Source organism: Phaethon aethereus, assembly GCF_964289735.1.
Source record: "Phaethon aethereus genome assembly, chromosome: 3".
NCBI lineage: Eukaryota > Metazoa > Chordata > Aves > Phaethontiformes > Phaethontidae > Phaethon > Phaethon aethereus.
The window spans coordinates 83195983-83268071 of record NC_138576.1 but is presented as its reverse complement, the minus strand read 5'-3'; the positions used below and the strand labels follow the sequence as shown (position 1 = coordinate 83268071).

The 72089-nt window shown below is 43.4% G+C and overlaps 2 protein-coding genes across 3 annotated transcripts; one reads left to right on the top strand and one right to left on the bottom strand.

Annotated features, from left to right (window-relative positions):
- Nucleotides 1-36057: 36057 nt before the first annotated feature.
- RAB4A (RAB4A, member RAS oncogene family) lies at nucleotides 36058-51700 on the top strand (the record flags this gene model as incomplete). Of its 2 annotated transcripts, none has more annotated exons than XM_081998471.1 (7): nucleotides 36058-36088; nucleotides 44223-44303; nucleotides 45546-45660; nucleotides 47131-47193; nucleotides 48428-48582; nucleotides 49532-49627; nucleotides 51585-51700. In XM_081998471.1, the coding sequence occupies 7 exons, from the start codon at nucleotides 36058-36060 to the stop codon at nucleotides 51698-51700; spliced, it is 657 nt and encodes a 218-aa protein (XP_081854597.1). The 2 variants fall into 2 exon arrangements, with proteins under 2 accessions (XP_081854597.1, XP_081854596.1); XM_081998470.1 differs by lacking the exon at nucleotides 36058-36088 and adding an exon at nucleotides 42278-42329.
- A 9568-nt stretch (nucleotides 51701-61268) lies between these two features.
- On the bottom strand, nucleotides 61269-71591 carry CCSAP (centriole, cilia and spindle associated protein; the record flags this gene model as incomplete). The annotated part of the gene is made up of 3 exons (XM_081997283.1): nucleotides 61269-61442; nucleotides 63272-63555; nucleotides 71303-71591. 3 exons carry the CDS (start codon nucleotides 71589-71591, stop codon nucleotides 61269-61271), a joined length of 747 nt encoding a protein of 248 aa, XP_081853409.1.
- Nucleotides 71592-72089: the final 498 nt, after the last annotated feature.

The window sequence follows — 72089 nt, the reverse complement described above, 5'->3', positions numbered from 1 at the left end:
TTTCTTAAATTAAAGGTTGATGTATCTGCATGTCTTAAAGGATTTGATTCTAATTTCAGGTTTGTTTTTTTTTAAGAGGTAAATGGAGATAATTCCCCAAATAACCTCAACATGTGAAGGTCTGGAGCTGCCCCATAAGCACAGTGTGGACCTGGGAGCCAGCAGGGAGGAGCACTAGGCTGATTGCAATGGGTCAGCTAGATCACCCCCCAGGCAGGGGGTCAGAGCCCTGTGGGTGGGGACCATCAGTCTGACAGGGCTTAGCCTCACCAGGCTGCCAAAATGCACAGGAGCACTCGTATTGAATGTCCCCCACACTCTTTCTCCATTCTTAAAGAAGGACGTCTAATTTTCAAAACAAAATCTTCTCAATAAAAGGTGGGCGTCAAGAATGTGGGGAGGGAAAAATATAGCCCCAGCCCCTATATGGGATAAGAATATGACTCCAGAGGGCATGAGGACATAGAGGCAGCACAACTTAGCCTACAGGATTCGAAACAAAGAAAGGGCATGCCAGGCTCCAATGTTTAAAAAAGCCCCGTGACTGAATTACATGAAAAAAGGTTCAATCACAGCAGAAAATAGAGTTAGGTTAATGGAGAAGCCGTCACTTTTAAAGATGTAGAAACTTGCAAGATCAGCTGTGTCATCAGAAGTCAAATTGATGAAATTTACCTTGCTTACTAGCAAAAATGAATATTAAGCACCATTCCAAAAAGAAGCTTTAGAGAAACGCATAATCCTCTTTCTATGGAGTTTTATTTCAGAAAGGGGCAATTCTGCACTTGATTTATCTTCTTCTGTGAATAAATTTGTTAAGCCTGAGAAGATGGAGTCCATTATATGGTCCCATAGTCAGATAGCACGATATGCAGCTGTAAGATGTGTTATTACGCAGCAGAGATATAGCACAATTGCAATGAGTCTTCTCAGAAGGGTTGCAAATCCAATAAGAATGGTAAATTTTAATCTTTTGTTAACTTTGCTTTGGTTATTGATTTTTCTGGCATTTTAAAATGAAGGGAAGAGGACCAGAAACAACGTGTGATAGCACATTAATTCAAAGCTGCATTCAACCCCAACATCCTACTGATGCTGGTGAGTTTGGAGTATACCTCAAACGTGGGAAATTTCCTGAACCCACAGAATCAGGTTTTGGGGTGAACAGAGCGTAGAGCTGACAGAGAAGCAAGATAATACACACGCTTACTCACTGGAATTTATGAGCTGGGATAACAGCTACGATATTTTGGCTGTTTTGCAGGGTACAGGGGCTCCTGGATCTGTTTAAATAGAAATCCGTGACCTGTACCTGACCTACCCTCACATTACCCCAGCCTGCACAGGGAGCGAGTGACCTTCTCTGCTGCTGCAGTGCAAATTGTTAAAGATTATTGCTTTCTCTTGGGAAGGTCTTCAGGCATCCTTTGCTGTTGCCACTGAAATACACTGTGGCTTTACCATTGATCACCAGGGGGCAAAAGGAGAATTTCATCCTTCTGGAAAGAAACGCTCTCCAGCAATTTTCTGGTTTTGTTATACGTGCATGTCCTTTGATCTTATTTACTGAAATAATTCAGTTTGTCTCTGCAAAATGCTTTTATTCAATAAAAGTTTGTTCCCTTTCAGCCCCCTTTCTGTTTGCTGGCCTTGATTTTAATTGCTCTGCTGGCTGGCAACAAGGTCTGAACTGTGAAAACAGTCAAACACACACTTTTCTTCCAGGTATTAAGGCATAACACTGCCCGAGCTTGACAAGGACACCCTGTGCCAAGCTGGAGGGCTGGATCAGGCGTCTGTTGGATTTAGCAAGGCTACTTCACCAAAAGCATCACAGGCAAAGCAGGTATCTCCTACTGTATGAACTGAGCGTAGAGAGCAAAGGCTGTTCTGCAGCAGATTATGAAAATGGTTTGATGTACCAGCTTGCACCCTGCGGGGCAGAGAAGCCCTGGGCCACACCAGAGTGACAGCCAGCCCCATGTCCTGGCCGTGACCTGGCCGAGCGCCGGTGCCTCAGGAAGGCACCAATAACGCAAGCAGTCTACGCAGGTGGTGTCTCCAGGCTACAGCCACAGTGACCGCAGGACCTACTGAGCTGGCGGTTGCATCCGGGTCATCATGTTCAGTAAGTACGGTCTGACATTAACCATGTTGCCCCGTTCCAGTCAGTCAGGGCGCTGCGCGTGGCCCTCGCGTAGTTAATCCTCTTGCGCTGCTCTAGGAAAGGGAACATGTGCTTGACACCAACGGTGCAACCCTCGGGTACAATTAAACACCAGGAACTACTCAAACATTTGTAAGGTTTCCTTTTTATGCACATCTGTTTGTTGACCTTTGGGAGAGAGACTCTTTCATGGCCAGTTTTCGGTGATAAGAAGCTGCTGTCACAAAAAGCCGCTGTCGCAGCTGGCGCGATATCGAAGATGGAGCTGGAAGATTGAATTGCTGCTGGAAGGGGTTTGTCCTACTCCGCATGGAGCAATGCGTGGAAGTTTGCTCTGCTGTCACCCTTGTTTTATCTGTTCAGTGAATAAAGAACTTCAATCTTCGCAGCTGCAAGCTCAGCAGCTTTCTCCACCACATCGTTCACTGGAAGATAAAAACAACCGTGGAGAGTCACAGATCTCTGGTGCAAGCTGTTATTTGATTTATTTGGCACAGGGTTCTAAAACATGGTAGGTGCTTTTTTGCAGGTAGGAAAAGACACAATTCCCTGGCTTTGAAAGACTGATGGCAAAGATGTAGCGTACATAAAGAACACCAATACAAAAACAGAGAGACAGAAAGAAAGCTTGCAACATTAGATTAAGTGGCTGCTTAAGGTTGTTATACAAGTCTTGGTTGTTTGAATGCAGAGATGCATACGTACACATATGTATTCCTTATCCATGCACCTCTGTACTAAAGATGTGATATGTACAAACAGCAAAACAGAGGCTTGAAGATGTATACCATGGGAATTCAGAAAAATCCAGCATTTTTTGGCCAAGGTGCCAGATCTAACCATGGCTCTAAATTACTACAGCGCTCAGAATAGTATAAAGGTCTGCAATATAACCACTGCAGAAAGCAGTCAGGGTGCAAGGGACAGAACAGGCACCACTTTAAAGTGCAAAAATGTCTTCCGTTGCCTCTTGAATAGTGTCTGCTCGTGAAAGAGGAGAGCCCTGCCCAGCGAGCAGGCTAGCGCGCGGTGGAAGGTGCGCAGAGTCCCAAACGTGAGCTACCTCTGATGACAGTCCCTTTCTGCAGCGGTGGGTTTACCATGGCTGGCTCATCTGCATGTCCTCAAGCAGCTCCTCCACCAGGCCTGTTAATAACTCAGTGCCTCATTGCCGCCTTTTTAACCCCTGCTACAGCCCCTTGAGAGCGAAGGGTTCCCTCCTGCCTCTTCCTCTTGAAGGGGTTGCTGTGGCAGATATGGACTTTTCCTATTACCAGAGCACATTGGCATGAGTTTCTTCTGGTCTTTGCTTTGTGTTGTTGCCTTTTTAAGAAACCGTCTGAGACTTGTTTGCTCTTTGATACAAAAAACGCGGGAAATAATATTATAGAGAGAGATGTAAAAATTAAACAGGTGCCCTGTTTCTCATTGAAGTGGACTGGTGGGGTATAAGAGATGTTTGAGGGTATTTCTAGAAGGCCATGACACCAGCTGCAATCAGTGAGAAGGCAATCTGAGTTTCAGGCTATTATTTGAGACTTTGGACCACGTAATTGTTTCCTTTCTTCCCGAGATTAAAGATACAAAAAGCAATACTGTCTCTTTAGACAGCAGTAATGGACATTCAAAGCCTTTTCTGCCACTTGGGCAGAAAAGCCAGGTGACCAGATCCTGCAAGTGGGTGAGAAGAGATGCTGGGCTGCCCCGTCAAAATGCCACAGTCATGGCACAGCCACATCCTCTGCCTGTGCCGTGGTGTGCAGCAGGCAGGGCACTGCTGGCCGTTCGCAGCAGGCGGACTACATGGCTGCACCCGAGTGATCGATGGCAGATCCTAAGGTAAGACTGCAGCCACATAAATTTGTCTGTCCCTTCTTTGTGGTTTTCGCCAGTGAAAGCCTTAGAAGGGGCTCTGGGGGTTGTGGCTTTTGCCTAAAAGCAAACGCACATTCGTCGCTCTGACTTAATATTGGAGCCGCGTTTGCCCTTGCTCCGCTGCGCCGCTCCTTCCCCGCATGCTGAAGTCACGCACCGCGCCGCGACTGCCGGCGCCTGACGCCAGCGAGCACCTCGCACTTGCCTCGGCCAGGAGCAGCTCCGGCTCGAGCTCCAGGGCAGGAGGGGAGAGCGGCAGGGAGGCTGAGGGGTACTGCTCCCGCACCGCCCGGCACTCCTCTCTGTCTTCAGCCAAGCACGCCGCTTCCTCCTCTTTTGAAGCAAACCCCTGATTGCCAGTAAAGTCAGAGGGAGCTGTGCCTTTGGCCTCGGCCAGGGAACAGTAGTTGGCCCAGGGCCCGCCTGGACCCTCCGCTTTCTGGTTGCACGCCATGAGCTGCAAAGCTGCCACCCTAAATTTTAACCAAAGGTCAATTGGCCCTCCAGTAGCTTAGTTGCGCATTGAGATGTGGCATCTTCTTGCTGATACAGGTTGACACCCAGCCTGGCCACCACTGGATGCCTAAATCTCCTCCTTGCCACCTCCCCTCTCCATCCGTTTGTGTTCCTCCTGCAAGCAGCAGAGCCCACGCTGCCCACCAGACCCTCAGCCCGGGGCCAGCCGGGGCTCAGCACTCACGCTAGCACACCCACCTGTTTTCCAGACCATTTTAAGGATTTAACCTTTCCTCTCTGCTCTCGTTCCGAGATTTTCCTCCAGGCCTTTGTCACCTGGAGCCTGCAGGATTACCGCTGCGCCCTTGGCCCCAGCAGCTGTAGCCTTGCCTCCTGCAAGTTCCCACGGAGGAGTCCTCATCCTGGCTTGCCAATGGGGCTGCCTCGCTCCCCTTTGGACGCCAGAGCACCCTATTGCCAAAGGCCAGTGATGACTTGGCTGGGTCTTGGTGCTCTGGTAATGCTGATCTCCACCTTTGTTGTGCCAAACAGCCAAGTTTTCCTACCAGCTAAGTAGCTTCCCTGACATTCACCATTTTGTTTCCTCTCTCACCTCTCTTTTAGGGAAGGAGAAATGAAGACAGAGAAGGAACACCCATGACAAGGTGGCCTTGCCCTGCTGCAGAGCTGCCTGCACTGGAGGTCCTGCCCGCTGAATACGGGAAGCAAGCTGTCTTTCACTGCTCACACTGCAAAGCTCAGCAGTGCCCCACTCCTTCATCTTCACGCAGACAAGCATCTGTATGACCTCTCTCTACAGCATGTCCCGGTGCAGTTTTGCAGGGACTGTACTCTCTCCCCCACCCCACATTCATCCCACCCGATATATGATGCACGCTCTAGACCTCGCGTGACAGGGGCAGCCATATAGCAGCGCAGCCCCCTTTCCCTAACTACGCCGTGGCTGCTGCACCCACCCCTGGTCCTGGCACGGTGTTCACAGAGACTATCAATCACCCCTGCCTCATCTCGGCACCATTTCTAGCGTGAGAAAGTCACTAACTCTGCAAGCAAATCACTGCAATACATTACCAGCATGGGCTGGGTTTCCCTCTGTGGGCAAATGCAGACTCAGGTGCCCAAGGCAGCACTGTTCTCCTGGAGTCCCCATTCCCCTCTTGCATTTTACCTTGCTTCCTCATGTTCTCCTGATCTACCACCCACTTCTGCACTTTGCCCTTACCTCAGCTCCTCCAGCCACCTCCATCTATCCTGCTCCTGTAATGCCTCTATAATGACATTACTGAAGGATTTGTTTTCTTTAGCACGTAAACAGTCCATAGTCCAGCTGGGTCAAATTTAAGCCTGAAAGTGAGGACTTGATGAAAACCTAGAGAAAAAGAGCTAGAGGAAGAACAGTTCTCCTGAGTTGTGATCAGCAATCCACCATCAGTCCTCAGATATTTCTGTGAGCTTCAATAGAGGTTAAATGCTCATTGCAGATGCACCTTTCTGTAACAGAGTAGAAGACAGCATGGTTTACAAGACATTAAATGCATCTCACTCTGTATTATCTATTATCATTAGAGACACTTTTAAGAGTTCCTAGAGACTTTTTACCAGTTGTGTAGGGACAGTAATAGTTTAAGGACAGGGAAAAGTAAAAGCTAATGAAGTAAATATAGACTGTAATTTTTAGACGTTTCTTACAGTACAGTATTTTTAATTAAAAAAAAACATTGCCCTGGATAAAATAACCTTCCATTTGGCATAAAATACAAATCTGGCCAACAATCAGATCTGCACACATTTGCTTTCTCTTGCACAATATCTTATGCTACCTTCTTCCCTTCTAGAAAAGGCACAATGAAATACAAGCTAATATATATATTTTGTTTTTGTTGTGAAACACTTCTTCTCATGAAAGAAAGAAAGCCTTGAGAGTAGTTCAGACTGCATTTTATAGTTCCTGTAGCTATAACTAAAACATGTGTTTTCAACATAAATCAGAGTGATATAACTATTTACACATTTTGTACAGTGCCTTATTGTTCCTCCTACAGAAAAGTTCTATAGGATCCAATAGAAAATAACTCTTTTACACCCAGCTTCAAAGGCTACATTCTCATTTATAGCAAGAAAAGAAAAACATGAGAGCAGATGATGGCAAAGGAAGCTGGGGGCTGCAGACCTGGGGCATTTGGGAGTTCTCCCTCTGTGCAACACACACATTTGGGTAAGGTTATGAAGGCATCACGGGCGGCCAAAAGAAGTGCATGTTCCAATCAGACCAGATTTACCCAGCTGGGTCGCTGGGAGCAAGGGTGCAAATACCGAGGTCGTGTTGCATAGACTTTGACACGCGGCTGGTGGAGCCTGGCTGGTCTTCTATTCCTGTGATGGGAGAAGGGGTTGGCATCTCAGATCTTGCAGAGAAGGAGAAGCAGGTGTCCTTACATGGTCTCCCAGGTCAGCTTTGCTGGACTGTCCCACCCTGGGACCCTGTGCCCTCCAGCTGGGTGATAAGGGAGTTTTGAGAAGGCTGGCTGTGATGGAGCAGACATCCTCTGGCTGCTCCTCCTGCTGTGGGGGCAAAGTCTAACTGCAGCTGGACACAGTTGTGATGAGAAAGAGGAGCATGGTGGCTGCACAGCCTGGCCTTCGTTGGGATGGAGGAACTGGCCGGCTGACTCCTCTAACAGAGCCTTGGAGTGCGAGTGTCCCATGAAGCTGAAGCACAGCACTGCCTGGACAGGTATGACCACAGCGTGAAGCGGGGAGAGCTGTCAGTGGCAAGAATGGCAAGAGGAGCTGGGGCTGTTTGACTTGGCTCTGGGATACTGGTAAACTGAAGGAAAAAATGCTTCTACCTGGTGAGGGGTCTGGAGCACAAGCCTTATGAGGAGCAGCTGCGGGAACTGGGGTTGTTCAGTCTGGAGGAGGCTGAGGGGAGACCTTATCACTCTCTACAACTACCTGAAAGGGGGTTGTGGCGACGTGGGTGTTGGTCTCTTCTCCCAGGTAACTAGTGATAGGATGAGAGGAAATGGCCTCAAGTTGCGCCAGGGGAGGTTTAGGTTGGATATTGGGAAAAATTTCTTCACCGAGAGAGTGATCAAGCATTGGAACAGGCTGCCCAGCATGGTGGTGGAGTCCCCATCTCTGAAAGTATTCAAAAAACGTGTGGATGTGGTGCTTTGGGACATGGTTTAGGGGGCATGGTGGCGTTGGGTTAACGGTTGGACTTGATGATCTTGAAGGTCCTTTCCAACCTTAGTGATTGTGTGATTCTGTGAAATGTCAGTAAACGTAAAAATGTAACTCTAATAGTAGTAACTGGTATTGCTGCTCCCTCTTTCATCAGAAATCCCAAACACTTGGTGGGATGATAGGAAGAAGATCGCTGAACCCACCAGGGGCAGGTGGACACCACTGAAACAACAGTGTGGGAAGTCTGGACACAGCAGCACCTAGGACATGAGTGCAGAGCCCGTGTGAAAACCCCAGAAACACCTAGAGGCCGTGCCTCTGAGCAGGCCCAGACGGACCAGGCTCACCTTCATTTTTGACAACCAGCAGCAGGAGAATTGGAGCCGTGCAAAAAAGCAGTAGGCAGTTTTAGCTCTAGTTCAAAAAGGCAGCTGTTCCCAGTGTGTCAGGTTTTGTTTGGAGGAAAAGGATCAGAAATATCAGAAATATCAGAAATATTATTATTGCTTTCTGTGGGGCAGTGAGAACATAACCTTCTCAAAGCCTGCCGTGACATGGAGCAGCATTTTGCTGTCGCTGGTTGATGAAATAGCACATCAGCATAACAACGATCAGCTGTCCTACGGGTTTTGACTTCTTGCCTTCTAGACCTTATTGATCCTCTTCCTAAAATCATGCTCTCAGTCTTGGCCACTGCCCATGGTGAAAGCTACACCGTGGAAATGCCAAAAGCAGCTCCGGGAAAGCCCTGTTCCGAAACGATGCCCGTGCACCACTTTACCAGCGAGTGCCACCGAGCTGCCAGGACACCTCAAGGTGCTGAGAACCTGCTGCTCCTGCTGGAGCTGACTCACAGGAGCTCTGGGAGGGTGACAGCCTGCTGTGGCACAGCCGCTCCCTGCCCTCTGGCCTGCAGCTCGCGCCACGTTCGGCCAGTGCTCAGGCATCAAAGCCCCCTGAGCAGCCCCGCTTCGCTAGGCCCCGGAGGGCAGCCTGCCCGCGCTGCGGGTGCTCAGCGCTTCCGCAGAACGAGTGCACAGCCCGGGAAGCACAGACACAGGCGTGCGCTTTTTTCCTCAGAAAGGGCCTGCGGATGGATCAGGTCCAACAGACGCGACGCTTCGTTGGGTTTTTGTTTGAAAAGAGCTTGGGGACCAGAACTGTGAGGTAGGACTAGCACGCACTTACTAGAGACGTCCGTACTTCTGGCTTTGTGTCAGTGCTAAGATTCAGAGCGAATATCCTGGCAGTAAGCATAGAGACAGCTTGCACCTCCGAGAGGCATTCTTAGAGAGCGAGGAGTTTACGTGCTGTTTGCACTTGAAAGGATTTTCTCTGCAGCCACAAATACAAGCCTGCGTGCTTATAAAGGGTTGAGAAGTTGCTGTGTGATTCTGCAACGATCAAGGACGCTGGGCCAGCGTGCTCTGAAGTTTGCCAGCCAAAGGCAGACGGGGCTTTTTCTCCCTTTGTTCCTGCTCCCCATGTATCTTGCACTCCGTAATTTATTTATTAAGCATATTACATTTCATTCAGCTTAGTTTAAACCCAGGGAGTGCTGAAAAAGGGGAAGGTACCATACGAGTAACTGCTGGCCGCTGGCCTCTGTTGCATCTGCAGCTTGCTGTTAGGACAAATGCATATAAGCAGAAAAGCTGTGGGAGCCAAGAGGCAAATAATAAAGTTCTATTACAGAAAAAGCATCACCACTGTGTTCTGGATGGACCACTGAAACCAATGCTAACAGCTTCCTTGGAAAGAGTTTCCAAGGTAAATGTTCCTGATAAGTGCCTAGCAGATAGGTGTTCTGGCTCACAGGAGGAGGCTGTACTCCCAGCTACTTACTGATATCACTCGGATGAGACAAGCAGAGTTTCCTTATTTACTGAGCTAGAGAAAGAGACCAGTTCCAATGTTTTCAGTGCTCATAATTTAATTCTGAATTCTATAATTTTTTTTTTCCCTTAAAGCCCTTTCACTTGGAGTCCTGTGAGTGTATCAGAGCCAGGGCTTTCATTTTTTGCAAGGAGGAAGTTTGTAGTTCTCATGTTTTATTGGGGAAATCTTTAAAATATGGCCTAAAAGCTCACCCCTCCCTGCCCCAAAAAACAAAACACCAAACAAAAAAAACACACAACAAAACAAGTAAAATCCAACATTACTGCTTTTTGTGATCTTTTGATTTCTAAATACTGTCTTCTGGCAAGGCTGAAGCTATATTCACACCCGTTTTTGTCTGCATGAAGCAACTGGCAGAGCTCTAGTCTGTACATCCCAGTCACTCTGGTTCAGAACAGCAAAACTATTTGACTTTTTTTTAAAAGATGTCTCCAAGCCTTTGCTTCAGCCCATCATCCCATTGAACATCTAGGCACAATTTGAGGTTTTGTCTCCTGCACCTCCCCTCCAGCCTGCTGAGATTTCCTTGGTGCTGCCCCATGACAGCCTGGTTCTCCCCCTCGCTGCTCTCTCCCAGCTGGCCGCGCTGGCAGCCGTGTCCGGGGGTGCTGCTTCTCAAGAGAGGGAGGGCTGAAAGAGGAGTGCCAAGCCTGGCAGAGCCACAGGCAAGGACAAAATGCCAAGGGGCCCAAATTCCTCCCAGGCATCCAACACTAGCGTTCTGATTGCCATCTTTTTAAAAATCCTGCACGATTGAACTCTTGGTAACCAAGGCATCTGACAGAGGGACATGAAAGATGTCACCACTATGTGCCTTTTAGCTGCTTAAAAGTTCCCTAAACCATGACATAAACATCCCTCTAAGTGCAGCAGAAAAGTTTTCTTTGGTCACACTGCAGGACCAAAGGCACTCCAGGCTTCACATTTTTATTATCTTACTTTCATACAGCATTAATTTTATGTAAAAGAGAGGAGCTGGAAAGAAGCACAACAGTGCTGCTATAGAAAATGAGATGTTTTGTATGCTGGGAGCAGGCTTAGTACAACAAAACTGGCTCTGGTTTACAGCAACCATGGCTCCTGGTGCACTGAAAGTTTGGGTATGCTAAAAAACGGGGATGCTGACACACTGGTCTGCACCATCCCAGCACAAAACATACTCTCCACTTAGGTCTTTCATGTCCAGCGGATTATGTTACCCCCAGGGACAAAGAGAATGGGCCCAGCCCTGTCTCCTAGCAGTCTGGGCAGGGCTCAGTGACAGCTCCCCTGGCTAATCATCATGGACCTCTAATATTCTTTCCTCTGTGGCACGATGCGTCGTACCCCACTGCTTGGAAGAAGATTGTTTCTGATGGATTGAGGCAGTTAGACATCGTACCTAACGGCAGAGGACTGTGCTCTCTCCCTTCCCAGCACCAGCAGAACTTTGCCTTGTGAGCTAGAAATACGTCCACCGTCAAGGACTAAGGAAGCAAGTCAGGAATACCTGCAAAATTCAGGACCCTACACATAATGCAGCCACAGAGGGCTCAGCCTCCTCCCCAAAGTGAGGTATGGCAAAAGACACATCACCTTGCCGCTGGTGGATGGCCAGCAATGGCAAAAACCAGTGGAGTCCAGCTCTGGCCATTGGGGTCTACATTTTGGGAGCAGGAGTTGTAGTAATATCATTTACCCTTTAGCTGCTACCTGTTGAACTGCTGGTCGATGCCAATGACTGTCATCCAGAAAAAAATTACACCAGTGAATTGCTCAGTTAGTGTTAACGAGCCTTAAATAATCTAAATTTTCAGGATAATTAGGCTGCCCCCATCTTTGGGCTTGTACCACAGCATCCTACCACTACAGCATTGAAATATAGTCTTGTCTTGCATCATCCCCAGCTTATTCTGCAAAGACATCAATAGTGCAGCAGCAGCAGAAACATAGTGACTCCCATTTAGAAAGCACCATTTCCCTAAACTGTGGTCACCAGGGCTGTATCGAAATTAGTAAACAAATGGATCAAGGACTGTTCTCTGGCACTGAGGACAAGTGGCCCAATGCAGCACACATCTGCCTGGCTAAACTCTCCTTTCTGGGAAAATGGGATGGCTGCCTCCAAACTGCCTGTTGGGAATGACCTGGGACACCCATATCCTAAGTCATGCCTTGGGTAGATCCATAACTCTAAGCAAACTATTCACATGAGCACTTCAATTATGGCTCCTTTCTTCCAACAGACCTCTTGAATCCAAATCTTCTTTCATAATGGTGTAAACCAATAGTATAAAGCATGAACACAGGAAACAAGGCATAAAGCCCTGTTTTCCTGTGGCACAATCAAGTTTCTCTAGACATCTAGGGAAAAGAAGATTTTTTTTCATTTTGTTTTCTTCTCCATTTTTCAGTTTTGCAATTAGTAAAAACTTTAGTATTATCCAAATGCAACTCACAGAATGTTTTCAGGTGAACAATGACTGATTGCATATGTACCCACCCTAACCTCTTTGCTTTCCTTTACATGCCAGCATAAATCAGTGAAATGACTGTATAAAATCAGTGTGAGATCAGAATCAAGTCTATGTGCAGTGACCATTATTAAAAGAGAAAAAACCTGCTTCTTTCCCATTATATCACATATCATCGTTTGCCAAACTACACGCCATGTTGCCTTCAGGCACATGATTAATGCCAATGCAGTTCCAATAAAGCTTGCAAAGCGCACAGCCCCGGTCTCCCTCGAGAGTTAGCAACAACAACGAGCAAAGCCTAAACGATGCTGTTCTTCATCTTTCAGTCACCAGGGACTTCCAGCCTTTTCCTCATTTCTGAGTATTAAACTTTATTTCTTTTTCAGAGTAATGACATTTCTCAGCAGTGAGTATTTTTATCAGCTGGCTACACCCACCAGACACTGAGTGTTCATTTCAGTTGTCTTGTTGAAAGGGTTTTGCTTTGGAGTGCCACTTCCATTTCCCTTTTTCCAATTTGCTTGTTCTTTTACCTGCATATTGTTTTCCAGTTTGCTGCAGTCTGAGTTTTCTCTGATGTGAATTCCAACCCCCAGCTCCTTTGCTGGGGCAAAGGGCTTTCTTTCAAAGTTGTCTAAGGTATTTTGTGAGTCTCTTATGTGCAGCACTAGGTGCAAGTCCCTTTGTGACTGGGGTAGTGACGAGTCAGGGCTAGAACCAGCTAGAACATCAGTTCACAATACAGGGAGGAATAACAGTGAGCGTGACTTTATATTAACACCTGGTGCAATACAAATGCTTTTACCCAGGCAGAACTCCCAGGGGCCTAATTCTCATTTACATGAAAACCTCTTTATACCAGTCTGGCAGTAGAAAGAGACCTTACAGTGGCTACGGGTACTTAAGGGCCATTTCCAGTGCCAGAACATTAGAAATCCTTCATTGAAGGATCAGCTCCCAACTCCCATGCATCTGGCCTGGCTCTGAAGTTACGATTTTGACCCACTGTGGCTTTTATTCCCAGACACTTTACAGTACCAGTCAAGGCACCTCACAAACTAGGCACTTCACTGCCTGTTCAGAGACAGCCATTTGCAGTGATTGTGTGTGGGCGCAACAGCAACGTCACTAAAACTGTAGGCCGAGAAGTAAAAAATATCTTTTCCCTTTGATCCGATTTTTGATATGCAAAAAACCGTAGCTGCTCGGCCTGACATCTAGCAGCACCCCAGGGTTTCGGGAACCGCAGTTTCCCCAGGGGCCACACGCTGCCCTTCCCAGCAGTGGGGGGAAGGCAGGCATGGAGGTGCGGGGTGCGTGCTGCCAGCACGCCCTGGGACCCGACCCAAACCTCCAGCCTCAGGCTGCTCAGACTGATAGAGCTGATGGGCAGAAAATGTATGTTTACTTTATTCACGTGTGACTGCTTCTGCTTTCTGATAGGTAGGTAGGTAGGTAGGTAGGTAGATAGATGGATAGATAGATAGATAGATAGATAGATAGATAAACAGTGTGCGTGTGTGCATTAACAGCATGCTTTCTTTGAGTGAACAAAATACGCTGTGATTAACAATCAACTAAATCAAGTGTGGCTATTCTTTCTTTTACCCATTCTTGAGCATGCTTATTAGAAAACCCTTGCTGATCAGGCCAGAAGTGATTTTTATAAAGGCTTCTAATAAAAATTCCTAGCTGCAGTTTCCTGGAGAGCCCTGCATATGCACTGGAGAACAATAGGGAATCAGGCACTTAAATCTTTGGTGGTACAGCTCTGAGGGAATAAATACAAATTCAGTATGTTTTGTACTGTCAGCAAGATCTGACATGATGCGACACTAAGAGTGTAGTCAAATCTAATGGATTAGGGCATTAGTTGAGCATGTGCAAGTGATGAGACAAACAGGTAGCATCATTTCACAGGATATATGAATTTTAAAGAAGTGTAAGTGAGTGAAGAGAACTGCTGTTTTTTACAGCACCATCCACTGTCCATCCCCGGAGGCAGAAAACAAGACGCGATGAGCCAAGAGTCTGATCTGGGGTGGCAGATCCCTCTTTGCCATGGGAAAAACAGATACTTCACTACAAAATGACATCATCTTTAATAGCGTGGGATCTGTCACCAGCAGTTGTAAACAGAGACTGATTTACAAGCCAAGCAGCCTTCTCAGACAGCAAGACTTGATTCAAATTTGTGATCCTGGACTTTTGTAGAAGAGATTCTTAAAGTACCCTGACTTCATGTAACTCCTTCTTCTAAAGTTACCCAGCAAAGAATTTCTCCAGGCTCAGCAAATCTTCTGACCCTCTCACCTGGCAATTTCTACTTTAACAAAAGTTACTTGGGAAAATCTCCCTGATGCTGGAGTCTTTAAAATGAAGGATCACATGCAGGTGGGGACCAGTTCTGCCGCACCTAAGGCTCCTGCTCATTTCATGCTATATCGTATGTATTGCTCTAGCATGCCCCTGTCACACATTGTGACCCATTTTGGACCCTGAGCACGGATTTGAGCTCCAGCAGTTGAAGTTCATGCCGTGGACTCCAGCCTCACACCTCCCTGGGGCTGGGGATGCGGCTTGTGCCTTCGCAGACCCCATGACACAGCCGGTCTGCCGCCGCAGGGCTTCATGCGCCAGGCTGCGCTGACGTGATCTGCCGAGCCTGCTCTCTGTATAGTCACGAAGCAGGGGGGGAGAGAGAGAGGTGCTGCCTTGCAACTGCAAGGGCCGTCCTGCAAATCACCCTACAAGCCAGCACGCTCCTTAGGGACGACCGAGAGCCACGTCCCTTTGCACCGGGGTTGTCCGATGTATCCCCCACCGTGACGCCCGACACGGTGCTATCTCACAGAGCGCATAAGGGGATGCTGGAGACAAATGTGTTACAGCATCTCTCTGCGAGTGTGGCTGCGTGCAGATATGAGAAAATTGTCATCAAAAGGCAAGTTGCCCATTATGTCAATGCTTTATAGTACTAGAGCCTTCCAGCTGGGCAACTCTAACAGCGTAAAGTGGCTTCATTTGGCTTAGCTGAAGTACCTCCAAATTTTACACAAGAAAAAACCAGCGCAGGCCTTCTCATATTAAAATAGCTTATATTAATAGACTGGTATAAACTTACACCTTAATTTATACCAAAAAATTTCATGTGCCAGTACTTTACTTCCAAACCAGACAGCAGCATTTCAAACAGAGGCTCAAAACCAGCTCCTGTAGATTTTAGAGTCTCTTCCCATGAAAGGGTTTATTAAATAAACCCTAAGAACAAACAGGAGGCAAATAACCCGTTACAGAAGAGTATTACTGATGATCTTTACCCTGTAGGAGGATGACCGTGGAAAGTTTAAGCAGTGCTAGTGCTGCAGCTGAATTTTGAAATACTGACACCTCACGTCAGCTCAGCAAGGAGGCAAAGCCTCGGCCGGCCTCCCACGGCCCTTGGCAGAGATTCCCCCGGCATTTGCCTGGCAGCATATGGCACAGCAGCCTCGCTCCCAGAGGCATTGTTGTTGTTATTTTTTAATTGAAAATCACTAATAATGCCCATACCGCTTTACAAACACAGAGCCAGCGCACGCTCGCCCTTTGCAGGTTAGGCATCCAGAAAAAAAAAAAAAAAAGAGCTGCAAAGCCAGATGCTGGTATTTGCTATTTCACATTGGTATCAGCACTGCGTGGGATGCATTGGCATCTCTTGAGCAGGTGTGAGGTACCAGAGCAGCATTCCTCCTCCTTTCCGACTCCGCAGAAAGGCTTCAGGGAAAAGCCGGACATGGACGGACGCCGCTGGCGTGCCGAGGCCATGACTCCGAAGGAGAGCTGCCCCCCGCAGCTGGATTTCCCTTGGGGCAGGGCAGTAGTGCCGAAAGCCCTCCCGGGCCCACTCGACCGGGCAGCTGCGGGCAGACAGACAGGGCTGCTCAGCCAGGAAAGCCGTGCTCCTGACGGGCCAGAGGCTCCAGGCTCCGTTTTCACACCCTGCCGTCAGGCTGGCTTTATTGCTTTATTTTCCGCTACTTCCGAGCAAGAACTGAAGTTTCTCTCTTCCGTATCAGGGAGACAACCGCTGAGCAACTTCTGGCGTGATTGTTGGTTTTAATCTAGAGCAGACAGCTAAAATGGCTGCTGTGGTTTTTGCCATCAGTAGGAATGCTTCTGTATATAACGCTTTCGTTACCTGATTCTTCTGCAAAAGGACTTTTTTTAGTACCTGACCCGTGTTTAGCAGTGTTTATATTACAGCACCGGGACTCTTTGGGTCTCTATTGCTGGCTAAAACTCCGGCACAAAGCAGCCAAACTCCTTAGGACGAGCGGAGCTTGGGGATCTGCATCTGGTGGGAGCTGGGTCTGCCCAGACTGCGGCAAGGGGAGCACCAGCCCTACCAGCAAAGTCGGCGCAGAGGTTCCCCTCCCAGGAGGGCCTGGGGACTGCCCGGAGGTGCCCTCATCAGACGTGATCCTGCCCGAAAACAAACCGCTTGTTGCGTTTTGCCGTTAGCTTCCAGCCCGTTCAGCTTTCAGAGGCAGCGCAGGACGCCATTGCTCTAGTGCCGGTTCAAGGTGATCGGAGAGGGAAGGAAAGGTATAAACCAGGGACAAAAAGGAACATTTTCTCCAGCCCCTATTCGGATACGGTAAGGTGCCCAGTTCAGCAAAATGCATAAGCGTGTGTTTAACTTCATGCCCTTAACACCAGGCATAACATCGGTTTATGCTCACTTTAGGAGGCGTAATTCTCTCCTCACCCTGAATGGTCACCTGCTTGATCCCCTCTCCCAGCCTCCCTGAGACAGCCCGGCACCTCCAGAGCCTGCAAACACGTTGCACGAGGAGCCCGCCGAGCCTTGAAGTGCTCCTCTGGCTCCTGTGAGCACCCGGCGGGGACGACTGGGCGCTGGCCGGCTCGCTGCCCGGGCACCGAGGGCTGCAGCTGTGCCCCGGCGCCAGCCGGCTGCCGGTAAGTGGTAAAGGGGATGCAGGAGGGGAATCCAAAATTAAATGGAACAAGTGTCTATAAATGAAACCTGGAGGAGCCATGGGATGGCACTGGGGAACTGCACAGCACACGGCAGAGTGGGCAGATCAGGGATCTAATTAAAAGAAAACCCAGGCTCTGGCCCAGACCTAGCAGCCCCAGCTAGGCAACAAGCCCAGCTCAGAGTATATATAAACAGGCCTGAAAGTTTTGTCAACAGTCTGGAGGTGTGGATTAAGGGCAAAGCAGCATCTCAGTGCTGAATAGAGAGGTGTTTAATATCTGCCTTAAATCACGGAGGTGCTAACACGCTTCCCGGAACGGGTGCCAGGGACAGCCTCGGCTCCTGGGAGGCTGCGTTTTCCAGCCGCCGCTCACCCTTCAGAGGGTCCTCACGGATGAAACCCCCTTATTCTCAGTTTGATGGAGACTCCTGCATGAAAAGTAGGTAGGGTTGAAGGCAGGACCCCATCGGAGCCCTGTCTTATGCCAGTTTAAAATGTCAGGGAACCATCTCCTCCAGTAGCACACATTTCAGAGCTAGAGATGAGAATTTCTGCCATGGAAAACCAAAGAATAATGTGCCCACCTGACCATGGGGTAAGTCTTTTCCAAACTCTGATCTGTTAGTAGCTGCCTTAGGTCATGTAGCACAGCGATTTATATTTCCCTACCAAATGTAACAGTTTTCATTATCTACCTAGATGGTTAATCCTTCTTGACATTCAGCCTCTATTATGGGACAGATCCTGACATGTTGTAGCTGCTTTGGGCCATTCTGTTCATCTCCAGTACACAGAAATCTGGATTATCCTGCTAGATGTGGAATTTCCAGGTGGAATAGATGCAACTGCCCTTCCCAACCCTCCATGCTGGGGTTGCTTGTGCCCTCTGTACAGCTTTCAGGGATTTATGCAAGCAATAGGCTTGTCTGATGTAGTCATTCTCTTCTGTCTTTTTAACAGTAGGTTGTCAGAGAAAGCAGAAACAAAATGAAGACCTAACTTCCAGAATGGTGGTTTGCAGATATCCATGCTTGAAATCATACGGCTGCGTACGTGGGTATAGTTAATACCTTTGCCTGAACAAACAGGTTTCCCTGCTGCAATGAGACAAGCCTACCATACAGGTATCTAGAAGTTCCTTTTGCACAGTGAAAACAGCTGGTAGTAGGTGGATTAAATAAGCCAGAAGCTGAGCTGGGAGGAGAGGAAGGAGACAAGGATAGGAAGGAAGCAGATCTAGCAATTAGGTCCAGAGAGCTGTTACTGTGGAAGCTGAAGTGGAAGGAGAGGGAGAGAAACATTGTTTGTTTGCGTTGTTAGGAAAAGGAGAAAATAGAAGCCAGGGCAAAGAGGGAAGAACAATAAATTTAGATGAGTTCAAGTACTCTTCGAATCTGCATACCAGTTTTGAGATTGAAAAAGCTCACATCACACCAGGACTTCTCTATCAACTCATCAGAGTGCCATCCTATTTTCTGAAGACAGGAGAAAAGTGACGATCGCCCCTTCAAGGCAAGAGGAGTCCTACCACCCCGGAGGCTCCCCAACACAAGCATATACACATGCACGTGTACACACAAGCAAACAACGAGCACACACATGCACACAGTGTGACAGGAAAATGTTCAAAATTGCATTTAGCATCTCAGGAAACCTATGGATTACAGACTGGACTGTGAAAATAAATCTGTGCAGCCTGCACTGGTATTGAAAATCTATGCCCACCAGCTGCCTGGTAGCCATCAGCACTCCTTGCTGCTGAATAGCAAGCAGGAGCACTCCGTATATGCTTGGCCAATTGCAATTCTGCTCACCTTAAGTTTGGGAGAAACAGCACACCACCATCAGAATGACAAGCTGACAGCAGCAATACTGCAACAATACGCTGTGGGAGAAGGAAAAGGAGAGAAAGAAAGGGCATTTCCAAAAGAGATCAAGATGTGATGCTGACATTATCACACCCCAGGGAGAGGGCTGAAACCATCCAACTTAATTCATTTTAAAACCTTAGGTTCATTCAGATTTCCATTCCCAAAGGTAAGCAGCCAATTTCCTTTCTCCATGAATAATTCAGCTTTGCTGTGTATTTACTATTTCGTAAGTCACCTCCACCTTAGCGTGTAACAGTTCATTTTGGACAATATCTCCCCAACATTCTGGAAGATATCCTTCTCTTTCCTATTACAAAACATTTGCAAATTTCTTCAGTTTCTAGATCAAAGCTACTGGAGTGAGTCCAGGAAAAGTGGGGTTTTTTAGCCTGCGGTTGTATATCAATCAGCAGGTCACTAAAGGTTTCTGGATCAAATGTTAACACTGCATGGGAAGACATCCATAAGTTACTGAACATTTCAGCACAGGAAGGAGGAAGAAAAGAGTGACTCAAATCAGACCCAGGATTTCTTGTTTTCAGTAAGACAGAACCAAATCTCATCACAACTTTGCCAAAACCCACGATTAAAGGCACATGGAAACACATGTCATAGCTTAATGGAGCTGTCCCTGAAGTCCACGAAGACATCCTTGTAAGGTTTTTGTGGTCCTTGGCTCAGGCACAAAATGCACACAAAGTGCTGATCGGAAAAAGGACTGTGCAGAACTCAGGAGAGAAATGAAACCCTATCAGGGCAGCCTGATAGGTGAGTTTTAGAGATCAAGTTAAACTGGGTGTGAACTTATCCAAAATGTAGATTGGAGGGAAAATTTTTATTCCTAGAGAAAAAGGCTCTGAAAATTTTGGAGACAGGTCTAAATTACTTCAAAATTTGTGAGACATTTGGGTTTGGGATTCTGCCTCATATTCATCCTTGGTATAAATAAGGGGAGTACTGATAGAAGGGGTCCTTTCAGTAATCTAGTCACTGATGCTGGGCATAAGCTAAAGCAAACTGAAAATCTGAACCAGATCCCAAACTTTGTGTTCAAGCCTGAAATTAAATTTCTCCCCTGCTAAGTTCTAGCATCTAGTTCTTCCGAGTGTGAAATAAACCACGTTAACTGAGCCAAGAAAATTGAAAGGAGACACACTTCTCATGCCAGGCTGGTGCTGATGGGATGAGAAGCTGGTTGCATAAGACAAGCTTGTTTTATACTCCCTGCAACTAATAAAATAAAGGCTTAGCTATACTAGCATTTTAGATGATAATGGAGGTATAATTTGCAAAGCTGTAGTCAAAGTCTCTCTTCTTATACCAGGACTAAGGCAGCCTTACAGAAACCGAGCTGGAACTTGTTGGAAATCCATCTATGACCCAGACTGAAGTGCTTTCCCCCCACCCAGTTCACAGAAGTTCAGATAAGGATCTGCTATTTCTGTCTTTAAGCCTAGAGCTGACTGCTGTCAGTCTCGTTAAATGTGCAACATGCTCGAGAACTTGTACGGGGCAGAATTTTGCCAGAGGGCAAAATCTGGCCAAGGGTATAAAAGCTCCAAACATCCAGGGTGGAGGAAAGCAGTAATAAAAAGGTAATCTTCCTTCCTTCCCATAAAATAAAGGAACAAATGGTATCTGCAGTGCTGACAAAACTTGCTGTTTGCTGAGGCTGAGATATAGCCGTTGGCTGTTTATCTAATGCAGATAAATAAGCAGATACAGAGTAAAGGTCAACGAAGTATTTGGCCTATCCCTAAATTACACAAGAGTGTGTCATCGTGTGGATCATAGCTCAGCTGTAGCTACCCTGGTTTGTGTTTTAGCTCCTTCCTTTCATCCCAGAAGTGAACATTCCTGCTTTTGACATGTAAAGGGGTAGTGAACAAAGTTCAGGAGGCACTGCAGAGAGGGAGAGCTCCCTAAGGTTGTCATGGGAAAAGGGCTGCTGGCCAAAACAACCGTGTCAGCAGCACGTGTACATACTCAGAAAGTACATTTTATGAATCCATGGTTTTGTAGTCAGAGGATGTCAGAAAGCAAACACAGAAAATCCCTCCACATAGTTTACCCAAATATGTGGCCCAGCACAGTCCGGGAGGAGAGAGGGAGTAGGGAGGGAGGAGTTTTACGTGACTGAAAGAGCTTTTTTTCAGTGTGTGGCCGTACTAAATACGAAAAACATGAGTAAGAGCCATGGGACACTATGAGGAAATCCCTTTGGAGCAGTGAGAGGTCCCTGTTTCCTTGGACATGAATCCAAATGCAGGGTGTGCACTAGTGAACCTGGGTGCGGATGTGGTCCAGTGGCTCCTTACTGGCCGGGTTGAACATGGCTGGACACACACGCCAGTGCATCACTGGCACCTCTCTGAAACAGTCCTCCTGAGCTCCTATCATACATTGTTTTTTTCTTCCTCTCATCACAGCAAAATCTTCTTGGGGAATCACTACATTGAACAGGTTATGGAAAAGAATATTCTTGCTTTTTATTTGACAGCTGCCACGGTGCCCTGAGGCCCCAGCTGCAGCTGGAGCTCCACCATGCAAAGCATCACACCATGTGGAACAAACACCCTTCCTGCCTTTTGGCATCGCTCTCTGCCCCTGAGGAAAAGTCTCTCCCAGGGGATGCTCTGCAGCCCCACATTCACCCTGCTCAAGGTGAGAGCCTTCAGGTGGGCTTGGGACTCCAGCACAAGCTCTGCTTCAGGAGATGTGTCCATAAATCCGTCTTCTGGCTTTGCCTCATCTCTGTTCAGCATCTCTGACTTCCCAGGCCCTCAGCAAAAAAAGAAAAGTAGCTGCTTCGTGCCTCTGTGACTTCACGCAGCGAATTTCCTCCTGCAGCTGGCCCTGTGCCCTGTATTACATCACTAGAAGGTGGGATAACACAAGGCCAGGTCTATCTTCATACGTTGTCGAGACATTTGGGACAGTAATGTTTTCCAAGCCTCCTCCACTCTTCTTCAGGAACTGTAAGCTTTGGAAAACCAGATGCTCAGGCATATAATTCAGGCACAAGGCTGGTGCAGTGAATCAAAAACAATGCAGGAAAGGATCTTGACTCTCATTACCATGAATGAGAGAAAGCTGAAACTTGTGGCTCAAGCCCGTCAAGAATTTATGCTCTGATATAACTGAAACCTCCCAGGAGATCCTGGGTCAAGATAGAAGAAATAGACAATTTACGGCACTCCTAAGTATCCATCTCCTCCCCCAGCATGTAGCTGCCATTTGCGTTGTGGATTTTACTCAGACAAATTACTTCTCCTGCAAGGTACTATGATGATTCCTATTTCTTTGCATGAGAAATACAAATACACACAAAAACAGAAAAGTCAGATGGAAGGGAGTAGGGACGAGAAAAATCTTCTTTAAAAATGATTACGTATCCACAGCAGCAAGTTATCACAGACGAATAACTTCAGCAAGGGTGAAAAATGGCAAAGCAATTGCACGGTGCCAGCTGAACAGACGTAGCTGTTCAAAGAACCAAAATTGGCAAGATGCACCAGAACTGTTAAAAAAAACATCTTCTAAGGACCAACGCTCTTCTCCCCTAAGAGAGAAGATGAGACATCACTTGCTACTTTCTTTTGTAAAAGGTCCTGCTACAGAAACATCCACATTTCAGGGGGGTGCTGGTGGCCTCATGCCAGCGAGATCTGCAAATGTCAGGTGATGTCTGTGTGGCGGATGCACTAAGGTGCTGGGTTCTTCTGGCGGGTAGGATGTTCTGCATGTGCCATGGCTAAGAAAACGCTACTTCCATCAGAAAACACCTTTCCAAGATGGGAAGTTTACCCTTGCTGCCTCTCTGGCCCAAACCCAGGCTTTGAAACAGTTACCTGTCAAAAGCCACAGCTCTTCTTCCTCAGCCATGGTGTACACGGTCCGCCCTCTGCCCCAGTTACCTGCCTGGATTATTTAAATCACTTAGAGTGACCAGCAACCCAAAGTTGGCCTCGTCGTCCCCCAGCGATACCTCTTGCAGGCACACGTGAGAGCAAGGCGTCACTCAGCCCCCAAAGCAGAAGGCTGTCCCTCCAGGGCTCTGTCAGAAACAGGTCCCTCATACAGCAGAGCAGAAAATAAACCACTAGAAAATCACAGCCTTTTGTTTTACCAATTAACAGTTCCTGATTTAGCTGCTCCAAGACAATTGCCGAGTTATTTGTGGGGTTTTCTTTTCCTCCTCCACTATGGCAGCTGCTACTTCTCTGCTGTTTTCCGACTCTGCTTTCTGGCCACCGGTCGGCACCTGGCCAGCCCCGGAGCCGGGGGACGCTGGAGCAGCAGGTTACATGCGCTTTCCCACAGCCTCGCTTCCGGGGAATTACTCACAGTGACTAAATACAAACACTTTGTGAATTTGACAGATATATATGCTGTATGTGCTTTCACAAAGGCTAGAAATATTGTCTCCCAGGAATTTTACAACTTCCTCCTAATTAGTAAAATTGCATGAAATAAGAGGTAGATTTCATTTCAAACTTTTTCTCTATTTGCGCATAATGAAATTATTTATTAGACACAATCAGAAAATATCTTTACATTTGCTAAGTTTCTATAAACCTTTCAGAAAGCAAGAGCTAGCAGATTTGTGAAGGGCATTCTGTTTTAGGCATTTACATTTAATAAGATATCAATGTAGCAGCATTTTTTTTCTTAATAAAAGTAATGTTATTAGAGGTTTTTCATTTTACTAAGATACTAATGAGGCTTTATTCAAGTGATGATATATTTATGATTTCTGTATTTGACAATCAGCTTTGAAAACAAAGTGTTGATTAGAAGAGATGTGTAATTATGTGCATCCACACACAGAGTCCCGTATGTTTTACACATAGATGAGGCAAGTCTTGCCTTTAAAAGCAGCTTCTGGCCCCAGCCAGGGCATCGTTGGGACCAAGGTTTGGGAGCATTTATAGGAGCATTTGAGGAACTTTCCTCTAGGGGTGATGCTGACGATTCCTGATTCCAACCATAGTGGCCAGATGTCTGAAACTACTGGAAGTGTAGTTTAAATTACCTGTTTTCTGTCAGCCTTATTTTTTGGAAGGATGGATCAAATTAATCATATTATTAAAACAACGGTGAGGAAACCAATGACTGCAAGCACAGGGCATTGGTCCAGGGAGAATTAGATAATTAATTGCAGTTGCTATAAACCGACTTGGGCACACCTGCTAAACTGGGGAAGCCAAACCAATATTTATTTTGACACATTTTTGTGGGAGAACACTTGGAAAGCTAAAGATATTGGAATGTTACTAGTTTATGTAGTTTTAAGTCTGAATTGTCCACAATGCTTGAATTTCACTGAGCTGTTAATACATGAGACGTACGTGTATCCAGTAAGGGCTATTAAAAGCAAGAATGTTGTGGATAATGTTTCCAGTGTCAATTAATTGAAATCGTATCAGTTGGCGAATGCCTCCCCAGAAGCTGCCTTGACCAGCCCCTACCAGCTATGATTTATAGCCACTTGGCCTGGCAGTGTGGAAATTTTAAAGACTGAATTGCTGCTGCAAGCTTATTCTTTAGCAGTGAAATTAGGCTATAATTCTACACAATTTGTTAGGAATGAAATAAAGAAATATTTTTCTTTTAATAATGATGTTGTTTTAGAATGTTGTAAGGATTTGCAAGTTGAAGCCCAAAGGATTTCTGTGGCAATTACTTGAAGCAAGCAGCAGGTAGCCTCTCTAAGTTTATTAATTTAATCATAGAATAGTCTGGGTTGAAATGGATCTTTAAAGGTCAATGGTTACGATGAAGAAAAAAGTCACCAAGGAAAAAAACTTTCACAAATGTGGAATGTACTTTTTCAGAATGAACTGGGGCAGGGGTGGGAGTTCTTATGTTTTGCCAGATACAAAGAACATGTACCAAGGGTCAATCAATTGGGAAATCCTTGAAAAAGCCTGAAACAGGAAAAGATGCTCATTATCAGATGGTGTGGTGAGGGGCAGGTTTTCTTTTAAGCCTATGAAAGGTTTGAGGCAGAACCACCAAGAAATCCAGTGGGTACTCTCTGAAAAAAATTCTCATTTTAGCTCAGGTTTGAGCTATAGGATTTGCTTATTTTTAAAGATTTTTAGATAGCAGAACTTGTTGTATACATTAATGGTTAAGAAGAACCTTTCCTGAATATGCAGATGAAAATTAGGCAAGGTTTTATGTGCAAAATGCATCAGCAACAAAAGACACACTTGTGATGGATTCAGTTTCTAATACATCATCTGGCTGATGAAAGGGGATTAGAATAATTATTCAGCCAAATATTAATGCATAGGGAAATAATAATCTACTTAGTTGATAATAGCTAAGATAACATGCAAAAGTTTTACAACCTAAGAATGAAAGATCACTTTCTAATTTTATTACTTATTTAAATTATTTTAAGATAATTATACTTACACAGTTTTATTACCTGCCACGGTGTTGCAGCACATAATTTAAGAACTATTTGCATTTTGGCAATCCTCACACTTTATCTAAACAAGGTTCTTTCTGTTGGGACAGGAAGACCTTGTCTGTGTTGTTCTGGAGTTTTTACCTGTACATGTGTGATTCATGAGATGCTGATATTTATGCACAATCGGCCATTTCTGTTCATTTTGAAACGAGCATCTATAAGAATCATAGAATCATTAAGGTTGGAAAGGACTTCTAAGATCATCAAGTGCAACTGTCAACCCAACACCACCATGCCCACTAAACCATGTCCTGAAGTGCCACGTCTACACGTTTTTTGAACACTTCCATCGTTGCCCTTCTCTGGACACGCTCCAGCACCTCAGCATCCTTCTTGTAGTGAGGGGCCCAAAACTGAACACAGTATTCGAGGTGTGGCCTCACCAGTGCTGAGTACAGGGGCACAATCACTTCCCTACTCCTGCTGGCCACACTATCTCTGATACAGGCCAGGACGCTGTTGGCCTTCTTGGCCACCTGGGCACACTGCCGGCTCATGTTCAGCCGGCTGTCAACCAGCACCCCCAGGTCCCTTTCCGCCGGGCAGCTCTCCAGCCACTCCTCCCCAAGCCTGTAGCGTTGCATGGGGTTGTTGTGACCCAAGTGCAGGACCCGGCACTTGGCCTTATTAAACCTCATAACTCAATGCCTCCCTTTTAAGCGTATAGCAGGAAGATACAAACACTGCTATCCAGCTTTGCTTTGTCCATGGGTGTGCTGGGTTTAGAGTGACAATTAGAAGGTAGGTAGTAAAGCTAATGGAAAAACAATGATCAGAAAAATCAGTCATGAAGAAAAGATAACATGAAAATACCATGATGATTTATATTTTGTGGAAGACATTTGTAGAGCAACAAGATATTAATTGCCTTGACTAAAAGTTAATTAGAATGGGAGAATGTAAAATAGAGAAACCAGGGCATCATTTGAGTTACCCTACTAGAAGATCCCAAGTGGAAGCCTCGGCCCAAGAGCTTAAATCTTATTACAAGTCTTTTAGTATAATTTTAGTGCTGACAGGCTGTAGGAAAATCTCCTTAAAAATCTCCTTTTACAATCTCAGGAGGAGTGACATTTTTGCTACTACTAACAAAAATATTCTGAGCCCTTGTGCAGAGGAAACGTACCCAAACATGCACAAGGTGCAGAAGCTGAAAGAAGAACAGTGTAAAGCATCCTTGGCTGTGGAGCTTTCTCCCATGAGAAACAAGAGCAGGCTTGCACTATGTACCCTCAGAACAAGATGCAGATTACCTTTTTTTAATGTATGCAGCAGAAACCACCTAGAAGATCATCCAAAACAACCTTGTATGAGTCCCCAAAGGAGGAAGTGAAATCAGTCTTAATCAGCATGAATCTCTGACATACAAGGTGCTTAAACACTGCTGTAAAAGATGCGTTACAAAATACAGAGTTAGGCAGGCTGGATCAATCATAGCTTCCACACAACTAACTCTCGCTACTGCTTCAGGAAGTAAATCCACTGGATTTATACTTTTATGGGATTTCCATTAAGTCCCCTGCTGTTTACATTGGCTTTACATTTAAGGACCTTATGCAGACCTAAATCTGATTTCTGGAACTTAGAGAGGGATTGTGCGTCTCATCTGTAGTAAAATTTAATTCTGAGCCAAAACTTCGAGCACAGTCAGTGATCTGCGGAGTATGGGCATCACCCCATTAGCTAAGTGGTATCAGAAAATTATCCTCTCCAGTTTCCCAGAAGAAGCTGACCTACACTGCTGCTGCTACATTGAATTGCTTTAATTGACTTTGTCCATCTAGACAATGTTGAAACCAACACACAAACAGAGCTTTCATGGGCTAATTGAGAAAAGCCTGCCAATATGTATTTGTACGGCTTTAAAGGATGAGGAGTTGTTCCTGTAGAGAATCAATTGCATCTGGTATTTTCAGCTGTAACTAGGATTTTGCTCAATTCCATTTCTTTTTCACTTTACTTCCCAGCAGAGAAAACCTCTTCTGTTCTTTTGTTTGTACAGAAGAGCACCCGATATTCTCAGGCAACACTTCATCCACTCAGCAAAAGAAGTGCTCAATTTATGCTTTGAGTTCAGCAGGATTTTCTCCTCTTTTTTTTAAACTAATTTCCTTCCTATTGCCATGGACTGGCATTGGCATGACGTCCCATGGAACTGCCTAAGAGCTTTGCTGGAATACGCTCCCCGTCCCTTAAAAGGAGAAGCTGTGTGAGAGCTTCAGAGCTGCCTCCTGCAAGACAACCCATGCACCTGGCAAATGGCCCCGGAGCCCTCGTTGCTCCTCTGCTGAAGCAGAGGTCAACAAGTGTGGTCAAGAGTGAAAAAGCATTGTTTAGATACATATGTGCTAACTGTCTGAGGAGGCCACCATGCCCTTACGAGGTCTCTTGCCAGGTTACAGAAGTCAGGTACCAAACGCCATGCCCGGCACCACACCAGTGCCTATGTTGAGGGCTCAACCAGCGTGGGCTCAGTGCCATCCTGGCAGACGGGCACATGTGGTGTGCAAGCATCCAAGTAGCTGTAGGCAGGGTACCTGTTTTGGGATGCCTTAATGAACATCTGTTCTGAATTTCTGTGCCTGTGCCTGAGGCACCGTCCCCAATCCCAGTCAGTACGCAGCCGCAGAAAAGCTACGAGCCGAATTCTGCACTCTGGGTACCTGCTTCAGGGACATTTACGATGCCAGAGTGGTCCAAAGGGACCTCAATACGTGAGAATCGAGCTTAAACACATGCTTTTTAACTAGAAGGAGGTGCTTCTGGTACCTGCCCTCAGGGCTGAGAAAGGGAATTTGCCCTTCCGGGGCAGTTGTGGTGGGCAGCAAGAGGCATTGTGCAGAGCTGGTGCCTCGGATGTACCCAGGTGTAGGCACTGCTGTAGGTACAATGCACCTGAAGGACTAAAAGGAACAAAAACATTCAGCTGGCTTTGAAAGAGAAACAGGGAGGGTCGAGTCTTCCAACAGACTTAAAAATTCTGTAACGTCTGCTGAAAAACATATCTGCCTCATTTGTCTTCAGCCTTTCCTCTAACTGGTGATAACAGATTTGTGCAGGTTTTGTGTGACAGCAACAGGTCGGAAACTAGATAAGATCATCAAACACATTTTATATAAGCCATCAATAACAATATTCAGTCACTAACACCCTAGTCTGGATGGAAATCCATGCCCATTCATTTCAATCAACATGTCAGTTTAAGGATGTACTTTACAAAAAAAAAAAAAAAGAGGAAGGAAGCTTCTTCATAGACCACAAGTATTTAAAACTTTTTCTTTTCCAAAAAATACTATCAAAGAGAATAGCTAGAAGGCAAAACCAGCTACAAGGTTATCTCCAAGTGAACCAGGCAGAAACACAGTCATGAAAAATGACATGTGTGGCCAGAGACAGAATTGCATTTCGGGACCTGAGATTCACTTGCTACACAGATTCTGTTATATTTAGGCACAGATTATTCCTTCAGACACTCTTGAACATGTCTAGCATTCCTCTCTGCAGCACAAGGGATTTCACACACCTCATCCACGTCGGGCAGCTCTGTCTCAGCAAACTGCAAGGTGAATTCCTTGTCTTTTATACCAAAAATGTTGTGTATAAAAAGCAACTTTAGACCTCAGGTGTTCTGAATTTTATGTGTGTCTAAAAAAAAAAAATAATCCAAAGTCTGATCCCTTAATAGGTGATCAGTTACTAAGATATTTTCTTTTGTGGAATGCTTCACGAGTATACAATAACAAGTTGGAAAATGCTAATCTTGTGGCTTTTAGGACAGAAATACTCTGTGGCTTCAGAAAAATTTAGCACATATCTAGCAATGAAAGGCTTAACACTCACTGCAGACCAGTCTTCTCAAACCATCTTGGCACAGTTCTCATCTCCAGGCTTGTGCAAAGCCACAGCAAGGTTTTAGCCCTAGAGACATCACCTCACCCATGGCTGCCTTCTCTTCTCCCAGGCCTCTTCCAGCTGCTGAGCTCTCCTTACAGCTATGACAGATGTGCAGTGTGTCCTTCTTTGGCCTCTTCACATGAAAACTGGCCTGTCCCAGCTTTCATGGCTGCATAATACCACCGCATTCAGGAGGGAGAGCAGTATCGGGCAAGTGTTATGTGCAGTCGCAGCTTATTTTACCACCACTGCAGCTGAAAACCGCAGCACCTCATGACCAGAGCACCCTTTGCCGCCCGGGGAGCCGTCTCCAGCGAGCACAGCTTAGCACTGCCAGCCGTGTCCCACCGGGTCTCCCTCTGATCGCATCTGTGCGCGCAACAAAGCAAACATATTCCAGGAGCTTCACAGTCTGTTTAGATTATTTAAAGAAAGCGACTTTCAGAGGCAAGATGTCACTACGGACTGCATGTTTAAAGGTACGTAACAGTTCAGGGCGGAGGAGAAGCTTATTAAAACCTGGCTTTACGTGCCAAACCTGAACAGAAGTTTGCCCATTATCATTCCAATAGCATGATGAACTGCCAGTAGCAGGCCTAGAAGCTGCAAAATAATATACCATCAGCCGGCCATGCACACCTCCTGGCTGCTTCCAAAAGCAGCGGCAAGCAGAGCCTGCTGTGAGTATGCTGGCAGCAATGGGTCACGGGGGAGGCAGGAAGGCAGGGGACAGCCGAAGGGCACAGCCCCAGGGGATTCAGTGGTTTTCCCCAGCAGCCCGGTGCCTCATCACTGGCCCTCCTTCCGTCTGCCCAAGCAAGGCCTGGAGAAAGGAAGATGAAGCCAGACCCCCTGGGGCAGGTGTTGACAGTTCCTACTTTCAGGTACCTGCAAGTTAGTTTTTCGAAGCCTACATTGGGCTCCCTCTATTACAGAGCCAACGGAGAGAAGGTGGTGTGGTTTCACCCGGCAGGCAGCTAACCTCCACACAGCCGCTCGCTCACTCCCCCACAGTGGGACTGGGTGGAGAATCGGGGGAAAAAAAAAAGGTAAAACTCATGGGTTGAGATAAAGACAATTTAATAGGACAGAAAAGGAAGGGAAAATAATAATGATAAAAGAATATACAAAACAAGTGATACACAATGCAATTGCTCATGATCTGCTGACCGATGCCCAGCCAGTCCTCGAGCAGTGGACACCGTCCCCTGGCCAACTCCCACAGTTTTTGTTCAGAATGATGTCATATGGTAGGGAACATCCCTTTGGCCAGTTGGGGTCAGCTGTCCTGGCTGTGTCCCCTCCCAGCTTCTTCTGCCCTCTCAGCCTCCTCATTGGCAGGGCAGTGTGAGAAGCTGAAAAGTCCTTGATTTAGTGTAATCATTGCTCAGCGACCACTGAAACATCAGTGCGTTATCAACATTATTCTCATCCTAAATCCAAAACACAGCACTATACCATCTACTAGGAACAAAATTAACTCTAACCCAGCCAAAGCCAGGACAGGAGGTGATCCACTCTGTCCTCAGACAGATGATGATGATCCCTGGGCTGAAGACCTCTCTGGAAGTGCCTCTCATTCTGCACTGATACATACAGTGCCCAGACAACCAGTGTGTGTTTAGGCTACAGCTGAACAAGGGACATGGGAGTACCTGCATGGGCCGGGGTCCAGCTGCACTGCTACTTGCACCCCCCACAGCAAGGCACGGGCATCATGGTACATTTTGGACAGGTCCCTGATTCAGCTGTCTGGGAGACAAGGACCTTGGGAGCATGAAATCATGCATCCACCATTTGGTTATCTGTAACGTGGGATATGACAAGACAAAATCCTCCTTGAGCATGCAGCTCGCACACTGACCCAGACAAAGGCACCACTTGCTGAACCATCCAGGTGAACCATGCAGGTTCACACCCATGTCCAAAGCCAGCCTCGATTGCTTCCTGGTGCTCCATTCAAAGCAACTGAAGCTGCAGAATGGAATCAAGACTGCTATATTGCATCTTCAAGGATATTCACTTGAGAAACAGGACCCAAATGAGCAATTTTTTCATTGTATGTGAGTTCTCCTGAGCAAGGAGAACTGCTTTGGGTTCTAGCGGGGAAATACGCACCTTGCCTCAAGTGTTCCTGAGTAATCTAGTAACAAATCTTCTAGTTCAAGTATGTGATATCAAAAATATCAAACCCCTCAGCCATTCCCTATTGTTAAAAGTGAACAAATGCAGACAATTATATCCCATCATCACTATTTCACGAACAGAGCAGTTAATTAGTGACATCATGAGGCTAACTTCATAAAATACAGGTGTCACACAAAACTGTATGTGTTCTAGACCCTGTAAATGTGTAACATATTTTTATAACATGCCCCAAATTTTTGTTACCTTAATTTTCCCACACCTCTCTTGACATGCTGAAATAAGAATTTAAGATCCTTCACTCTATTTACATGATTCTTGCAAAATTAAATCACTAGTTGTTTTTGAAAGCTATGGCCTATATTTTAATTTTGTTTAATTTTTTTTTTATACTGTGTATTTCTCTTCTAAATATAGGGCTTCTATATATCTGATTGCTAGTAAAAATGCATTAATATGTTTCCCTGGACAAAACACATAAAATGTTATATACGGTTCTGCAAGGCAAAAAGAGGTGGTATCCAATCCCACATTAGGGCAAATTTGTACTTCTGCAATATAACATAAAGCTATCCTAAAATGAGCTTATCCCAGCTTCTGGTGATTCTTCACAAATACCAGGTTGCACAGTGTGGCTGCCTTCTCCTTTACTACTGATGAAGAGAGCATGATAAAAGGGAAAAGAGGATAGCATACAGCATGCCAGATTCTAGCTACCACTAGCTGCCAGTGCAGTAGTGTAGCTTGTGAGCTTCATATTTATTCTTGGAAAAGTTCACCACGGGGCCAGATAAAGGACTTCAATTACAGCACCTATGTACCTTTGCAGTCACCTTCTTTACCAGCTCCCATCGCTCTGGGCTAACAGCTGAGGGACTAGCCCATGATTTTAGAAGCATCCAGCTCATATATTTCCATGCATAACTGCAATCACATTAATTGGCAACCATGTTCATAGGTTGAGGGCAGCTTCTGTGGAAGCTGAAGATGACAGTGTTCAGATGATGTCAGTTGTTTCCAGATGAAGTCAGCTGGCCTATGACGCTGAGTACAAGGAGGCCACAGAAATCTCAGAGGCTTCTCAGAGCATCAATCACCCATCTTCATATTTCATTTGGGTTGTTGGAGCCAAATTCATTGCTGCTTCAAATCCATTGCTGCTTCAAATCCATCTGAAGCCTGCAGCTTCCACATACCCTGGGTTGCTTTCCACGTTCAGTACACAAGAAACAGGCAAGTGGGGCAGAACACATTATTCCCCATTGTACCTGAGCCTCTCAGATTGGACTGCGTGCCACACAGCCAAAACTAACAGAGAAAATACACGTGTGGTGTCAGGCTGCTGCAGTGCCTTCCACAGATGGCCTTGCAGTGCCACCTTCAGACGAAACCAAGACATGCCCTATCACTCTCTCAAGTCCTGTCCCACCTTCATCTGCACCCCAGCCCCAGCCAGAAGCCCTCAGCCCACCCTGGAGGTGAATCCGAAACACGGCCCAGCTTCAGATCCAGACTGAATTTTGTTTCCCTACAATACGGCAAAGGAAAACAGAAGGGTCTGGCCGCTTGCAATGCTAGGTCATTAAAAGCCGTGCCCAAATCTGCTAAGTCCTGAAAGTTGGGTTGATTTATTCTGGAAGAAAGAGCTTTCACAGAATACCCCATCCCAAGTCTGGCTGTGAGGAGATCTTGCGGGTCCTCTTCCATTCCTAAGGTGTCAGGCACTAATATTATGGTACACTGGTTAGTAAAAACTAGTAAAAAATGAGATTAGCATTTTTAGAGAAACTTAACATGACTTTCTAGACAGCACTTTTACAACTACAACCAATTATAGGCACAATAATTGTGGTGAAACTAATTTGAAGAGCAAATGATACCATTTAAATGCCTGATCTGCAGATACAATTTGACATAATATATCTGTTTTTACATGAGCCAGAAGTTTCCAGCAGATGTAAACAACAGAAACCATAAATCAGAAGATGAATTAAGCATTTTTCACCCTCATACTCAAGGTAGACACCAATGAGGTCAATTCTAGCTATCGATTTTTTTATTACTCTGAAAGAATGATTTTATTAACATACAGGATGCTATATTCTCAAATTACTGAGGTATCAGCTATGTATTTTCTAACCTAGTGCTAGTTCTATTTTCTAACCTAGTTCTAATTTCCTCTTCAAAGCAGAAATACTGAAACACTGTATTCTTTTCATCTCTCTCATTCTCCTGTCTTTGCTTTACCATTCTTCCAACCTCCATCTTCCTCTTCAGTATTACTAACAGCTTTTATAGAAACCTTTACAGTTGTAATGTATTTATTGGCATGTGTATGTAAACTAATTGGGAATGGTTGGAGGCAGAGGAGTGTGGCAATGGCACAATGACGTATGTACCAAATATAATGTCCATATAGGCAAGCTCATCTTGCAAGATACACATATTAAAAATCAAGATCTGACAAGACTAACTTGTCTCGCAGCCTAAAGTACTGTTTATACAGTGCAAGATGTCTAAATTTCCATGTTCTCTTATTGATATAACACAACATGTTTTTAGTAATCTAGTAAGATCCGTCTACTTCTGCGCTGACGAAACTTTGGGGATTTTTTTGTTAACATTTTTCATTTTTGGTTGTTTGTTTGTTTTTTTTTTAAAGCAGAAATAACCAACATCTCTCAGGGATTTGGTGACCTTAGACCAAACTTCTTTAAGGCCTAAACTAAGCCTCAAAAGGTACCATTTTGGGGAGCAACTTTCAGCCAGAAAGCTCTCATCTGTGACATACTGGGATCCATGCAGCTCATGTGAAGACCCCTCAGCTTCCTCCAGCGTTCCGGAGAGCAGATACCCCAGAGAAGTGCTCATGTGTGACACCTTAGAACTCAATACCCTCTGTGCATCGAGCCTCTGATAACTTTGGGAACCTGTGTACATAACCTCTAATTACTGTTAATAGTATGAACTCATTAAGTACTTGGTTCTTTGAAAACTGTAGCAAGTTTCTTTGTCAATACGTATCCACAACATCAAGAATAATCAGCAGATTCTCTGAGGGCTTCTTGGTGCTGGCTCAACCTGTGTTGTTTCACTGATGAGAGATAGCAACTTAAAACCTGACCTTTGACCAGCAACAGACTGGGTAAGGAAATGGCTGGGACAGGCAAAAGCAGTTTTTCCTACAGCTTGGGAGATGATGGAGAAGTGGAAAGAATGAGAAGTAGTGAGTAACAAGATTAAAACCCAGAAATAACAGAAGAGGAATTTTTTAAAAGGCCTGGCAGAGAGAAGAACAGGGAGGACACACAGGAAGTATTGTTTGGGGAGGGAAAAGACAGACAGGCTGTTGTGGTGGAGTCTCAGGCCCCTTGCTGTCAGACTAACCAGGATCACAGGGGAGTTAGCAAGACATCAAAGAAAGAATAATATAAATCAAGTGTTATTGCAATCAGGAAGTTTATTCAACAATCTGACTTTCCTTGGGATTTACCTTGTAGGTAAGAAAAATGATGGTGAAGTCAGGAGCTCTGCAAAAAAAAAAAAACCCTCTCTGTTAGCTTATATATACAGAATCACACAGAATCATTAAGGTTGGAAGAGACCTTTAAGATCTTCGAGTGCAACCATCAACCCAACACCACCATGCCCACTACGCCATATCCTGAAATGCCATGACTACATGTTTTTTGAACACTTCCCATGATGGTGACTCCATCATGTCCCACAAAGAGATTTGCAGCAAAAGGCTCAGCCGTTGGCTGAAAAGCTGGCAATTGAAGAGCCAGAATTACGAAGAAACTGGGGTAGACATTTTAGGACTAAAGCTGGGCAGTGGGATACAGTTTTCAGGGAGAACTGTCGCAGAGAGGTTCTGCACCAGGGAAAAAGTATTTGCGCGCTCACCAGCAGGAAAGTCACCTGCAATCTGCTCCGGTGCTTACAATGTGCCAGAGCCGAGGGGCTGAGCGCAGCGCGGTGAGTGCCCAGACACGAGCGCCTCGCTCCCCGCAGCAGCCTCCCCAGCTGCTGCCTGTCCCAGGAAGCGCGGAGGGGAACTCCTTCACCACACTAACACCATTCAACGTCCATCGCAGACATTGGAGCCGCACGGGGGGTGTTTGTCCGAGGGGGAAGTTTCCAGAGCAAGGCCACAGCCAGCATGGCCGCCGCCATCACACAGAGCCCGTCCTCGCCTTGCCCCGGGGAGGGGGAGAAGGGGGGGGAGGAGAAGGGCATGGGATGTGTCACGTAACCGCGCGCGCCCTCGCCCCAACAGCTCCGCGGCTCTACAACCCCGCACGTGCGCCTTGTTTTCCTGACGGCCACTGTGGTGGGGGAGGCGGGGCCGCCGACCGCGAGCCCGCTGCGCCTGCGCGGGGAGGCGGGACTCGTGCCCCCCCCCCCCCCACGGGCCGCCGGCGGCGGGCGAGGAGGCCTGGGCGCGCGTGCGCAGCGGCGGCTGTTGCGGGCGGGGCCGAGCCGGGCCGGCGCGCCCGTGGCAGGTCCGCTTCCCTCCGGCCCGCCCGCTCGGCTCTGCCGGCCAGCACCGTCCCCGGGCAGGGGGCGGGGGGAGAAGGAGTAGGAGTAGGAGGGGGGTCTCGCCGCTCCCGAAATGTCGCAGACTGCCATGTCCGAGACCTACGGTAGGAACCGAGGGCGGAGCGGGGTGAAGGGACCCTCCTCTTCCTCCTCCCTCCGGGGGAGCGGGCCTGGGCTCGGGCTATCGTCCCCTGCGGAGCGGGGTAACGGCCGCTGTCGGGGAAGGTGGCGAGGCGGCGGAGGGCTGAGGCGGCTCCCCGGGCTCGGGCGGGTTTCTCTGCCCCGGGCGGTGTGCTTTGCCTGCTCTTGTGAGCTGTGGGCACCGCAGCGCCCTGTCCCTCCCGTTGTCGGCCAGGCTGCCACGAGAGTGAGCCTTCCCCGTTCTCTTTCGCGGTGTTGTAGGTGTTGACTCGAAATGTGAGTGAGATCTAGGGGAAGGAACTTAGACGCTACATAAGTGAATTAAGTTCAGTGAATTCTGAAAGGAAAGTTGCAGTGCGTGTCCTCTGGGAGAAGCCGCACGCCTCTTTAAATGGAGACTCTGTTCCTTTGCGGGTCAAGTTAGGATTTCAGTCCTGTTGACTTAGATGTGCAACCATCAAAAAGAACGGATTGGGGGGGGGGGGGGGAAATCAGTGAACATGTCCGTATGTCCCTGTGGTGGCATGGATGTCTAACTACTGCTAGTAGAAAAACATCCGAAAGAGTAAGTCAGAGTGCAGGCACTGACAGGGTGTGTCGGCGCCTTACAGGGAAGCATCAAAGTGAGCAGTTGAAAAGGTAAGCAGAGCTAGTATTGCTGGCTAGGCGGAGGAGATGGGAAGTGACTGAATAGTATTAATTTCTCTTTTTTATTTTTGCTTGAAACAACTGTGTTTGCTTGAATCAATTTGCTTTTTCTCCCCTTTCCATAACATATAGTTCTGTAATATTTTGCAGTATAAAAATGCCATCAATACATGTAAACATTTTCAGAGTCCATGTGATAGGTTGTTGGAGAATAAGATCAGAATGGAATACTGTGATAAAAGCCTTTCACTTGTCACTTTCTAGCTTTGTCTGTTGCAATGTTTTATCTTAAGTAGCTCTTCAGACTTTAGAGCTGGACTTGCATCTTTTTGCTTTTAGAGCAGAGTCTCAAAAATAAGGAATTGTTTGGATAATTGCAACAAAATTGGACACAACTACTCAGATAACTGTGAGGGAGACTGGCATGGCCATCAGGAGTTTTTATTAGTAGGCTAACTGACCTGATTATTTCTGCTATGTAAGTCAGTTTATTTTCAATACCCTAGTCATCAGTGCTTAAGATGTTTTGTCACATTGGTCAGTGCTTTGGTGTACAGCAAATGCACAGCACTAAGGGGCAAAATGAGGCAAGAGTGTGGGGCAGGTCTTGAAGTGCAAATGTTAGGATACCAAGACCCTGCTTATTTTTTCCATACTTTCATGAAACATGTAAGACTTGTATGTAGAAACCAGAGAGGTGTGCTCTGTTGATTTAGATATGAGTTTGAACTAATTCTTTGTGCTCTGAACTCTTGTGATCAAGAACTAGGATCACTTCAGCTGTGCTTATAGTGGGATTGGTGGTCTCTAAGTGAATGAGTGAGTAGACAACCAGAGATGACGGATGGAATTTCAGCAGTGCTCCTCTTTTGATGCTATAATAGTAAGCAAGCTAAATAGGTTATTATATCTTAAACAAGTACATTTCAACATTTTTTTTGCATTGTTCTAGTGATGTAAAATAGCAGTCGTAAGCCCACTGTAGCTGTTGATACTTTCCGATTGTTTTGATGTCCTAGAAGACAAGCCCATAAAATTGAGGGTTTGTGGATGTTGTGCTCTGTTCCTTTTATTTGTTTAATTCTTGTTTGGTATCTTTTTCTTTTGAGTTTCAATGTTTGTTCTATTCATACATGAGCTACAAAAATTCTGAGGTAGAGTATGTGAGAGTGTCAAGGTTTCCAATAGATAGAAGAATAAAAATTAAGTTATAACATCAAATTTAACAATGGCTATAACCATCTCCTACCATAACAGTAACCAATATCTAATTTTGCAGTGTCCTGTCCACACAGGTAGCAGCCCAATTGACAGTTCAAAGTAAACAGTATGATGTGATGAAATCATGGACCTTCTGTGCTTGATGAACTCTCTGGTATTTAATGTGGTCACTGTCTGAACAAAGGGTGGTTTGTTTCTGACCAGCTATTACAGTGATCAAGGATGATAGAAGTATTAGAGCAGTTTCCCCCGGTGACCGAGATCAGTGGTCACTGTATCACCTCAGTGCTGGGATCAGGCTTATTCATGAATTGGATTTTTCTTCTTATTGCCTGGATTATGACCCATTCTAATTATGTAACCTCAAACTTTTCATCCCTTACAGGTAGGCTCAGGAAAGTGGTTGGTGGTTTGTTTGGTTTTTTTAAACGTCATTTTGCTGTCTTACTTGTATATGACTTTAATTTTGCTGTGAGGTTTCAACTTCTCTTCCCTTTGAAAGAGGGATTTTTTTTTCAATGTTTTTCTCAATCCATGAGAAATAAAGATCCTTTCCTCTGGTCTGTCCTTTCTGCCTATCATACTTCATTATCCACTTCAGTTAATTTACATGTCTCTTCCTGTTTGTTTTTTTTTTTTTCTCTCCGAGTTCTTTTCTCTGTGTCAAATTCTGTCTGCTTTGAATCTTTTCTGTTCACCCAGTTTTCCCAACTATTTCTGTCCCTTACTGTGATTCTTGTCTCTTCCCTTTTTCAAACCAAGGCCTGTAGCCTCTCACAGTCTTGGCACTAAATTCTTTGTTCACAATCTGTATTTTCTTTCCTGTAGATCTATTTCATCAGTTGTATAGCTTCTGCTCTTAGCTTTCTAATCTGTTTATCCCTTTCCTATGTGAACAATTTATTTCCCTTAGAAAGTGCCAAAACCAAAACCATCATGAATAGAAGAAAACTCCATGAATTTTGAGACTAAGTTTAGAAAGAACATTTTACTGCTGCTTTTGGAGGGTCATTCTTTAAAAACTTTATCTTGAAAACAAATCTCGTATTCATAGGGAAATTACTTTAACTCAAGTTTTCTGAGATGCTATGGCCTCTCTCTAGATAGTTACCATGTAACAGCACATGCATGCTTTCTCCTGCTTCCAAAGTGCAAAATGTATGTGGTTTTGTGTTATGGTAAATATAGATTGACATAAAAATAGCTTGCCCTTAATAGGTAAATGCAAAGCAACCTTTGGTTTTTAAATGGTAGAAGAAAGGTTGCACTACGTTTGAGTAAATGTGATACATCGGATTCCGGTCAAACCTCTTCAGTCCCTACTTTCCTGTGTTTTCTCCACTAGTGTCTAGTACTCCCAGTCTGGTCACATAAGTTTATCAATCTTTGTCGTTGTCAGAGAATGTATAGTCTTTATGTTGGTTTAAAAAAGATTCCTTTTTGGTCTGGACAAGTTGATTCATCCTTTTCTCCCCACCCTCCCTTATCTGATGGTCTCTGTATTTATCACCCTGTCCTTCAGTTTATTTCAAATCTGATCTTACTGCATAGAGGGCATAGCTCTTTTGCTTCTAAGGAAGCAGATCTTCCCCCTTTCAAGCATCCATTATGCAGATTGGAATAGAGCCAGGTTTGTCTGTTCTACCTGTTTATCTTATTAACTCTTATTGCTAGAGAAAGGAGTAAGCAGGGAGAATGGCTCCTCTTTTCTCTCATTTAGAGGCAGCATGTGCCAGCAGGAATGCTTCAGAGCACTCTTTCCTTATGCAGACCTGCAAAATAGAAGATGCCTAACTACCACAAGACTCTTTTTTTCATGGCATGAAAGAGAGAGTTTCCAAAGGGTCAGCATTAGCGAATATAATTTCTACTCTTTATCAAGGAGTTGGAAGAAGACTGAACTGAGATTGACGATATAATTCGGTCTTTTTTTCTCCCTTCTGTATTCAGAAGCATATAAGAAACAATATAATTCTCGTTACATTTTAAAGACTAAGCTACAGTAGCTCAGAAGCTGTTCAATTATTCCATCTGCAGGAGTAAATTTCAGTCAAAGAAGGAGGTTGGATGTCTGGGGGAGGTTTCCACATCAACCATCTGTTGTTGCTGGTGCTTGAGTCAAAGCCCACAATTGTCTCCCTTCTTCTTTCCCTTCAGCTCCCCCGCCCTTCTCCCTCCCCACCCCCCCGCATGGAGTTTAGCTGCTGGTGCATCCTTGGGGTGGAGCCACAGTTTTGCTTCTTTTCACCTGTGCTAGAAAATAAGTTTTGTTCCCTGTATCCCCTACCCAGTTTGGGATCAGGTGATGCATGTAGCTCGCAGAGGGGAGTAAGTTGACTCTTTATATTGCCTAATTTCCTTAAACATCTGTGCAATGCTATCTTTCATCTCTCTATGCTTTGTGTAGTGCATGTCTTGTAACTGTTTTTCTTTTTGGCACAGAGTTCAGTTTTCTTCCTAAATCCTTTCTGTATAATGATGATCTTATTTACAGGCAAAGTACTTTAACTTTTCTAGGCCTTTTCAGTAGCCAGCATGGTAGCAAGCATTTGTAACATCTGAATGATGATGTTTTTTAGCTTTTCCATGAAGGAGGAACAAAACAATTCAAAAGAAAAACTTCTCTAGGGTGACAGCTTTGGCGGCTAACTGGAATGCTGAAGATCAGAGCTGCTTTGTCAATTGAGAAAAAAAAAAAAGGCTCTGAAATGGGATGACTTAACTCCTCTGGGAAGAGGAGACCAAAAAGAAAAACTAGAGCAATTAAGCAGTCATGCAACTCATATTCTAGTGTTTGTGTTTGGTGACATTGCAAAAAATGAATATATAAAAGTTTTTCCTGAGTGTGAGTACACAGTGATGTTACAGTTGGGCTAAAAGAAGCTATCTGTCCAGTCTCTTGCAGTTTCTGTGTTTCTGAACTGTGCTAAACTTTTAGATACATCTGTGGAGTTCAGAGAGAAGATATTTCATATTCTAAATCAAACAATTAAAAAAAATTGAAGTGTAATTGATAAGGTTCCTGTTATCATACAGAATGACATTATAAGAAAGAAGGTCCAGAATAACAAAATGAAAAATGTTTTCCCTGTTCCTACTTGGTATTACCTTTCTCATTAATATGCTAGTCTGTGAACTTAAAAACTTGTTAAATATGGATATTTGTGAGTTTTGGTATTGGCAAATCCCTTTTTTTGTCCTTGCTTGCAGTTGATTAAATGTGTAAAGTATTCCATATTTCTTGAAACGTGTTTTCCAGTGCTTGTGGATAAACTGTTAACATAAGTCTAAAAGCCTTTTGCTGTTGTGAACAATTTACACAAAATTGGAGCTTAAACTGATAGAAGTACAGTTACATTTGTGAATGTAACTTCAAAGTGTCATTTACTCTATGCGTCTACATGTGTTTGGAAACATTGCTGCATTCTTTTGTGCAGAAGGGTTTTGATTTTTTTTATTATAAGATTTTGCTATTTCCATTCTATGGTAGAATAAAACCCATTTCTCTTACTTTCATACTGTAAACAAGTGAATTGTAACTGCAGTTTCAAGTTTCACCTTAGAAAACCTTTTTGCTATTTTGGCAGAGGGGAATATATTTTTTTGTCCACTAAACAAACAGGTATTGAATCATCATCCAGATGATTTATTTGTAGGAAAGATTCCCTTTCAAAGTTATCTGGCACAATAGAATCTTGATAGGAATTAGGAGTCTGTTATACAAGTTCTGCTAGAATATGTTACCAACTTAAAGACGTGAATATAAAATCCCCAAATATCACTCTTGCTTCCAGAGCAAAATATAAAGCACCTCAACTTAAAACACCACAGGAAAAATACACTGCTGTTCTGAAGTTATTCCAGCTCAGTCCCTGGCAGCCGTACCATTGTTTCAATTTCTCACAGGCGTACAGCGTGTCTGCACAGAATGGAGCAGCGTATTGAATTTCCTGTTCAGCATTGTTTTGTGGGTTGCACAAGTATGGCTTCATGAACCACATGTAACAACCGGTGCTTGCAATTGCAGAGCAAATTAATGTAGGAATAGAGTTTTTGTTTTATTCTTTTCCTGGTTTAGTTTGACAGTAGCTGTTATACTACTGTCAATAACAGGAGCCTTCCATGGAAAAAGGAAGGTAAACATGAATTTTATAGTTGTTTTTAACAAGAAAATCTGACAAACAGCATTCACCAGAAACATAGGAGAACGAGTTTTAACTGGATTTCAGATTTATTTTTGGAAAAACTGCAGAGACCAGAAACAAATTATTTTAATTGTGACTATGTCTCAGAACATCTTGCATTTTGAGGAACTCTCTGAAAGTGGTAAAATTGGCGAGATTACACACACCCACAGTAGTTTAAATATACAAAAAGATACACAAGGCAGCTAACCAGTGATATTTGGTCCATAAAAACAGAAACTTGGCTTTCTTTCACAGATTTTTTTTTCGTTACCTAACATTTTGGGGTTATTTATGATACCTACATTTCATATGAACAGTGAAGATTCGATAGAATGAAGCATTCTCGGCTTCATTGTGTTTTGTAGTTGAGATGACATGAAGGGCCCTTATTTACAGGTGATAACATACAAAATTTTCACAACCTGAAGCAAAATCCTTTTTGTAACTATTTTTTTCATCGAGAAAGCATGAGCAGCTGGGTGGGGGCGTGAAGAATGAGAGGAGTTTGGAACAGAATGTCTTGAGCATGTAAATGGTCATATTTGAGAGCAAGAAACAGCAATCTCTTTCTGAGAAGGGTAGACTATCTGGACCATGCCTGTTACAACGTTTGAAACAAGAAAAAATCATGTAAATGTAAAATGTAAGAAAAGCAAAATTCCTTGGTAAAACACTACCTCATTTTAAATATGAATAAAGCTTGGAAGACAGGTGAAGACAAAGGATGGTGAACATTCCCAGGACTCATAGCCTCTGTTTTGCTATTGACTCTTCAACAGTGGAAGTTTTCTTACCATATGAGAAACTTGCTTGTTGCTTTTACCATTGCTAAGGGGTGCTTATGATGTACCATAAGAAGTAACAATTCCTGCATTAAATGGAATGAGCAGGTAGATTTGTGTGCATGTTAAATTCAGTTTGTAAAGCTAAAGACTGAAATGAGGTTCTGATAGAGTAATGTATCAGTGCTTTGACTTGCTTAGCATAGTCAGTTTTGGGTTTTTTTTTTTTATTCTTCCATCCCTGGGCCAATATCTGTGTAACCCATTTGACAGCTCTGAACACTGTTAATGAAATCAATGTTAAGTTTTTATTTTTGTTGATGTTGCAAACTTAGTCCTTTTCATTGCACGCTTATCTGATGTCTTCTGGAGACCTACTAAATTTATAAGAGAAACTGTGCAATAACGTTGTGAAGATGACTGTAAAAAAAGCTGCTGCTGGTAGAAAAATAAATAGTGAATCTTGCACAAACTATAAAGCTAGGAAGGTTTTTTTCAGTCTTTAGCCAAGCTGAAAGCAAGTCTGGGGAGGTACTGTTAAAGCATTATACGTAACTGTTAAAACAATACAAATGGACCATAAATCTTGAATACATGTATTACTGATGAACACTGATGTAAGTGGCTTATAAACAGGTGAAGTGCCAGACGTACCTGTATCTTAATTTACTATGTGGAGGAAATGTAAAAGCAGGCATCCCAGAATAAAAATCACTTCTTGCCTGTAAATTTTGTAGAAAAATATTGTAGTTGTTCCAGCTTTACAGGTATTAAAATGAAGTATGAGTAATAAGCAGTTAATAGAGAGAAGTGCAAATTAATGTGAATAAAATAAAAAAAACAAACATTTTTAATAGTACAAAAACATACAGATTTTAAGAAATGGCATCATTATATAGGGCATTTGTACTGACTATAGGTAATAGCTTTACATACCCTTAAAACAGGTTGCTGGAATGCAAGCCAAGCATATACCTATAATTCAGCCTATTTTAACAGAATTCAAATTCAGTCATTTTCATATCTTGTCATTTTTGTATCTCCATAAACAAATAGCATTCATAGCTCTTTCTTTTTAACATCACTATTGAATACACCGGGTTATTCTTAAGTTTTACTGTTATTTTGCTAATTTTGTCATATACTCTTCTCTTTGAAATAACAGCTACTAGAGAGTAGCTGGCTTGTGTGCTTGCTCTTGTGATAAAAATGTGAGTACATACTAAAATTTTGCAATTTTTTTGTCTTTCAATCTTCAGATTTCCTGTTTAAGTTCCTGGTCATAGGAAATGCTGGTACTGGAAAATCCTGTTTACTACACCAGTTTATTGAAAAGAAATGTAAGTATATGTGAGTACAGTAAGAGTTCTCCATTGCTTTGTACCACAGATGAAGGATCTGCCTACATGACTATCTAGTCTTTGTATGGGAGTTCCTGTATAGATTCTTATTTGTATAGATTAGGGTTTTAACTGAGAGTTATGTTCAGAGCTGTGCTGGAAATCTTCATTGTTCACTGTTTCCCTCTAATCAAAAGCCTGATACTGAGCAGTATTCTCTATTACTCTCAAATATAAAAGGATATTGATGAAAATACACTTACTTTTTGTGAGAATATATCTTGCAACTATAACCTTCACTAGATATATAGTAGAGACTTAGATCTTTTAGAAAAAATTCCGAGTAGGCAAAGTAAAAGTTGAATTGCTTGAGTAGATTGAGAAAGTCTGTTGGACAGAACTCAAATCTCCCAACATCTAGTCCCTTTCAAAACACATAGACACTCCATGTTCTTTTTTTAAGGACTGTGTCCTCTGATAAATACAATACTGGTAGAGACTCAGCTGTAAATGTTACTTAGAGATGAATAGATGATATAAAAGAAAACTTCCTCTTGGGTGGTGCATTTAGCATCATTATTAAACAAAAATAATATGCATTTAGAAACTTTTGTAAATCTAAGGTGACTGTTATCTTTCTCAACTGAATGGTAATTCACCTTATCTCTTGATAAGCTTAAACAGCTCTAGGATAATGTGTAATCACCAGGGAACATTACATGATTCTATGATTGAGCTTGAGCTGTGACCTTGTTTCTTGTATGGGCAGTTGTATATTGCTGAGAATCTATGATATCAACAGTGTACATAGAGCAAATATCTTAACTTCATGCTTTAAAGAAGAAAAGCTCGTGCTTATTCATGGGCAAGACTGTCTTTTTGTGTTCTGCTTTTCCATGAATTTTTTACTTTAAATTGCATCAAAACATTAGAAAACACAGTTGGAAAAAAATGTACAGAAGTTGCCTTGCCATTTATTAATGGGAACTGGGAATTATTTTATTAAGGCAGGCTGTTCTAGTAGTAATTTTAAATTGAATAGGATGTTCAAAGATTGTAAGAATGTTGATTTCTGCATGGTGGCAGTGGGCTTATGAGTGGCACTGAATTTGATGGCTCAGGAAGTAGTTTGTAATTTGAACACTGAGGAGTTTTTATATAACCTAAATCGGATTATGTAAAAACTAATTATTCACTCTAAATAGTCTCCAAGTAAGTCTTGTTTTCTTTTTTTTTTTAAAGTCAAAGATGACTCAAATCATACTATCGGAGTGGAATTTGGTTCAAAGATCATAAATGTTGGTGGAAAATATGTAAAACTGCAGATATGGGATACAGCAGGACAAGAGAGATTCAGGTACCCTTTTCAATCATTTTATTAAATGTTTGATATTAATTTGCTGCTGTGGGTGTTGGCTATTTTTCCCCTGCTTATAAGTAGGCATAGTTTCTCAGCCAGGGGAGTTGTTTATCTGCTTTCATATTGTTAACTAGGCCAGATCTTCCAACTTGGACGTAGCGACATAGATCCACTGACTTCAGTAAAGCAATGCTGCCTTGCAGGATCTGAGGTTCTGCCCTTAGTTTCATTGCGTATTTTCTCTTATAGATAAGGTAAACAAATAGAATATGTGTTTAGAAGTTTGTTCACTAGCCAACTCGGAATACTTTTTTTAACTAACTGTGTGCTTAACTCTGTGTTTAGAAGAACTTCTATTGGTTGGAATAACTAAATGCCATACAATTTCATAGCATAATATTATTTTATTGGGGAGGATCAGTTGTCAAGTTCACTTGGCTAAATACATTCTAGAAAGACTGAGATCTCCAAGTTTCTTAAAGAAAAAGCAGTGTATTTGTCAGCCAATACTTAGAGCCACCAATGTACTTTTAATGATGTATTTTAACTGTGTCATACTTCTAAGGCTTAGATCAAATTCAGTAAGGATGTAATGTATTTCTGAGTACATTCTCCATCAAAAGGACATAACTTTTTTGGGGGGGTGGTGTTTTTTTTATTTTGGTGGTTAACAAAGGTGAGTAAGGTGGTAGAAGTCTGAGTCATGGGCAGCAATCCAGATAAATGTCCTCTATTAGAAATAGACATTGGATACATCTGTGACTAGGCAAAGCTGCAGTGCCATGTAGCCTCTATTATTGAGATCTCTCCAGTATGTTGGCCAGATATCCTGGGGTTTTGAGAAGCTTGGAGGCTCTGTGCTTTCAGATGCTCATACAAATTCTGCGCTTTCAAGTTCAAAGTCTTCACAGACTTGCAGGTCCTTTTTTTCCTATTGCTTTTTATAATCTACCTAATTCTTTTCTTTTTAAGGCTGATCACACCTCTGCATACTTAGCAGTCTTTTTTTCTTCTTCCTCTACCTTTTGAAGGATGCTTTGCTTTCCTTGCCTCTTTCTCTTCAACTTAAGGAGTCTTAAATTGTTCAATGGCAGCTACTTTGCTCATTCTCACCTCACTGCTGCGAGTTCAAACATAAGTTAATTATGCTGTTTTCATGCCACAGATATCACCATCATCTTCCAGTTCTGTATTGGGACATACAGTATGATGATATGTGTAGCTTCAGCAGCACACAGGTCATAATGGTCTTTGAGAATCCCTAAATAGCTATATTTAGCAAAAATACTTGGTAAAAAACCTAGTTGTCAATAGTCTGCACTTGCACGGCTGATAATGTTGTCTAAAAACCATTTTATTTAAAAATATGTAAATGAGAATTGTTTCATAATACAGATTACACTTTATTAACCCAGATTTGAAACAATGAAGATACTACAGAAATGTACACCTGTAATTCTATTTCAGGTCTGTAACAAGGAGTTACTATAGAGGTGCTGCAGGTGCTTTGCTTGTCTATGATATAACCAGGTAAGAAAGTTAGCAACTCTTTTGCTTATAGACTACCAGATACAATTAACACGTAATGATCCCCTCCAAGTATCTAATCCTTTAACAGAGAATGAGCAGGAAGAAAAGAAGACAAGTAAAAAGTATTTCTGTTTTAGTCCATATTGAAGTTCGGGAACTTGCTTACATGAGATATTGTGAATGTTTTAAATGTAAACAGTCTCAAAGGGTTAGACAAATACATGGGAATTGGCCTAACTGTAGCTGTTCTAATCACAGTGGACTACATGCAACCACTGACTCAAGAAGCCTCGCAACAGAAACTAAGAGCAGACTTTAGCCACTTTTAACCAAGGTAGTACACCCCTGTTTGTAGAGACTGCTTATTAGTATGCTGGTATAACAGGCCATCCTCTGGAGAAGCTAGCTCTACCTTAACTATATTACTCCTATTACTTAACTTTAGCCCTAAGTTCTGTTCATCTCTCCCATCTTTTTTTTTTTTTTTTTTTTTTTTTTTAGTATTATAAGCAGCCAGTGGAATACCTTACCGTTAAACATTTCCACATTTTTTTCCTGGCCACCGTTGACTGATACTTGTCAGATAAGTTTCATGTTGGTTAATGATGATTCGCTAGATCTGTTGCTTTTTGTCCTGCGAGTGGACTGTTCTCCTCTCAGCAGTCTTTGAAATCTGTGCTTTAAGGTCAGTTGGGCTCCTCCATCAGTCTTGCTGCTTGAAGGCTTTGTCTCTGACCACCACTACAATGACTAATGGTGTGTGCAGGGTAGCTGCCTGTGATCTTATTGGTCTTGACACAAATGTGAAACTTGAGGCACGCAATTCTCCACAAGTGTAGTAAAGTCTTACGATCCTAGCTGAAATTTAAGTATCAGTTGAATGCCATGTTAACTCATTCTCTTATCCCAAAATTTCATGCACAGGAGGCTGAAACTAGATTAGTGCTTAAAATTTTAGCTTTTCACATTAACATGGTATTTTATTATTGTTAGATTTATTTATATATTGTGGTTGATTTGATTTTGCTTTTTAAAAACTTTAAGCTTTTAAATAGTTTCATGAAGGAACTTGACACTCTTCCCAGTTCATGGATGGCTTATTGAGATGTGTAGGTGATTTGCCAGACTAGCAGCAACTTGTGGTTTGCCACAAATACAGATTTGCCTTCCGAGCTCAGTTATCTGTTCACTAGAAATGAGCGTGTTCTAATAAAGGATGTCATTTTCTACATAGCCGGGAAACCTACAATGCGCTTACTAATTGGTTGACGGATGCAAGAATGTTAGCAAGTCAAAATATTGTGATAATACTGTGTGGAAACAAAAAGGATCTTGATGCAGATCGTGAAGTTACTTTTTTAGAAGCATCCCGGTTTGCACAAGAAAATGGTAAGTAGTACAAAATCTTCATGTAGCATTCAAAAACGCTTAACACTTAAAATAATGTATTTTTTGTGCTATTGGGAATACTTTGCCCACTGTACTTTGTCAAATACCTACAGAAAAGAGAGTTCTGTCAGTACATGAGGCATAGAGAGAGGACAGTGCCTGCAGTGAGAACTACATGTACTATTTAAGTCTCATTACCAGTGGTTCTTCCAGTTGCAGCTGCTACTTAAAGAATACCTTCTATGTGGAGATACATTCCCTAGGAAATGTAATACACCTTCAGGTAATACCGTGCCTCCAAAGGGCTGAGGGGAAAACGAAGAGCACGATTTCCTAGTTTTCAGCATCTTATAGATTGTATAGATTATAGACAAGGTTGGATGGGGTGTGCTGCAGTTGGAATCACTGAGTTTTACTCATGGGAATCAGAGTTCAGTATATGGCGTGAGTCCAGAGGACTATTACCTGGTCTGTAGTATTCAGAATTTCCAGTCTTGAGGTCAGGTTTCTGTCACAGCTAAAGCCAGTCTCAGTCTGACCTTCTGTGCTGCAGCCCTGCCATTAGTAAAATCTGGTTTTGCTTTTATAAATCAATTATAAATAGTCTTTTCTACCAGCTGTGGCTGCTGCCTGTCCTTTTGCAAATATTCCCACTTTCTATTAATGGGAAACTATATAAAGTTCTTTGGTTTCATGCACTATTTTGCATGCACAGCCCAGTGCATCCATATCTTGGAACGTTTGGATTCCAACTTTTCTAGGGTTAATGTATAAATTTCAAAGGAAGTTTTCTGTGGTTTTGCCATCAAAAGCTAATTTTTACAAACTGTACTATTTGACAATAGTTCTCCTTAAGAAAATTTTCATAGTTCCTAGCTTTCATGCTTTGAATTACTGTATCAGACATTCCAGACTTGTTTTGAAATTGTTTTTCTGGTGTCAAATGCAGAGCTGATGTTCTTGGAAACAAGTGCACTAACGGGGGAAAATGTTGAAGAGGCCTTTGTACAGTGTGCAAGAAAAATACTTAATAAAATTGAATCAGGTAAATTGGGATTTATATTGGTTTTTTTCCACCCTGAAAACTAAAAGTACACATAGAAATATCGCCAAAATTCTCTAATAGAATTATCCCAAAGAACTAACATTTCATTGTGGTAAAATAACCCATTTCGTTTATAGCTGCTTCCCATATGTTTTAATAAGAATGGACATCTAAGTCAGATCTGTATATCTAAAAGGGGGGGGTGGTGTGAATTATGTATGTTTTTACACATACATGTTTTGTCAGCTCTAAGTGTAGGCTGTGCATTCTGTGGCTTATGTCCCTACAAATATCAAGCCTGACATTAGACAGTTTTAGCAATGCAGAATAAAAACCTAGTATCAGGGCAGATATAACTTTTAATTCTGCTTCTCTTATATAGCAGGAAATACAGTCAAGAGAATTTGAACGATAATACTGAACATTTCAGGGATGTTTCCTAGCAACTGTGTCTCTCTGAAGTGACCTTCTTGCCTCTCAGTTGAAACGATTTTGCAGATCTAGGAATATACTAGAAGCTTCTCGGCGCAAGTGGGCAGGTTTTTACCGAAGACAGGCTCCTAAGTGTTAAGTGTCATTACAGCAATTTGCATTCCAGTTTTCCTCTGTTATCTTCTGGTTGTTTGATATCTTCAAAGGTTTAAGTATTGGCTGTCCTGAAAAGTCTCCCTCAGACTCCAGTTATATACATCTTGAATGCCAAACACAAATTTTTAGATGAATATGGTATCTTCGTAGGAATTTCCTGATTACTACTTCAAGTCAATGCCAAACAGCAGCTTTCATCTTAAACAAAACAAAAAAAAGGAACCAAAAGCAAAGCATAGCTAGTTTCTCATGATAATGTAGTTCCATGACTGATTTGAAGAGGCATTACCACAACTGGAGTAAGTCAGTCCTGTTTTCTGTGAGCTGCTGCTGTTTGGTTTGTGTCATGCACTGAATAACGGAAAAATTGAGACTGGAAAGAACTTGGGGAGGTCTCTAGTCCAGCCTCCTATTTAGAACACATTCACGTTCCAAGTGAGAGCAAGTTGCCTGGGGCTTGCCAAGGCACATTTTGAGATGCTCCAGGAACAGAGATTCCACAACAGTCCCTCTGGGCCATGTGTCCCAGTGCTACCCAGTTGCCTCTACCTACCTAGTCAGTCCCCAGCCTGTACCAGTGCTTGGGCTTGTTCCGTCACAGGTTCAGAGCTCTGCGTGTGTAGTTGCTAAATTTCATGAGGTTCCTGCTGGCCTGTTCCTCTAGCTCACCCAACGTCTTTTCTGAATGGCAGCCCTACCCTCGAGCTATCAACTGGTCCCCTCAACATGCTGTCATGTGCTAATTTACAGAGGGCACACATGCGTGCAGCGAATCTGAATAAGTGATCTGAATTGCTCAGAGGGTTGTATCTTGTTTGTTGGGTTTTTTTAAAATAAATGTTTCTAATCTTGGCCAGTCCACGATGTAGCCGTAAGAATATTTCTGAAGGCACAGAGTCTGGAGTAGGCAGAAATGGATACCAGAAGTAAGGAAGGTTGAGATAATTCCTTCTGGGGGCAGTGCTTTATGGAATCCTACTGTCAAACTGATCCATTTTTGTTTGGCTTAGTATCTACAATACTACTTTCTTTGCATATTAGTCTCCGAAAGCAGGTGTTTTTTTAACAGTGTTCACAGAAAACATTTTGGACATTTCCTTTGTTAGAAGTAGTTAGTACAAATACATTTCTTGTACCAGCCTAGCTCAGAGACAAACTGCTTTGTCATTATGATTAAGGGCACATGGTTGAAATTACAGTAGAAAATTATACAGGTTTGGAATTGCCTACAAGTAAACAGAATTGGAATAGATCTCTCCATCACTAGAGGAGAATATCATTATGCATTTTTATCTAATGTTGTCAGTTAAATTGGAATGTATTACTTGCAAGTGATCCATCTACTTGTGACCATTTTGTTTCTCATCAGGAGAACTGGATCCAGAAAGAATGGGCTCAGGTATTCAATATGGAGATGCTGCCTTGAGACAGCTGAGATCACCACGTAGAGCACAAGCACAAAGTGCTCAAGAATGTGGGTGTTAAAGAAACAAAACACAAAATCCCAAATACTCACTTTAAATACAGAAGGTAAGGTTACAGAAATCTCAGGGTGTTGGGTAAATGACCATATTTCATAAATGTGCTGTATTGAGTGCTTGGCTTTCTCACAGTTAACCTTTAAAGTAGAATAGAATATAGTGAAAATAATGCACAGTAGAATGGATTTTTTTTAATATACTTTGATTTTTCTTCTGCCATCTGCCCACTAAAGCAACACTAGTGCTCTTACTGAAGTATTTATAGATCTTTGCTTAGTCGGAGTAATGCTGTGGAAAACACTAAAAAGTTCTGTATTCCTGAAATGTATTATTGCCCTAATAGTTACCTAATGTAGTGTATAGAAGGTGAATCATTTCTGTTGTATTGTGGACAAATATTACTAGAAATGAGAATTCACAAAATGTATGGTGCAGTATCTTGTCCAAAGCTACTATATAGTCTTTTCTGAAAATAGGAAATTTAAAGACAGAGACTTGAAAATCAAAGATGACACTGGTTTTCAAACTTCCACTTGTCCACAACCCCTAAAACCAGCCCAAAGTGGTTCCGATTCCTGTCTGCTATGAGCAGAAATGTCAACAAGAGAATAGTACTATTTGCTGCTTAAGCAGTGTGGTCATCTAGAGTAACTCTTCTAGGGCTGTTTCAGCCTATGGAATGGGTGTGCAGTCTTCTAAAAGAAGTCTTCTGAAGACATTCCTCAGAGGAAGTGAGGAACAGACTTTTCCCTTTAGGAGTGGTAGAGGAAGAGACCTAAATGTCACATGACCTACTCCCAAGAATGGCTTGGTGGTTAGTCTTTCTTGTAAACAGTTGTCCTTAAGACACCTCTCAATATTCATGGATTTTACTTAACTCCTTGCAGTATGTAAGTTGACTGTTAGGACAGTCCTTTCTCCCTTGCTCAATGAGGGGAATTAAGGAATTGCTGTGTAGTTAATTATTCTGATATGATTAATCCTTATTTCTCTAATATAAGGACAGTGATAGCAAATTAAATAAGTACTGCAGGCATAGTTGCTGCATCATTTTTACTGTATTCATTTTTCATCAGTTTGAGCAGTGCACACCAGCAGAAGCTTTACAGAATGTTAAATAATGCAGCACACAATTCTAAATTCTCATATTTTGTTCTATATTCTGGGAGCTTAGCTCCCAATTAGAGCTCAGAATTTTAAATAATGGATAGGAATCCTTGAACTGCTTTTCTCCCTTATTTTCCTGCTATAAAATACCATCCTTCAACTAAGAGACTGCTGGAAAAGGGCATTAACTTAGTCCCGCTTCAGTACAGCTCTACAGGAGTGAATAGTTACTGATCTTGTTTCAAGAGGCAAGTTTTTAGACTGATCAGATGTAGATAATTGATGGAGTTCTTGTGTATTTTACAGCTGTACTTGCAAGTGGTGTTTGAAGAAACAGACAAAGCTTGAAGGCTATGCAGTTTTTAAAAACATCTTTCCACTATCTACAAACAGAGCATACCACAGCTGACAGAAAGGTGTACTGTGTGGTGTGCGGCAGGAAGGTTCATGTGACACAAAAGTCTGCAAAGCAAACTTGGTAATTTGGTGGGCAGTGTTAAGTCTCATACCTGTATGTAAACATTTTTCATTACCTATTTTTGTTCTTTCACCTCTTGTTTAAAGCATTGCTATATACTGTAAATAATGTAACAGTAAATTTACAAAGCATGGTATACTTATGTATGCTGATAGAATGTTGCACTACAAGCAGTTTAATATTTTATTTTTTTATCATATAAACAAATTTAACAGAGGTAGGCTTTGTCATGTTTGTTTGTTGCACAATAGTTTATATTTATGACCTGCATTATAACCCTTCACTCACAGTGCCAGTGGTTTTGTGGTTTTATTTTTTCCTACTTAGTTTGCCACATTCTAACAAGCTGTTGACATGACCGATTCTCAACATATGGTTAGGACCCATACTTATGTTAACTAATATGTCACATTGGAAAAGTAATTTTCATTGATGTTCACATATCCTATTTTATCACAGTTCTTAAAATAACTCCTGAAGCTCTTTTATCAGATTTCAACAGTTCAGAAAAAATACTTGTCTTTCAAATGGCTGTTAACTGACTTGGGTTTATTTTTTCTCAGTCCTGATGTTTTGTATAGCACTGGCATCATGAAGGTGGAATGTATATGTGAACAGAACTGTGTGTGGTGTAATTCTAGGGCAAGGGCATGGGCTCATGGAGAATTATCACAGTAAGAGTTCTCCTAATCTCTTATGACAAGCAGATCAATCAGCTGTGAAAGTATGATCTCTGTTGAAGCATACCTGGTGAGGTACAAACTGAACCCAAATGGGTTCTTCCAAAGTATCCTGAATGTATGAAATAAATTAGTATTTAAATTTCTTTTTCTTAAACATTCAGAAAGTAGAATTAAGAACTTGAATTTTAAAATTAAGACTTTAAGATTGGGAACTTGCAGTCTGTCTTGCTGGAGCTCTACCTTTGAATTCCATGTGAGTGCACTGTATGTAATGCTGTCCACATTGCCCCTGAGGGACTCAGGTGATGGGAGGAAAAAAACAAGTGTACTTACTTGAGTTGTTCTTTCTTCCTGTGAAACATAAGGGGAATTTCAGACTTGGTGCTGATTTTTTTTTTTTGTTTCCCTATGTTAAAACACACAATTTGGACTTTCTTTCCTGCCCTCTTTCTATTGTGGGGAAGAGGCACGGGGCAAGAGATTAGGAATCCTGTCCTCCTTCCTCAGAGCGGGAGACAGAAGAGGAAGATACTTGCAGAGGGTCCAAGAGGGAGGACTGTGAACTGCAAGCATTGCATATCATTTTTACAGTGCCATGACAACTGATCAGGTAAGAGACCTGTGGCTTTTGTTTTGCCAGATAAGGAGCTGCAGAACTAAGCTAGTGTTTCTGGAAGTAGCTGAATTCAACCAGTGGAGGGGTGCAATTTCACTTGTGCTGATGGAAATCACTAATGACATTTTCAGTTATACAAGTAGCTAAAAATGGGATGTCTCCTTGGAAGTGCAAATTAAAGTAATTTGATCAGAAACCCGGTATTGAAATTCCAAGGTCAAGCATGCTTTTTATTTTTTATAAAATCTTTTCTATTAAGGGTCACTTGTCAAATGCATGTTTAAAAACTAAACCAGTAAACTGAACTGATGCTGTGATTTAGAGGGCAGTTAAAGCACAAGAGCAAAGCAAGAATGCTACACAGAGGTATACTATCTTTCATGGAATTAGAATTGTGTTTAAAATGCCAGTATGAAGGAAATAGTTTTTGGTTCAAATGGATCTTACCTGAAATTATACCTTAGGTCATCTCTGGATTAAAAGGAGTTGAATTTGCTTTGTACTTGAAAAGCCTAGGTTTAGTTTTAAAAAGGCTGTTGGGTGCAAAGACTTAAGTTCTCTCTCTAAGTGTCTTGTTATATTTAGGACTGGATTTGTTACATAACTGGTAACAGTTATTTCCAAGGAATGTTCTCATCCTGGTAAGAGCATAATGTGTTTTTGAATCAGCTTCACTGTGCATTTACCAGAACATCAAAGAATTCCAAAGAAACTTACCTGTCTTAATCCTCACTCAATTTATTTTGGCTTCCACTACTCAGAACTGGAATTACAAAACGCAAGTCCTGGGAAGTAGATGTTTGATGTCGTCTCCACCAGTCCAAATGGTATATTATTAGCTGAGATGCATTGTGTTTCTGCCAGAGCTGAGGAAGGGAGTGTGATGGTTCCAAAACCCCAAACCACTTCTGCAATGCTGGGAAAAGATGAGATATGGGAGAATCTGTTCTCCCCTTACCACAATATAGTCAGGTTTTGTGGTAGACAGACAAAAGTAAAAAGCTGAGCACTTCTTTATCAGCTGGGACAGAGCACAAGTAAAGCTGAAGGTCTCTCCTGTCACTGCTAGAATGGTTGAAGTAGCATGGGCTGTTGATCAAACTTTCCTTTGGAAGAATAGTGCTATTATGAGTTTTGATATTTTTTTACCATTTTTTACTGTATACACATTAACCAGGTTAATGTGTATGGTTTATACTATTGCAACCTTTTATGCTGCATATCTTACTGACATTTTAAAAAGAAACTTTTCAAAATAGCAGCTCCTGAGGGAAATACTATTGGAAGGAATAGGTCTCACCAGTGCAAGCTGTATTATTTACTATTTCTCCTCTGAGGGTTTTTTTTACTTCTAAAAATAAACATTATGCCAATAACAGCCCCTAGAGTAGATATTGAGCTTTAGCATTATAGTTCACACAAACCAAACCTAGCTCACCTAAACAGTGATTAATAGGTTAAATTATGTATGTTTTTAGTGTAAAATTCTTACTTCAAAGCAAGATAGCTTGGAGTTTTTACATTAAATACTACTAGGTACATATATCCTAGGATTTATTGGATGTGGAGCTTTAAGATGGTATTTAAATCTTTGAAAGGTCTGAACAGCTAAAGGCTCTAGTCTTGTCTTTTAATCAGTCTGGTGGCCAACACTGTTTCATTTAATGCTTGTATCTAGCACCAAATAAAGAATCTTTCTTGATTTTCTAGGTGTCTTATACAGCAAATTCTCTTTACTTGTAGAAGTTTTGCCTTCTAAGTGAAGTCTGTAACATGATGAGAGTTAGATGGTCTTAAAAACTTCTGCAAAAAAACTTCTGCTTAATTCATTGCATAGTCAGTATGGGACTAGGAAAGCAGCAGCAGCAGCTAAAGGAGCCAGAGTGTGTCAACGTTATTGCCCAGGAAATTTCATTGCACTTGCTGGTGGCCCCTTTGCCTGTGGCATGCAAAGGCCCCAACCCTGCAACACTGCTGAGGAAAAATACATCACTTCCCTTCTGTGTGTCCTCAAGAGGTTATGGCTGCAAAGGTGCACTTACTTGCCTTAGCTCTTGGAGGCTGTGGCTTCAGAAGTTTAGCTTTTCTAAAGTGTTAAAGCAAGGGGAAAATATAGAATGTGTTTGCACTTACAACTTTTCCAGGCTATCAGGCAATTCACAGTTGACCCATCTCTTGTCCACTCTTTGTATTCAACTAGTTATCTTATGCCTGAAAAGTACACAGCTCCCAAAAACAAAACAAATGCTGTAAAAAAAGCCCAATTACTCTGCATAACTTGCTTGCATTATATTCTATATGCTGGAAGAATTAAGATTTTTATAGTGTTTAAGAAATACAGTGTAAGTCTACAGACTGTAAAAATGAGGTAGCTTTAATCATTTCCTTCACTTAATGTAGGACCAGCAGCATATAGAACTTCAGGGTAGCCATCCTTTAATAGCTAAACTTTATATTTGCAAGATTATACTTGTTCTTACTGATGTAGCTTCCTGTTTTTCCCCCATGTTAATTTAGAACTTTGTAAAAAGAAAGTAAGATTCCCAAAGGCTTCAGCATGCATAGCACTTCGGACAGCTATTACATTTAAGCTCTGTTTTTCCCTTGTTAGTGGTAGAAAAAGCCAGTCAGCTTGGGAAAAGGTTTTAAGAACACAGGTGACAAGCTCAGTGCTCAGCTGGACTTGCAGCTGTACTCTAACCCTTTACCCAACACCAGTCATTACAGAAGTCTGTCACTTACTTTCCAGAGGAGAGTATATGGGACAAGCAGAAGCCCCCATCTGCATGCAGACTAAAGCACCCTGTAGTGGAAAACTTGAGACCCCCAAAGGCCCAAGTACAAGCAGTCAAGGCACTTTGTCACTCACTTTATTCACATATACAAGTTGACACTACACTATTAAATATAGACAAATCAGAAGCATTAAAAAGAAATACTGTTTAAAAACCTTAAAAAACACATATTGCTTCAAGCTTAGATGGTATTTCCCTATAGTTTTTAAAGTGAATTCAGTGCTAACAATAGCTGAGGCAGCTTCCCATTCACTTGTACCCCTAATTTTATAGGGGCTAATGTCAAGGTGTTGAATCAGGCTCCACATATGGCTTTGCTGCTGAGTGCACTAACTGAGCTAGAAAATAAACTGGAACATCTAGGTTACCACACTTAAGGCCCTCAGATTGCTAGCTTTTGGTCCCTATCACAGTAAAAAAAAAAAATCAGAGAGGCCTTTATGAAGGCCTCTGAACTCAGTGGCACTGCAATATACCATAAAAAAATATACTTCCCTACATGTTAAAAGTTTGATTAAAATATACATTTGCTACCTGGATAAAATTCTTACCAAAATTCAGATCTGTCCCTCAGTTTTTTTAAGTTTGGCTCTATGTTTAGCTATCACCTTGACTATCCCAGCTTCCAGTGAAAAAGTCTGTAATTCATAGTTGCAAAGATGTAAAAGCAGTGACTGAACAGGCATGCTACTATATTTTACAGGGACATTCTTATGCAGTTTTCATTGTAACATTTTATATTGTAAACACTAGTCTTCACAACACTATAGTTAAATTGCAGCATTACACATTGTAGAAGTCTTGTTTTACTTAGCTAAGTACTTTCAGAAAGAAAAAGGAATAAACAGTTATCTTAACAAATACTTTGGACAACTATTTACTGTGTTCATACAGTGTTCATCACTTGACTGAATTCAAGAGTCCATGCAAGACAAAGTTCAGAACTTCCTTAATAGGGTGACAGGTTTCCCATTTTTTAGCAAGCCCTATTTGATGCAAAACAGCCACCTCCTGTAAGAATCTATGGAATATATTTAAGTTTTTACACTTGAAAAGTTCTGCTTTCCAAAACAATTGGCTTTTCATTTAACATCAAAACACCAAAGTAACAGTTTTCTAGATTCAGCCTGGCACATGCCAAATATTTTGCATATACAACTTGCAGTGATCAGAACAATACCATTTCACACAGTCTAAGCAAGCCTACTAGCCTTTTGTTAGTCAAATAATTCCCAAATGCAGGAAGGCTACCTGACTTGTAGAATAATTTACCCCTCACTTCAGGCATTATATTACTTAAAAGATAGTACCAGCATAGCACCCAGGATTATTTTTAGCTACAGACCATTTGAAAAAAGCATGACCATGACTCACATGACCTTATTAGCAGCACCACTGTCTTACACCAAATTGTTTCAGTGGGGAATAGCTCTTGACCAGACAAGGATAAGAACTAGATCATTTCCTCAGTACACAGAAGCGTTGATGCCGTTGAAGATTCTTACGTTCTGTAGAACACCTAACAAGCCTGTTTGAGATGTTTTGAATTTAGTACCCAGTATCCAAGACATTTAAGCCTTCTATATTTATTGGAAAGACCAACATCTAATGGGAGATTCATCTTATCCAAAATGGATACTTAAGGCAGGCACAGAATCATCTTGGCTTCTTTGTTCTCAGTGGGAAGAACAAACTGTAGAAGCTGTCTTTGAAAGCATGGCAAGATGAGTACTGGCCTACACAATCAAGGAAGCTGTTTAATGTGACAAAATGCAGAGGGCACAGTCCATCTGCTGTAGTTACATAAAGCTACAAAGCCCAAGGTGTATATGGTATTCTGGGCAACAGGAACAGAGTTTTTATTGAGTAAGGCTGTTAAACACTGAGTCAGTGCTTTGATACTGTTGTTCAAAGCTAGAGTGGATTTCCAAATTGAAACAGCATCAGAAGCAACTGAAACATATTTACAGCAGCTATTTAAAAGAAAACACAGCATAAAAGGAAATTAAAGGAATCTCATATGGAATAAAGGCAGCCTCTGGAAGAGTTTGTCTCAGCTTTGGGCACTGTTCTAAAGTTCAGGAAGTTCTAGCCTGTGGTTTACTTGAGTTGGAATACTGTGATTTTGCTATGCATAAAACATACTACTTCACATTTCACATTACCAGACTTAAAAGCTGCAAGATCTCTAGTAGGTAGCCTGAAGAGTTCTCTATTTTTATAGCTTTATGCTTAAAAGGCAGGTAAAAATCAGATTATAATTTCATGGATTCTAGGACATCCTAGCAAGATTAAAACTGAGATTAGTGAAACCTTTACTGATGTAATGTAATTCACACTAGGAGGCAGCAGTGCTTGGTCCCTTTGCATGATTACTTTTTCAGTAACACCTTCAATCAAACTTTTCACTAGGCATGTGACTCTCTTGCAGTATTAATTCTAGAGTTGTGCTTACTCACTGAGATTGTGGAATGAACCTAAGACTATTGCAGGTTTCTGCTGCAGAAGTGCAAGTGTGCTTCCTGTGAAAAGGTGTCCAGTCTGTAAAACACAAGCTTCAAAACAATTAAACTGAGATAACCAACATATATAACTAACACAGAACACATCTGAACAAAACTTAGAAGCTCACAACTACAATAATAATCTGCCTAAAGCTTAGTTATCAAACTGAAAAAATTTACAGCAGCTTGAGGGAAAGAAACACTGAGGATCTCACAAACAATGACTGTCTTACTACGCAGAAGTAGGACCTACAAAGTAAGTGTTCAAACTCCATTATATATTCTTGTTTACTAGAGGGTACACCTCTCCTCCTTACCCTCACCCTGCTATAGTGAAGAGTCCTGCACCAATTTTAGGAGGCAGAATACTTCAAGACTTCATCTACAGGTTCATCAACATGATTTTCAAGTTTCAAACCTTCTAACAGTATACTTGTACAATACAACCAAACGGAATGCATATTGCATTCTGACACTCACTGAGCATAATAGGTATTCTTAAGTGTTAAAAATAGACTTCACTAAACAGGAGCCAGCCCTCTCCTTCAATAAACCAGCATCTACATGATTAAGCCTAAAGTGTAACCACAAGCTTAATACAGTGGTACAACTTGATACTGGTAGAACAAGCAACTGCTTATTGAGCAGCAGCTATCAAATAGTGATTGTCTACATCAGTTATTTGGTACAACAGGTACTGCAACACAGCAAAACAATCCTGTAGCTGTTTCGTGCCCTGAAAATTAGTAGTTTATTCTAATGACTTTAGAAACAGCAATAAATGTTAGCATCAGCAGATTCACTAATCAAACAAGGTTTTTTGAAAGTTTCTATGTACAGACAATACTGGTATTTGCCTGCCTAAAGCATCTACATTTTAGTGCTGTTTACCAGACCCACTGACTTTCCTGTTGTCTGTCTTAATATACTTATTTTGGTATAAGTATTAAATAAAATAGTACTATAAATGCAAAGGCACCTCCATCACACCTTTAAAGTCTTTCCCCAACACCACCTCCACATGAACTGGACTTTTAAAATAAGGGACAACAGGTTATTGTAACCAAGATCAAGAAAGTGTTTGCTTTGACTCCCTGTGTGCTAAGGTTCTCCCCCCCACCCCCAAAACAAGTCAGCTGAAGCATTAGAAAGATTCCCAAAAGGGGAATTGTTTAAAAGTTTGGGTAGCTGTATCTAAAAGCCTCTTCAAATGTTATGGCTCCAACAATAACACCCCACTGTGAGGTAGGTAGCCAAGATAAAAATATTGTAACAAATATTTTAACAGATGGAAACTCCCTATAAAAACCTTGCATAAGTAGTTTGGTTCCTTGCACTAGTGTCCTGATATGCGTAACTTATTCTGAAGATGCCTAAGGGAATTCAAATTCACCGAGCTCTTGCCGAGTAGCATCTCATATACTCTGTCATCCAGGGGTTATCTGGTGGGGAGGGCTTTATTCGCCAAGCTTTCTCTGCTTCTGCTGATCGTACTCTCCTCTGAGACAGCTTCCTTTTTTCCACTTGTCTCCTGTTCTTTGCTCGTAGAGCAGATTCGTGAATCTAGAAGACCAGAGTTAGTATTACAGCAGGAACACAGCCTAGGAACCCCCCCAGGTAAGCTGAGGATCACTTCATATTTGTGCCAGACCCCATCCTGAAGAAACAGGGTTTGCTAGCAAGATTATATTTTCCCCTCTGTAATTTGTACCACTAACGGAAGAGAAGCACAGAAATTTGTTAGAAAAAGTCTTAAGTTCTATTCTGCATTATCTTTCCCATTTCACACTACTAAAGAATTCAAAAAATCTTGAATGTTTCTGTCTTACTCTGACATATTCAAAAAACCTCTATTCTTCTATTTCTACCACTTTAAGTTGTTAAACATCCCTCAATATGCCCAAGCATCCCTTAAAACCTAAGCCATATTAGTAAGACCAACCCCTAGAGACTCCTTACTAGGGACCAATGAACTTAATTTTGAGAACATGCTGCAGGCACACCTACATACTTTTATATTATGAAATTCTCTTTTTCCCCAAATTTAATCTTAAGAGCCAGCTTCTGTTTGCTTGCTTTTATCTCCAGATTTAAAATAGTTTCCCATCTCAATTAGGGGAAAGTAACAACTTTGAAACATTCAAAAGTGACCTAGCCAGGCAGTAAGTAGTCCATTCCCACTTAAAGAAACATTCTTAGAGACAAAGCACTACTTCAGTGGCTTACATAATTGGAAGTGTTTCAGAAGCATTCTGCCCATTCACTGCAAATTCAAGACCTTATGGGAGGGCGGCAGGCAGTAACTGCTTCTAGTATAAGAAATGTTAAAAGTCTTGAGCAGAGATACTTACACTTTCCAAGACAGGCATCAGCCTCTATTAGGCTTCAACATAAAGCACCAGTCAGCTGTTTCCACCACCGATCAAATCTTATCAATCCAGTAACAGTATCCATTATCAGGAAGGGCAGCTTCTTTCAAAAGCTGCAAGGCCCAAGTTCCTCATTTCCCTCAAAGGGTTGAGCTGTCCAGGAAAAGACTATGCTTCAAATCCCTTCCAAAACAGCCCATCAGAAGTCAGCTCTATCTTACACATCAAGAACACCACACACCTTAATCCTCAGATATCTTGGGTCATAGATTCAGGCTCTACCTTAGTAGTAAGATAAAGACAAGACACAGGCAGGGATACATTAATGACTATGTTCTGCCAGCCTAGGACGGCTACAGAAATAAAATAGATCTGTTGTAACACTCCAACCTTAGTGTTTCTTGCTAAGCCAGGAAACAGACCCCACTACAGCAGAATTCTGGTGCTGCACATGACTACATGAATTTTACTTGGGCTGTTTTGCTAATAATTGCATCAACCCTGCAACCTGCTGTCAGCCTGGTTGACATTTTAGCAGCAAAGCATTCATACCTTCTCAGTGAGGCTCCTACTCCTAGGAAGCACCCCAGGAAAAGTCACTCCTTCACAGCACAAGTGTTACCCCAGTGTTTATGTACCTGCCTGCTGTGGGATGCCTGGTGCTAACTGCCTGCTGCTTTTCTCTTGCTTTCATGAAGTTCAGAATGCAGAAATACATTTACAACAGCCAGTTCTGCTGGTAGCACTGTAACAGCCAGAAACAAGATAGCCAAGTTGTAATCAGAACTTGCAAGTATTAGTCAGACATGGGAAGTTTCAAAACCAATTTACAGTTAAGAACTATTTGATTTGGACAGGTCAAGCCTCTTCAGGTTTATTGCTCTAACTTTAAGAATTTATTGCTACAATCTCCATGCATTCAAATAAAGGCATCCCTGGGAAGTTTTATCTGTATTAGACATACATCTTATCCAGGCACTAAGTAGTTGCTGCCCATTTAACACCACAGAAGTTTTTACTTACTTCATTTGCCGAAGCAGAAGCACAGACATTATGAGTTTTCTGGCTTCCAGTATCTGTCTGTCTTTCTCCCCACCCATACAGAGCAAATGGATGTTTACTCTCCTTTGGTGCATCTGTCTTTTGAGGACTTTTGGCTGATCTTCGATCATTACGACTGGACAAGGCACTTCGACTCGGACGTCGTCCTGTACGGCTGGTTTTGTCCGCTTCCTTTGCGGAAGTGAGTTCTACAGCCTTTTCTTGCTCTTCCCTCTGCTGCTTTTCCTGATCTTCTCTGTCTTTCTCTAAAGAAAAAGAAGTTACATTGTCATTGGGAGCTTAATGCATATTAACATCTGATTTGCACAGCCTCTCTTAATACATCATTGAAGCTGTACTTTTATTTAGAAATGGAAGAAGTCATTACTTCCTTAGCAACAGATGTATACCTTGCTTAAATGCCTTAATTCTTTCTTTAGCAACTACAGTGTTTCCAAGCCCATCCCTCTGTACATCATCTTTCACATACTTAAACATGCCTTTCACTCGTGAGGTTGCAGATACCAAATAGCTCCAGGCATGGAGCTACATTTCACATGTAGTAAGACTGTTTCCAGTGATCTTCTGCCTTCACTCTTTCATACTTCCACCTTTCAGACAGCAAACAGATGGACTGCTGAATGCCATGGAGATGCTGCCAGCCAGCCAGCGATCATCTGATAAGAGTATGTGAAATACTAAATCCCTCATGAGCTTCCACTGAAAGGAAAAAGTGATTAATTTTCAAGCTCCCTGATTATACATACATCTGGTTATGGTTTTCTGTTTACAGAGCAGAGGGGAGTATGAAGCAAAAACGTATAGTGATAGACATCACCCTTACTATCTGTTCTGTGAAGTATGTTTTACACTTAAAGAACCACACTCTGCAGGCAGTACCCTCCGAGGCTCATTTCCCCATCACATGCTTTTTAAACTTTCCATAACAAGGGTCCAGCATTTGTCCTCCAGGCCCTGGGTATGTAGAGCAGGGTTTGCAAGGGAGAAGTTAAAAGTCTGTATCATTGTTAATTTGCAGATGTAGATCAACACTGAAGGCTGGATCAGCATTATATAAAACATAAAAACACAGGGAAACAACTGTTCCCTAAGATCCAATCTTCTTGCATTATAAAGCTACAGAAGAACTAGTTTTCTTTTGTTTGCAGTGCCCCACAGCTAGCATGTCTTGACATTTCCTGAACACTTTTTATAAAATTTGCATCTTAGACTTCAGATGAAGGAAGCCAGTATCTGTATAGCACTGCAGGACTTCATAAATTTAAGAGAAAGGCTGGTAAGAAATTCATGCCTTACAGTTTTAGCTTTGTAATAAGGTTGTAAGTTGTTTTGAACAAGTCTGTTTTATAACTTCATTAAATATAGTCAAGTGAGTGCACATGGATAGCAATTACTAACTGGAAAAGAGTTGCCAAAGATTTTTCCCACCTTTGCTATCTGTAAGGTGTAAAACTGGTGACAAGAGGTTTTGAACTATTCTGCTAATACTAATCAAATATACTGCCTACAGTACCTTAGTGAAATATGATTTTGGGAAAAAGTGAACACACAGAACCCCGTTTTAGTTCTCCATCCTGCAAATCTTCAACAGCAGTGTGGACAAGCTGGAGGTGTGTGCTAGACACTGAGCATGACCCCTAAGCATTGCAGGCACAAGCAGACATTGTGATCTGAAGTCTCTGTGACTTAGGCCAGTGATGCCTTTTATGTACACGACAACATGTTTATCGACCTTTTATTAACCTAAGCAGCATAGTAGTCCACTAGTAAGTGATTCCCTTCAAGTGTCTACCTTTGACTGTATTATTGTGTGTCTAGTGGAAGACAGCATCTAATGCTCAAACTCTGCTGACAAAAACCTGCTGAACTGGCAAGTTTTCTGCCACACTATCCATTGATGGCTGTGGTAGGGACCAGCTGCTCTGTTCCAAGTCTCAGAGCTTTCAGCCACCACCAGCATACACTGGTACATAGAGGGAATTCCTCCACTGGCGTAGAAGGAGTTCATCTAGTTTAAGGCTTGCTTACATGTTGAGAGGTTGACCACAAATAACTAGAACAAATTTTACCCAAGTGTTTTCATTAAAAGCAGAAGGGTTTGCCAATCCTGTGACACAATAGCAATCATTTTCACTAATTGCTGTGATTTAGCTAGTCAAGCAAGTACATGCCCAATCTGACACTCCTTTAATTTTGTTTCTGTATCCATCCAGCTCTGATGAAATGGAAGTTACCTGCCTGGCTCACTGGTTAAGCATCCCTTTACTCTTGCACTCACTTTGTGCTTATAGGGTGACAACATGAAGACTTGCCACATGCTCCAGCACTCCCATAAGGCAAGCCTCATGCTGTCTCTTGCCAGCTGTTAGTCTTGCCAGCACATTGTCTACTTGCTGCCAACCAGCAGAGGCCCTGGTGCTGAGCCCTGTTCAGGCTAGCCTATATGTAGGTATCTTCCAAGATGTACAGGTGCAGCATTCAGGTACAGATACTGCAGTACAGCTGAGTATATGGTTAAGAGTAGCCAGCCGTGTTGAAGTACTTGGAGCTGTTTGTGTTAAGAATTCAGTTGAGTGTCCCCACAGAACAATCAAGACTAGTAGTCAAGGCCAAAGGAGTGGCAGAGTGAGAACAAAAAAAAGGCCAGACAAATTTCACATAAATAAATATCAGGTGCACAAAGTTTCAGTCATTTTAGCCAAGGCTAGATAAAAAGCAAGCAGCAGTGACTTCAATGTGGTAGAAGGCCTGTTTCACATAGCATCCTGGGCTCTGGAACACACAGCTTCACCTCTAACAAGGCAGCTCATTCATCACAGCTGCAACAGGCAGCACAGAGCTATCCCCTTACAAAATATTATCCACACATCTCTCTACATAGCCCACTCTTAAGAAGGGACTGGCTAGGTCCCCTTCTGTGTAAGGGAGGCCACTATCAGAAGCAAGCACTGTTTTGAGAAAAGTAACACACTGAAGGGAGACATCTGGTGTCAATTCTGAAACAGGAGTGCCTTTATTTTGGGAAGCTGTTCCTCCTCCATTCAAGAGAAAATGGCATCTTCCTTCTCTACAGAGGAGAATGGAGCAACATGGAGTTCATGAGCAGCACAAGTGGCATTTAGAGACTTAAAAATACAGGAAAGTGGGGACTCCGCAATTGCATGGATACTCTAGCTTTAAGATATTACTTCAAGGCAACAGCCATGCCTGGGGATGCTGCTCACTAGGATATAGTCCCAGCTGGTGCAGAAGTGATTGAGCCAGCTTGTCCCAAAATAGCAATAAAAGCATATGGGTAAATGGCAGGCAGAGTCCTGCACACAGTCTTACAGTAAATGCTGTATGCTAGAGCATACTATAACACCTTATGAGCACCTGCTGTTAGAGCAGGTATTTCAATTAATTCACTCCTACAGCACACTTCTACAGAACTCTGTTGGTGAGGGCACAATGCAGATAATTATTTAAACCTTTTATTTAATACTATCATTTATATCCAAGCCATTTTATTAGGCATCCCTTTTCACAGGAAGGTAGAAAAGCAGCAGCTGATAGCAGGGAAGGAGCTAGACCCAGCTGCTCAGGGAGCCCAACCACTAGGAACACCTACTCATCTCCTTCCCATGCAGTGTGCCAGCTCCAGTAGGCACAGGAAACCCAGAACTGACTGGCTGCAGCATGAGAGGGATTAGACAAGAGAGGGAAAAAGCTAGGAACGTTTAAAACTGCATCATAGATGCTAAGCAGAGTACACTGGACAGGAGGGGATTAAGTGCTTATCAGGCAGAGCAAGGCTGCCAGGCCCACACAATACAGCTGTTGAAAGCTCCTGCCCAGAAGAGGTCACTAACCCTGCTGCTTTGCCCAGCTTGCTCAACATCTCACCTCCAGGGCTGAAGCCAGAAAAGCTCAAGAGGAGCTCCTCTCCTTCCCACAGTGCTGCATGCTCTATGGAGGCAGACAGGACTCCCATTTCAAAGGCTCTGCAGACTTACTGGAAGTGTCAACAACCTTCTGATCAGACCCAGAGGTCCTAGGGGTCAACAGCTTTATCTCTATATAAAGATGTTTGCTCCTTACAGTACTAACCTCAGGTTCAGGAGAGCCCTGTGCTTAAGCTGCCATGGGCAGAACTCAGTTTCCTGCCTTAGGACAAACACCTCTCCAAACAGGGCAGGTCTCCAAGGCCTCTTGAAGGGGGCATATACTCAGTTGTGGGTGTGAACTGTCTACAGCTGGGTAGAAAGTAATTACAGCTGAAACACTGCAACATCAATACTTCAAGACAGAGCTTGTATGAGGCAGTATTGGAGCTACCAGCAACACAGCAGTTCAGAGCTGATTATATTCACACAAACTTCACCTGCAGCAGAGTTCAAAAAGCAACAGCTGGTTTGGCTTCATAGCAAAGCTTGTTTCCAACAAGAAAAATTGGAGCAACTTTGAATGACAGTATTAGAAACCCTGAAAGTGACACTGTTGCCTCCCCCCACCCAAGCTACTCCTTCCCATGTTCTTGGGCCAGCAAATACACCTGCAACATCAACAGCCGACAAGATCAGGGAACAAGGTTGAAATTGGATCTTCTACAGAGTTGCACTAATCCAGATCAGTCACTTTGCAACTACTGTGTGGCAACTGCTTTGATACCAGCTTGTCACTGCTGTCATTTAAGACCTCTGCACAAAAATGCTGAAGGCAAAATGGCAAGAGGGATTGAAAGATGCCTTCATCCTGCATGTGCGTGCAGTAGCATCATTACACAAGCAACAAGTCTGACAGCAGTGCTGCTGCCAAGAGCTCCTGTCTTTCACTTACCAGCCCACTGAGCTCTGTTGACAGTTTTGAGGACATGTTAATTAGACAAGCTGATTTAGGTCAAGATTTTTTTGGTTTATGTTTAAAACACATCATTGCCGGGGCACATTCTACAGAACAGTCCCACTAACAGTTGCTGCAAGTGAAGGGCCAGAAGGAATTAACCCGAAGTTGCCACCGCACACCTTAGTATCATTCAGCTATAGCTTAAGCATGAGATACAGTGACAAAATGCATTTTGTCCTGTCTCAGGTGCTCATGTTGGTAGTACTTAAACCAACACCACTAAACCTTAAAGTCAAGCTGCATACATCAGCTTTCTCTACATATACCAGAAGCATTTACAAACTGCTTTACAAACACACAGAGGCTCATCTTAATGAGGGAAAGAAGAAACCATAGCCACACACACCCCATTACAAATTGGCTTTACCTCAGATATTGGGCAACATACTTGGCCACAGGCACTGTCAACACCACTCAGCCAGAAATCGGGTTCCCAACAGAACAGAGGGAAGCAGCAGTAGCCAGGTAACAACCAGGATGCTGCAGCATGTGGGTGGATGTCAGATTCAGAAGACAAAAGATGTCATCAACATGAGCACTCAGCTACCCCCACAGCTCTTCAATGCTATTAAGTTCTTCCAGAAAAAAAGCAGTTGAATAATGGAAGATTCAGAGATTGGTAGTTTCTATGTTATCTACTCCATAGGTTTTAATTAGCCAGCCACTAAGCAAAAGATACATTCTTATAATTGTCCAACACTGAATGAGTCACTTGTTAATATATTAACATGTACACTAATACACAATAAATTTCCACTAAATCCAGCTGCCTAAGCAGAGTTGCTTTCAGTCCTTTTGCTGAGGACTTTGCAAAGCTCTTAAATACTTGCGGAGCTTAGAAAAATGTTTATCCTAAGCCACTTGGCAAAGAAATGAATGTTAGGTACAGATTTTTCTCACATTGTAAGTGTAAAATAGCAAGGACCTAGTAGAACATTAGGTATTCCCTTATCTTTACCATGGCAAAGTTGCATGAGCTATAGGCACAACTGCCCAAAACCCTACAGGAGACCACTGTTGCTCCACAGTCCCTTTGCCACTGATACAGTGATGAGGACATAGCTATGCATACACTGGATAGTGACACACATTATCACTGACCACAGAAAGTGCCTGCATGAGCAGCACATCCACAACTACCAAGCTTTTATCCGCTGCCAAAACTGATCCAACCAGAATCAGGCTACCAAGGAACTCCACCTGGATCTCCTCCCAGAGGGGAGTCAGGAAGAGCAGCAGGAACAGGCCAGGGACTGAGCAGAATGCCCTGGCCAGCAGCCTTGGCAACTGCCAGTCCCATCTAGATTTTTAGCAGGCTACCTGCTCTATCCACCAGCTCACTGCACAGAAGAATGAAATTCTGGTCCCCACCACAACTGCCCAAGATTGGCAGGTGTTCAGACAGCATCAGAAAAGGTGGGAATGCCAAGTTCTGAGTGCAGCTTCAACAGCTTCCACCTCCCTCTTGCTACAAGCCAGGCCTCGGGACTGCCCATCAGGACACATCTCCTTTTTCCCCACCAACCATTCCCTGCTCTCTTGTGATTCCTTAGTGCTGCTTCTCAGTGAGATGCTACATACTTCTTCCACAGATAATCCCCCATCTAACTTTCTCAAGGCACTACAAAGCCCTGCTTGAGAAAAGCAAGGTTAGACCAGTACATACTTTATTACATACTGGTTAACTGGGGTGCTTCCATCACTGCGTGGCTTTGGAGAGGCAAGATGCTTTACCCTGGCAGCCAGCAGCTGCATGCACCCCTGTCCCCAACCCATATGGGGGCTGGGTACCACATAGGCCCACCCAGCCATGAGGACTACAGCTCACTGCAAAACCCCACACCACTAGCACACTCCAAAACACCAGGCCTCTAACAGATAACAGCATAGCTAAAGCCTGTATAACACAGTATTCTTAAGGACAACGAATGCAGTTTAGTCTTGAATAGCAGAACACAGATCATTCTGGTAAGCTCAGGCCCCAAGGGACATTGAAACAGATTACCTTCCCCACTCCAAACAAGAACATCTCACCTCAGAACAACCCCCTGGAAGCACGAGGCTTAACTGAACAATTCTCACTCCCTGCTACTGTACAACAGATACACAGCCAATTCAAAATACATCACAAAACACCAATCCATGTCTGCCAGATAAAGTTCCCTTTTATTATGGGTAAGGGACAATATCCTATGGGATAAAAAATACTAACTTTGGAAGCTCGACAATATTGTTACCCGCCTAGCCACTCTGCCTAATTAATTCTTGAGACATCAAAAGCAAGCTATGCTAGAAGAGCACAAAATACTATATTAGCTCTGCACCTGCTTAAGCAGCAAGATGTCCGCACTCAGCTACAAACCCGAGACCAACCTTCGGGTAGCGTTAAGTGCTCAGCTGAAGAAGACTGCGTGTGCAGGTCCTGCAGAGCAACCGCAGCAAGAGACGGTCACCGCCACACAGGCCAGCTTGCCGCCGCCGCTTTTGCCGGAGAACCTGCTTATCTAGCGGCAAGGCTGCCCTGCTCCCGCGGCACCCGCCCGCCTGAGCGGCGGTGACTCGCGGGGAGAGCTGCCACCTCTTGGCTCCATCAGAGACGCCTCCGATGCCGCAGCTACGGCTTCTCCGCGGGCCTAGCAAGGATCGACAGCGCTCTATTGCCTTCAGCCGGGAAGAACGGGCGCTTCGGAGGGTCACCGGGGCCGCCGAGCCCCGAGCCCTCGCCTTCCCCACACAGCTCCCTCGGTTCACCAGGGCCCCCGCACCGCACTGCCGTCCGACACGGAACCAGGCACTTGCTTTCCTCAGCACGGGCCCCGCAACACCCGGCGCCGGGCACTGCCCAGGTCAGACTCCCGCCGACACCCCGCCCGGAGGGCCGGTGAGAGAAGCCGGGCGGCGGCCGGGCGCCCGCTGCATGGTCACCCCGCACGGAGCGGGCGCCTTCGGGGAGCGGCACCCCGCACCGCAGCAGAGCCGCCCGGACGTGGCCATCTTTGTCGCCCCCCGCAGAAGGGGGGGATCAGCAGGGCCGCACCGCAGCTCGCTGCCCCAGGCCCCTGAGCTCACCGGAGACACCCACCCGCCGCCATTACCCCCGCTCCCTACCGGGGCTCGCCCGTCCCGCTTCGCTCGGCGCTGGCGGCTGCGCCGCCGCTTCCTCCTCCTGCGCGGCCGTGGGGCTGCCGGCGCCCGGCGGCGAGGGTGACCCGGCGGTGCTGCTGCCGCTGCCCTGCTCCCAGCCGTCCCACAGCCAGGGCCGGTGCGCCTGCTCCAGGAGGCGGCGGCTGAGGCGGTAGCGCAGCAGCTCCAGGTAGCAGGCGCCGCACGACTCCCACTTGGGCTCCTTGAAGCGCTTCATGTACTCCGTCTTCACGCGCCGCGCCGGCACCACCATGGCGGGGCCGGGAGCCGCCGCCGGGAGCCGCCGCCGGGCGATCCCGCCCCCTCCCGCTGCAACGTTTAAATCCAAACAGCGGCGCCCGGCCCCGCCCCCGCCCGCCCCGCGCCAATCGCGGCGCGCTACCGCCCCCTCCCCAATCGCCAGCACCTCGCTGGCGTCACGGCGCGCGGGGGCCCGTCACGCGGGGATGGCTGGCGGGGGAGGCGGGGAGGGAGAGGGGCTCTGCCGCCCCGAGCGGCCACAGCGCCGCCTAGCGGCGGGGAGGTAAAGTGAGTTAAACGAAAATGAAAAATAGGAAAGAGGAGAGGGGAGGGGAGAGAGGAGAGAGGAGAGAGGAGAGAGGAGAGAGGAGAGAGGAGAGAGGCCTGCAGCGCCGCCAACCCCCTGCCCATATTTCGGGGACAGCACCCAGCGCCAGGCATATGGCGCAGCCTGGCTCCTGCCAGGGGACATTTAAAACCGCAGTGTACGTGCTGTGCGTCAGAATTAATG